This window comes from Ornithorhynchus anatinus, chromosome 17 (assembly GCF_004115215.2).
Source record: "Ornithorhynchus anatinus isolate Pmale09 chromosome 17, mOrnAna1.pri.v4, whole genome shotgun sequence".
Lineage (NCBI taxonomy): Eukaryota > Metazoa > Chordata > Mammalia > Monotremata > Ornithorhynchidae > Ornithorhynchus > Ornithorhynchus anatinus.
Genome location: NC_041744.1, coordinates 15,925,290 through 15,997,378, shown reverse-complemented (window position 1 = coordinate 15,997,378; position 72,089 = coordinate 15,925,290). Strand labels below are relative to the sequence as shown.

At 44.7% G+C, this 72,089-nt stretch overlaps 2 protein-coding genes across 2 annotated transcripts in view; one reads left to right on the top strand and one right to left on the bottom strand.

The window, feature by feature from the left end:
* The window catches only part of LOC103170990 (killer cell lectin-like receptor subfamily F member 1), a 14,347-nt gene extending 6,471 nt beyond the window's left edge, over positions 1-7,876 (bottom strand). The window contains exons 1-2 of the mRNA XM_029081612.2: positions 7,710-7,876; positions 2,655-2,753 (exon numbers count right to left, since the gene is read on the bottom strand). Of these exons, the coding sequence (XP_028937445.1) occupies positions 2,655-2,753; positions 7,710-7,782 (172 nt within the window). The 5' untranslated portion in view covers positions 7,783-7,876. The remainder of the gene's footprint in view (positions 1-2,654; positions 2,754-7,709) is intronic.
* Positions 7,877-43,453: 35,577 nt separating this feature from the next.
* Positions 43,454-57,252, top strand: LOC100091714 (early activation antigen CD69-like). Its single transcript, XM_029081611.2, has 5 exons — positions 43,454-43,811; positions 49,551-49,673; positions 50,730-50,944; positions 52,426-52,529; positions 56,124-57,252. Exons 1-5 carry the CDS (start codon positions 43,763-43,765, stop codon positions 56,212-56,214), a joined length of 582 nt encoding a protein of 193 aa, XP_028937444.1. The 5' UTR covers positions 43,454-43,762; the 3' UTR covers positions 56,215-57,252.
* The last annotated feature ends 14,837 nt before the right edge of the window (positions 57,253-72,089 follow it).

Sequence of the window (72,089 nt, the reverse complement as noted above, 5' to 3'; positions counted from 1 at the left end):
CCAGACTGCTGCTGGTTCATTGATTTGTTTGAATGAAAGATAGCAAAAGAAGAGAGAGATCTGAAATTCTTTCCACCACACGACTGAGAGAACCTTCCAGGGACCGGCCACCTTCCCACTGCAACTCCCAGGGGCCTCCTTCCAGCATGCCCTGGGCGCACTGGGCCATGGGGATTTAAGCTGCGTATAACTCCCTTCTTGTCTCTCTCCTATGGCCTAAGGGTTGCTCTGGTAACTACTACCTTTCCATCACAGCATCCAGGACCCAGATGTCCCCTTCTACTGACCGCCATGCCACCTTTCAAGATCTTGCACCAGTTCTATTTCATGTCACCAAAGAACCTCCATCTTGACCTACCTTCCACCAACTCAGTGGGACAGAGGGGAAGCACTGCCTCCTTAGCTAGGAAATTTAGCGACTGCTGTAATGGTTACTGTGGCTCTGGTTGTGACCGTACCCTCAGAGCCATGAGGAGCCTGAAATTCTTCTCCTGTAGCCAGCGTTCCCTACTGAACTTGCTTTTCATTTTCTCTACCTATCCATGTATTTATGTTGTCCACGCTTAGTTTCCTCTCTCCTCAATGTGTCTGTTACCAGATCCTCCCTTACATTTTTAGACAATGAGCCCTCCGGGGACCATGTCTAATTCAATCAATCGATCAATCAATGTTTTTTTTATTGAATGCAGAGCACCATACTAAGCACTTGGTAGGGTACAATATAACAGAGTTGGTAGACATGTTCCCTGTTCACATCAAACTAAAGTCTAAAAGGGAGACTGTCTAGTACTTTCCAGTGCTTAATGCAGTGCTCTGCACATAGTAAATGCATTATAAATACTGTTACTCCTTGATAATCTCCAAGCCCTAAACCTTATGCTCCAGTGACTCTTTTAATTAAATAAATGATCAGGAAAGAGGTGAAGCATTTTGGTATTTACCCCACAGAATTTATGTACATATTCCTAAGCTTATTTGCTTCCTCTGTTATTTATATTAATGTCCATTTCCCCTGCAATATTGAAAATTCCTCAAAAGCAGGAGTCACATGCCCCTACTACTTGTGGTATTCTCAGTATTGGAGAGTACAGTGTCTGCTTAAAGTAAGCACTCATTAAATATGATAAGAATGATTGACTGATTAAGAGGAGGGATGGAAGTACAATGTCACGATTCCTCACAGCAATGAAAGCTCCAAAGGTCAGGTGGGAAACAGATAGCCCAACTTATGGAGTTTTTCAGGAGACAAAAATTGAAAATAAGTGGAGAATGGGATAAGATTTATTCTCTGAGCACTCTGTGAGAACTTTGTGATTTGAATATTAAAACAGAAAATATTGATTCCTGAACTGTAGAGCTCAGAACTCCGGTCAGATGGTCTTCTCTCGTACATTCAATCGTTCAATCAATCGTATTTATTGAGCACTTGTTGTTTGAAGAGCACGGTACTAAGCACTTGGGAGAGTACAATATAACAATGAGCAGGCACATTCCCTGCCTACCTTGAGCTTACATTCTAGAGGGGGAGACGGACATTAATATAAATAAATAAATTACAGATGTGTAATAAAGTGCTGAGAGGATGGGAAGAAGGATGAATAAAGGGAGCAAGTCAGGGTGCACAGAAGGGAGTGGGAGAAGAGGAAAGGGGGGCTTAGTCAGGGAAGGCCTCTTGGAGGAGATGTGCCTTCAGTAAGGCTTTGCAGGAGGGGGAAAGTAAAATGGTTGATCCTTGGCCCCCTGTTCAGGGCTCAGTGTCAGTGGGTTGGGGTGTTTGAGGGGTTGGGGGGCTGCCATGCCCCTCTAGCAAGGATTCCAAACCCGGACAAGAAGCCGCAGTTGTGGTATCAGACCCGCAGAAGATCAGAAGATACCGCAGTTGTGGTATCAGACCCGCAGAGAGTTGGGCTGCTGGAGCCAGAGGTGTCTCTGGAGGCACTGGTTGTGGGGTTTGCAGCCGGGGCTGTCAATGAAGCCCGGAGGCAGCTGCTGGGCCGATCCAACATCAAGCAAGAACAACCCCGAGCGGCCTGTCTTCCCTTCCTGTGGCCACTGATTCAATTACAACCGTTCGGTGCCGCTCAGGGGAAGGCCGGGACAACCTTCTCTCACCCGACTGTAGACCTCAGGCGGCACTCTGACTGACCCCCTGGTCAACAAACCTACCCTGGGGATATTTCCACTCTGATCAAGCAGCATGGCATAGTGGATAGAGCACAGGCCTGGGAGTCAGAAGGTCATGGGTTCTAATCCTGACTCTGCCACTTGTCCACTCTGTGAACTTCGGAAAAACACTTCATTTCTCTGGCCTTCAGTTGCCTCATCTGTAAAATGGGGATTGAGACTGTGAGCTCCCCGTGGGACGTGGACTGTGTCCAACCCGATTTGCTTGTGTCCACCCCAATGCTTAGTTTTGTACTTGCCAAGCATTTAGTACAGTGCTCTGCACACAGTAAGCACTGAATAAATATGATTGAATGAATGAATGGAGACTGCTCATATTTGGTAAATTATCTTTAATCTGTCTCCCTCAGTAGATTGCAAGCTCCTTGAGGTCACGGGATCAGGTTTTCTACTTCCATTATACTCTCCCAAGCATGTAGTACAGTGGTCTTCCCGCAGTAGGTGGTTGACTAATTGACTGATTTGCTTACCAAAAGCACTCAGCGTCACCAGTGTCACCAGCAGGATAATGTTCATCACACCAGACACTTTCAGAACGGTCCCTTGCCATGGGGGAGGTTGGTGGAAATCTGTAACATGAGACATTTTATTGATAGGCTGGTCCATAAACCTCTCTGTGTTCCCCCCAAACTTCCCTCTTCCCAGAGGGCCGGATTTTCGGGTGCTGTTCCGAAGTCACAGTAACGTTCTTTGAAGTCCAGGAAAGTGTGGAAATGTCTCTGACTCTAAGCCCCAGCAAATGTTTATTGAATTCAGAGCTGTGCTGACTTGTGCTGAACCTGATGCTATACTAACTCAGGAACAGAATGGAATAGATGGTGAGGAGTGCTTGCTGAAATAGGAGCCGTTACTAGGTAAAATAGGGAGAGAGAAGATCAGAACAGAAAGGGAATTGGACAAATGGCCTTCATCGGGAGGGGAAAGATTGTGAGGGAGGGAAATGTCTTTATTCTCACTGTTCCACACACTGGGGAAGAGTAGGGGAGAGACCCAGTGAGACACAGAAGACCATTGTATGGTCAGCAGAGAAACTGTTGAATGCTTTCACTCTATTGTGCTCTCAACCCAAAAGTCATCAGCAGAAAAGTGTAGCAGAGATTGAAGAATTTCATCCTCTCTGCATCTACCCTATTGCTAAATTGAAGCAGCATGGCCTAGAGAAAAGAGCACAAGCCTGGAAGTCAGAGGACCTGGATTCTAATCCTGGTTCTGCTTTCTACCTACTGCATGATTTGGGGCAAGTCACTTAACTTCTCTATGTCTCAGTTCCCTCATCTGTAGAATGGGGATTCAATACCTGTTCTCACTCCAACTTACTCTGTATAATGGGGGACATGTTTATCCTGTATCTACCCCACTGCTTAGTAGAATGCCTGACATATAGTAAGTGCGTAGCAAATAATAATAATGATGATGATGGTATTTGTTAAGCACTTACTATGTGTCAAGCACTGTTCTAAGCACTGGGATAGACATGTGCCATGCACCGTTTTAAGCACCGGCATAGACACAAGGTAATCAAGTTGTCCCACGTGGGGCTCATAGTCTTAATCCCCATTTTACAGATGAGGTAACTGAGGCACAGAGAAGTTAAGTGACTTGCCCAAAGTCACAGTGCTGACAATTGGTGGAGCCGGGGTTAGAACCCACCACCTCTGACTCCCAAGCCCCATGCTCTTTCCACTAAGCCATGCTGCTGCATCACAAACATGATGATGATGATGATTATTAATGATTCACTGCTGCTTCTCAGGACTGATGACGCTTTCAATTCCTTCTGCTTCAGTCATCATCACATTCATAATCTGCCTCTTTGTCTCCATCCAAACTGCCAACCTAAGTCCAGACACTTTTAATACGCTAGCTTGATGAATGCAACACCCTGCTCGCTGACCTCCCTGCTTCCAGGATCCCCCCTCTTCAGTCCATATTTCACTCTGCTGCCCAGATCATTGTGCTAAAATGTCATTCCGCACACACCTCCCTGCTCCTTAAAAACCTCCAGTGGCTGTCCATTCCTCTTCGCATCAAGCAGAAACCCCTGACCCTTTATTTTAAAGCACTGAATCAGCTTTTTCTCCTAGTTATCCACTCTTCTCCAACTACATCCCAGCTCACAATCTTCACTGCTCTCAAGCTCACTCACTGTGCCTCTTTCTCCTCTCTTTCCCAACACCTTCCTCACTTCTTCCCTGCTAACTGAAACTCCCTCCACTTCACGTCTGACAGACAGCGGCTCTCCCCATCTTCAAAATCCTCCTAAAATCACATCTCCAAGAGTTCTTCCCCTTTTAGTTTCTAATCTCTCTCCACTTTATATCCACCCCTTTCACAAATCAGCACTTTTCTATCACTTCAGCACTAAACGACTTACAACTCCCCAAAGCACTTATTTGCTATCTTCTTTACTCTATTACTTCTTCCTACCTCTAATATGCTTTAGAATCTGTTTTTCTCTCTGGATAGTAAGCTCCTTGAGAGCAGGGGTCATTTCTCCTAAGCCTATGCCAAGCACTCTCCCAAGCACCTAACCGATGGCTCTGAATATATAGTGGATATTATTGCATAAGAATGGCATCTCCCATAAACACATTTCTCATTCCAGACCTTCCTCACGCTCTGGTACTAAGCAGATAGACTCCTGTCACCAGAGGAAGCAAAGAAATGAGCAGTCATTTCAAGGAAGCCACAGTTAGGGCGATTCCCAGAAGGCTCCACCCATTCCTCGTAATAATAATGTATGGCATTTCAATCAACTGTGTTTACTGAGCGCTCACTGTGTTCAGAATACTGTACTAAGTGCTTGGGAGAGTACAATATAACAATATAAGCAGACACATTCCCCGTCCACAATGAGTTTATTTGTTAAGCGCTTACTATGTGCCAGGCACTGTGCTAGGAACTGGGGTGGATACAAGCAAATCGGGTTGGACACAGTCCCTGTCCTATATGGAGCTCACAGTCTTAATCCCCATTTCACAGATGAGGTGACCAAGGTGCAGAGAAATGAAGTGATTTGCCCCAAGGCCCACAGCAGACAAGCAGCAGAGCTGGGATTAGAACCCAGGTCCTTCTGATTCTCAGGCTCGTGCTCTATCCATTAGGTAATACTGCTTCTCTTTGGATTCCTCAGGGAATCCACACCCCTCTGCTCACTTAATCTCCCTGCTGTTTGATCACATGCAGTGACCTGCAGCCTCTGGGCTGGTGTTGAGGGTGCGGGAGTCCCCTCTTGGAGTCGCTAAATCAGCCTGGAGAGCAACAAGGAATCAGAAACACTTTCCCCAAACTGGACTCTGAGGGCAGTTTCCCTGTGTGCTTGTGTCCAGTGGGAATGATGATGGGAGCTAAAGTAAGACAAGACATCGGATATAGGCATCAGACGTCAGAGAAGCAGTGTGATCTGGCGGAAAGATCACGGGTCTAGGCGTCAGAAGGACTCCGCGTTCTAATCCGGCCCGCCACTTGTCTGTTGTGTGACCTTGGGCAAATCATTTCACTTCCTTGTGCTTCAGTAACCTCATCTGTAAAATAGAGGTTACGACTGTGGGGACAGGGACTACGTCCAACTTGAAAACCATGCATCTACCCCAGGACTTAGTTCAGTGCCCTGCACAAAGCAAGTACCCCACAAATACCCCAGTTATTATTTAATTATTGAGTGCTTCCCATGTGCAGAGCACTGTATTCAGCACTTGGGAGAGTTCAATACACCAAGCATATTCTGCCTCCAACAGAAACTCCTTACCGTTGGCTTCAAAGCACTCAATCACCTTGCCCCCTCCTATTACACCTTGCTGATTTCCTACAACAGCTCAGCCAGCAAACTTTGCTCCTCTAAGGCCAACCTACTCACTGTACTTCAATCTCACGATTCTCACCACTGATCCCTCGCCAATGTCCTGCCTGTGGCCGGGAACTCCCTCCCCTTTATATCTGACAAACTCCCGCTCTCCCCACCTTATTAAAACCATATCTCCTCCAAGACACCTTTCCTGACTATGCTTTCATTTCCTCATCTCTCTCTCCCTTCTGCATCACCCTTACACCCTTACACTTGGATTTGTATCTTTGTTTCACCTCATCCTCAACCCCACATATCTGTAATTTATTTATATTAATGTCAGTCTCCCCTCTAGACTGTAAGCTCCTTGAGGAAGGCAGTGTGTCCACCAGATCTGTTATATTGTACTCTCCCAAGTGCTGAGTACAGTGCTCTGAACACGGTAAGCTCTCAGTAAATACTATTGATTATTATTGTTACTATTAAGAGTATTGATACTATCGATTGATGAAAAATCTCATGAGCAGGGTTCATCCTCTCACACTGTCTACATTTTCCTTCATTCATTCAGTCGTATTTATTGGGAGCTTACTGTGTGTAAAGCACTGTACTAAGCGCTTGGGAGACTACAATACAACAATAAACAGACACATTGCCTGTGCATGACGAGCTTACAATCTGGGGGGGGTGGGAGACGGCATTAACATAAATAAATGACAGATATAAATAAATTACAGATATATTCAAGTACGCCTTGTAGCAATCAGAATTTTTCCAAAGTTCCCTCACCGACAAACTCTCTTTTTATGCTCCAGCCCTTTCATTTCATGTCCCCATCAGATGGTAGAAGAGCTGAGAGATGAGCGAAGTCACATCTCTCGGAGTTCCCAAGTGAGTTATGAACGCCAGCCATGGTGTCAGCTGGAAGAGTGGTTTCTCTTTTCATTTCTATGGCTCCAGACTATCTAGCCCAGCAGTTCCCCCCCATCAGGAGGTCCACTGACAAACATTTCAGCAGGGATTAGTTTGTTGCAAATGCTACACCACAAACACACACACATACACATTCTGGTTCGGTTCTTTCTACTCTTCTTTCACCTCTGTCTTTCCCCCTCGCCGTCTTCCTCTGTCTTGGAGTATATCTGTCCCTCTCTATTTCCCACTGTCTCCATCTTTCCAGCAGGGTGGAAAGACTTTGCCCCTCTGGGTTCCTGAGAAATAGAAATTACTCAATCACTGGTATCTATTGAGCGCTTATCAGGCAATATATGTTGGGCAATATCGCTCCGGTGCTCAGAGCCCCCCAAAACCTTGGGGGAGCACTGCTGCCTTGGCCGGTGGATGGACATCGGATCCCCCATTCTGGGCACAAGAGGAGAATTGAACTTGTTTTGCCCTGGGCAATGCTTCCTTTTTAAAAGAGAAAACTTTTTTTTTTAAGAACAAATAACACGCTTTAGTTTTTGACCCACACAGAAATGGTCACTGACTCAACGGCTCTCTACCCACAAGTTCACACACATAGACATCCCTTTTGTCCTCCTTTATCAATATTAATTTAGCGTCACCCTACCCTAGCCTACAGAACCCATCTGTGTGATAAGATTATCCAAGACAGACAGAACAGAATGCCCCCTTCTGCTCTCTTTCCGTACTCTCCCAGTAGCCTCTGCAGACTAAGGCTGGAGCATGTCAGCAGGATCTAGGATGTGCTGAACAAAGTGGGAGAAACCCGTGGTACCTGGAAGGGGCTGGGAAGATATCTTCGGTTTGGTGTGGATATTCAGCACCTCGTAGCCTTCTTCATTCTGCATTTCTTGGCCCTTGTCTCAGGGTGGGTTGTCCAGGTGACCCTGAGTTCCAGAAGATAGAGAGGAATGTTCTCCCTTCCAGCTGCTGGAATCAGAGTCTGACCCGGCACTCTGGTTGAAACCAAATTGGAGGTCCCTGCCGGCTGGGCCCACATAAAGGGGAACAGAAAACAGAGATTGTGGTGAGGAGTTTGTGAAATCCAGATATTTCCACCTTCAGCAGGAGTGACAGCTCGGGCTGGTTCCAGAGTCAAGGAAGCTTCAGGGGATTTCTAGGGTAGGTGGGTTCTGACCCAGTTTGGAGTTGGCACTAAGCATGCTTTACTGTCTGTTGTATTGTACTATACCAAGCATTTAGTTCAGTGCTTTGCACACAGTAAGTGCTCAATAAATATGACGGATTGACCGATAGATTGATTCTCCAGGGGGGATTCTTATGACACAAATTTCCTCTCCCACTCCAGAGTCACAGCACTTACATATCTGTAATTTATTTATATTCATGTCTGACTCTCCGTCTAGACTGTAAGCTCGTTGTGGGCAGGGATTGTGTCTGTTCTATTGTTATATTGTACTCTCCCAAGTGCTTAGGACAATGTGCTGCACATAGTAAGTGCTCAGTAAATACGATTGACTGACTTCGCAATAACTTCCTCCCCATCGAGAACTGGCGACAACTCAGAAAGATAAAGAAGCTTTGTAACCCTGCGCTTTCATGACCTCGTCTTGGTGCTTTTGTTAATCCCATGTCCTCTTTTTCTATTCTCTAGAACCTCATCATCCCTGCCAACTGCTAGTAAGCCTCACCTCAGACTTTTCTTGTGCAGGTTGAACCACCCCACCTCCATTAATCTTCTCCAGTAAGGCCATTCCTCTAGTGCCGCTCAATCTTCTCTGGACCTTCTTCCGTTTCTGGCAAAAGTGACAATTAGAGAAAATTAGCTGGGACTCCAGTTTGTGATTCTGCATGTCTACACAGTCCTGTTAGAAACATCAGCAGGGTCCAGAGGGATTTGGCTAGTCTCACAGATAAAAGAATAGTCCACACCGAGTTAACAATCTTGAATTATTCTAATCGATCCATCAGTCAGTTGAATTTATTGAGCATTTACTGTGTTCAGAGTAATAAGGGCTTGGAAGTGTACAATATAAGAGAGTTGGTAGATAGGTTCCCTGCCCACAAGGAACTTACAGCCTAGAGGGAGAGACAGATATTAAAATAAATACTCTGCAAGATATTTCCATGTGCGCCTCCCTCCAACATCCCAGGACTTTGAGCTCCATGTGACTTAGCCAAGTGGAAAGAGCTTGGGAGTCAAAAAGATCTGAGTTCTAATCTCAGCTTTGCCACTTGTCTGCTGTGCGACCTTGGGGAAGTCACTTAACATCTCTGTACCTCAGTTACTTCATCTGTAAAATGGGGATTAAGGATGTGACTAGCATTTAGTAAGTACTTAACAAATACCATGAAAAAAAAGAAAACTGAACTCCTTATCTTCCCTCCCTAACATACAGTCGATAACCCAGTCATCTTGGTCATTGTTTTTAAGGCACTCCATTAGTTTCTCTTCCTCTTCCATATTCTTCCCTATCCACTCTCTTGTCCTATTGTACCCCCACTCACGCTCTATTTCCCCCAAACTTCCCATCACTTTCTCAATGTGCTTTATTCTCCACTCTCCCAACTCTACCTTTGACTCACTCTTTTCCTCCTTCCCGGAATTAACTTCTCCTGCAAATCTCCCAGACCTTAACTCTCCCAATCAATGAAGCTCTTCTGAAATTCCTCCTCCTTCAGGAAGCTCTTCCCCATCCATTTTCCTTCTCCCTCAGCCAAATCTTCCCAGTTACCACCTCAGGACTTTGGCACAGCAACCTAAAGTTGCATGTTATACATAGCTGCTTTACCCACTCTAATATTTAAGCACTTCTTCCTTTTATCTGTAAATCATTGTCCCCCATTAGATTGTAAGCTCGTTGACAGCAGGATTCACATCTTCTAACTGGATTGTACTCTCCCAAAGAATTAGTACACTTCATTCATTCAATAGTATTTATTGAGCGCTATTTGCAGAGTACTGTACTAAGCGATTGGAATGTACAATTCGGCAACAGATAGTTCTTCGTATATAGTAAAGGTCCAGTCAATCTATCAGCGGTATTTATTGAGTGCTTACTTTGTGCAGAGCACTGTACTAAGCACTTGGGAAAGTATAGCAGAGTAAATCAGTCACTCTAAATCAATAAATATTAAAATAATTACAATAATACGTATTATTAATTATGGTACTTGTTAAGTGCTTACTTTGTGTCAAGCACCTCTCTATTTGCTGGGGTAGATACAAGTTCATTAGGTTGGACACAGTCCCTGTCCCACATGGGGCTCCCACTCAATCTCCATTTTACAGATGAGACACAGAGAAGTTCAGTGACTTAGCCAAGGTCACACAGCAGACGTGGCAGAGCTGGGATTAGAACCCAGGTCGATCCACATCCCGAAATGAATAAAATGAGATTGCAACAAATATGTGAGAAGCTGTCTCCTGGGTCAACAAAGTGACTCTGAAAGTTCCGATCCAGAATTCCTAGAGAACGGAGCTGGACGGCCTTTAGTACAATCAGCCCGTACACTGGCCAGACCTCGGGGCTCCCTTGTGGCCCACCTCTTTGACTAATCAGGAAAGAGAATCTAATATGAGAAAGAGAACAATGAGAGGTGGGTGACGATGCTGAATGTTTGCATATTTAATAGATTCCTCCCTCCACACCACATCAGTCAATGAATCAATCAATCATTGCTGGCCCGGTGTTTAGCAAGGAGTGGAGAGAGTCCAGAAGGCTCTTCAAATCCTGGTAGGTGGGGCAGAAATATACACAGCTACCAGCAAGAAATGAGAACAACTGCTCACTTGGGTCAAGGGGAAGTGTTCCATGATTGTGCAATCGTCTTTCCTACACTTGTACCCTGGGTTAATGTGTTCCTAGCGGGACCAGTTTCTTAAAAATAGAAGATCAAGTGTCCAGGGACAGCTATTCCACCAGTCAATCTACCCATCGTATGTATCGACTTCTTACCGAGCACAAAGCACTGTACCTCGCTACTGTGAGAGTACGATAGAGTTTTTGTTTATTTTTTTAATGGTACTTACAAAGTGCTTACTATGTGCCAGACACTATACTAAGTGCTGAGGTAAATACAAGATAATCAGGTTGGATACAGTCCATGTCCCATATGGAACTCACAGTCTTATTCCCCATTTTACAGATGAGGTAACCGAGGCACAGAGAAGTGAAATAACTTGGCTAGGTCACACAGCAGACAAGTTGAGGAGCCTGGATTAGAACCCAGGTCTTCTGACTCCCAGGGCTATGCTCTTTCCACTGGAACGGGCTGCTTCTCAGAGTTAGTGGACATGATCCCCGCCCTCAAGTAGTTTACAGTCTGGTGGGCGGAGACAGATGGGTCTTGGTGAGTGTTTGTCTGTGAGGTATATGTGTCTGTGAGTGTGAATATGTCCTTGAGCGGATATGTCTTCGTGAAGGTGTGTCCTTTCGAGTGTGGGTCTTTGTGAAGGCATCTTTGTGAATCTGGGATATCAATGAGGGAGAATGGTGAGGGTCTGTGGGTTGGCAATCTATTGCCATTGTCCGTGTCTGCTTCAGTATCCTTATTTCCCCATTTCCCTCTCTGCTTCTATTTCTCTTTCCTTCATTTTAATAATAATAATAATGATGATGGTATTTGTTAAGCACTTACTATGCATCAAGCACTGTTCTAAGCACTGGCATAGATACAAGGTAATCAGGTCGTCCCTCGTGGGGCTCCCAGTCCTAATCCCCATTTTACAAATGAGGTTACTGAGGCCCAGAGAAGTTAAGTCGCTTGTGCAAAGTCACACAGCTGACAAGTGGTGGAGCTGGGATTAGAACCCACGACCTCTGACTCCCAAGCCCAGGCTCTTTCCATTAAGCCACGCTGCTTCTCATTTTGTCTCTCCTCCTCCACCTACATTCAATCCATCGGCTCATCTCCTGTCCCATTGTGCGCTCCACGAAATCTGGTCACTTTAACGCTGGATCATCTCCCCCACACATCTTGTCAGGGATATCGTTGAAGGAGATTTTCAAATTTGATTCTAGTTTCCTGAGACTCAAGTACACCCACTGACCACCAGTGGGCATGGCTGCTCCCCAGTTGGAGAAAACTAAGTTGAGCTAGGAAAGGATATGGCATAATGAGGATTGTGGTACTTGTTAAGCCCTTCGCTTGAGCGGAACACTGTACGAAGCACTGGGAGAGATAAAAGATAATCAGGAAGGAGAACAGTTACTGAATCCCCATTTTCTGAGAACTGAAGCACAGAGAAGTTGTGACTTGGCCTGGGATCCAAAACAACAAAATGGCAGAGCTGGAATTAGAACTCAGGTCTTCTGACTCCCCCACTTGTGCGCTTTCCACTAATCCATTCTGCTTCCCCTGCTCAAACTGCGACCCAGGAGAAGCAGTCTCTGGGAGCTTGTGGTCATTAGCCTAGGGAAAGCAGCATGCCCTAGTGGATAAAGCATAGGTCTAGAAGCCAGAGGACCTGGATTTGAATCCTGACTCTGCCACTCGCCTGCTGCGTGACCTTGGGCAAGTCACTTAACTTCTCTGTGCCTCAGTTTCCTCAACTGCAAATTGAGGGTTCAGCACCATTCTCCCTCCTACATAGACTGAGAGCCCCATGTAGGACAGGGACTGTGTCAGGCCTAATTACAAATAACACTTAACAAGCACCATATAAAAAATTAGCAAACCACAGCTACACCCTAAGGGCCTGTGGAGATAGATTATGTTGCAAACACAAAGACTTACTGTGCTGTGGCCTAATGCAAAGAGTAAGAGTACAGAACTGGGAGTCAGGAGTCCTGGGTTCTAATCCCAGCTCCACCACTTTCCTGCTGTGTGACTTTGGTCAAGTCACTTTTTCTTCCTCTGTGGGACTGCAACTGTTTCTGACCTGGTTATATTGCATTTACCTCAGTGTTTGGCACATAGTAATGCTTTAAAAATATCAAAATTATGATTATTAGCACTTTTTTCCCAGGAATTGGGCCAGGAGTTAGGATACAGGGAGAGGGAGAGATGGAGAAGGGGGTTTAATTGTGCCTCACAAAATCCAAGTAAATAAAGAAAGCTAAAAGATGAATTTTTCCCTTCTAAACTGGGAATGCATGTTTCCTGGAGGGACTAGCCATATGTACTTACCATATGTACATATCTCTCAACTTTGCTGTTTCTCCTATTTATACTATAATAATAATAGTATTAATTAAGCACTTATTATGTGCCAGGCACTGTTCTAAGCACTGGGGTGGATACGAGCAAATTGGTTTGGACACAGTCCCTGTCCCATGTGGGGCTCACAGTCTCAATCCCCATTTTACAGATGAGGTAACTGAGGCAGAGGGAAGTGAAATGCCTTGCCCAAGGTCACACAGCAGACAAGTGGCAGAGCTGGGATTAGAACCCATGACCTTCTGACTTCCAGGCCATGGGTTCTAATATTAGTGTCTGTCTCCTCTGCTAAAATGTCAGCTCCTTGAGGCCAATGATTTGGTCCACCAACTCTATTGTACTCTTCCAAATCTTGAGCATAGTAAGTTTTCGATCAATATTATTGATTTATTGAATGAATTGGCCTTAGGAAGCATCATGGAAAGATCCTGTTTCTGAAAATCAAGATAGTAAAACAGTAAAAACAATTGGGGTATTTGTTAAGTGATATACCATAAGTGCTGAATAAATACAACTGATTGATTGATTGATTACTTTGTGATAATCACTGGAGCAGATGCAAGACAATCACATCCAACACAGTGGCTGTCCCACATGGGATGGGCAGTCAAAGTGGGAGGGAGAAAAGGTATTTTTACAGATGAGAAAAATGAGACACAGAGAAGTTAAGTGACTTGCTCAAAGTCACTCAGCAGGCAAGAGGTAGAATTGGGATTAGAACCAGTTGAGAAGAATTGAGAAGTAGCATGGCCTGGTGTAAAGAACACAGACTGGGGGGTCAGAGGACCTGAGTTCTAATCCTGAATCCATCACTTGTCTGCTGTATGGCCCTGGGTAAGTCATTTAAGTTTTTGGAGCCTCAGTTACCATATCTGTAAAATGGATATTAAATCCTCATCTCTCTGATTTAAAATGTGAGTCCCATGTAGAGAAGCAGCGTGGCTCAGTGGAAAGAGCCCGGGCTTTGGAGTCAGAGGTCATGAGTTCAAATCCCGGCTCTGCCACTTGCCAGCTGTGTGACTGTGGGCAAGTCGCTTCACTTCTCTGTGCCTCAGTTACCTCATCTGTAAAATGGGGATGAAGTCTGTGAGCCCCACGTGGGACAACCTGATTCCCCTGTGTCTACCCCAGCGCTTAGAACAGTGCTCGGCACATAGTAAGCGCTTAATAAATACCAACATTATTATTATTATTATTATGTATGGATGGGGCCTGTGTTCAACCTGATTACCTTGTATCTACCTCAGCACTTAGAACAATGCTGGACACATAGTAAGAACTTCACAGATGCCATTTAAAAATAAATTTATATATATCTTTGAACTCCCATGCCTTGGCTCCTCATCCCAACTATCCTACCAACCTTCCATGTGACCTTGGTCTGGTCATTTTAGCCTCCCTAGGACTTAGGTGCTTCGTCTGTAAAGTGGGGATCAAATACCTGTTCTCCCTTCCCTTTAGACTAAGAGTCCTATGTGGAACAGGGACAGAGTCTGATCAGATTGTATCTTCCCCAGCTTTTACCACACAGTACGCGCTTAACAAATACCACAGTTATTATTATGTGGCAAAGTGTTCACCCAGGCCACAAGATGTCAGGAATTCAATACCACAGCAGAGAATGTGGTCCTTGAGCGGCACTTGGGACAGGGATTGCAGCCAAACTGATTGTCTTATGTCTATCCCAGGGCTCAGTAAAGCAATTAGCACACAATAAGTGCCTAACAAGTACCTTAATTAAATTAATTAGTGTTTCTAATGGGGCAATAGGATTGGAGGAGGAAACTGGTAGTGTTGAGCCTGAGGTGCTGGATTGAGGTATCAGTGGAGTTATGCAAGCGAAGGGCATGGGGTCCTATCTCTTCCCTAGGAATCCAAAGTCTCTCTCTCCCCACTCCAGTCTATCCTTCACTCTGCTGCCCGGCTCATCTTCCTGCAGAAATGGTCTGGGCATGTCACTCCCCTTCTTAAAAACCTCCAGTGGTTGCCTATCGACTTCTGCACAAAACAAAAACTTCTCACTCTAGGCTTCAAGGCTCTCCATCACCTTACCCCTTCCTACCTCTCCTCCCTTCTCTCTTTCTACTGCCCACCCTGCACGCTCCACTCCTCTGCTGCCCACCTCCTCACCGTCTCCTGTTCTCGCCTATCCCGCCGTCGACCCCTGGGCCATGTCCTCCCGTGGTCCTGGAACGCCCTCCCTCCTCACCTACACCAAACTAATTCTCTTCCCCCTTCAAAACCCTACTTAAAGCTCACCTCCTCCAAGAGGCCTTCCCAGACTGAGCTCTCCTTTTCCCTCTGCTCCCTCTACGCCCCCCTTCACCTCTCCGCAGCTAAACCCTCTTCTCCCCCCTTTCCCTCTGCTCCTCCCCCTCTCCCTTCCCCTCCCCTCAGCACTGTACTCATTCCTCAACTGTATATATCTTCATTACCCTATTTATTTTGTTAATGAGATGTACATCACCTTGATTCTATTTCTTTGCTATTGTTTTAATGAGATGTTCTTCCCCTTGATTCTATTTATTGCCATTGTTCTTATCTGTCTGTCTCCCCCAATTAGACCGTAAGCCCATCAAACGGCAGGGACTATCTCTATCTGTTGCCGACTTGTTCATTCCAAGCACTTAGTACAGTGCTCTGCCCATAGTAAATGCTCAATAAATACTATTGAATGAATGGATCACAAGGCTGGGGGCAACCCGAGTGGAAATCCTGGAGTCAAAACAATTTTAGTATCTGTTAAGCACAGTCTAAATAGGAGGAAGAACAGGTATCAGATTTCCATTTTACAAATGAGGAAACTGAGACACAAGTAAATTAAGTGACTCTCAAGGACTGGTACACAATTCAACCATCTCCTCAGGGAATCACCCAATGAAGTAGTTATTGCTGTTGATCATCTCACCTACAACACTAAAACTTCACCGAACCCAGCCTGACCCCTCAATCCCTACCCTCCTGTCAACCCATCCCAGTCCTCCCCTCCCACCACGCCTCCCCGTCCTTAACCTGTGTCAGCTCTGTGACTGTGGGCAAGTCACTTAACTTCTCTGTGCCTCTGTTACCTCATCTGTAAAATGGGGATTAACTGTGAGCCTCGCGTTGGACAACCTGATTACACTGTATCTACCCCAGTACTTAGAACAGTGCTCTGCACATAGTAAGTGCTTAACAAATACCAACATTATTAACCCAACCCCTTCTCACCCCTCGCACCAACACCAGGCCTCTCCCCCACACCATCCCTGTTATCCTGTTTCAGCTCCACCCCTCTCCCTCCTCTCCTGAGCCGGCCCCATAAACTCACTCCTATCCAACCCTTCCCCACGCTTTGCACAGTCCATTCCCTCAGAACCTCCCGCAACAGCTTCAACTAAGTGTGGCCTGTGGAACCCCCTGCCCCCACCCCCATCATGGGGAAGTTTATCTTCATCCTTTACCTGTTCCCGACCCAATCACCGCTCTTCCTCGCCGTCACTGAAACCTGTCTCTCCCCCAGATGACACGGTCTCCCCTGCTGCTCTTTCCAGAGGGGGTCTGATAGTAATAATGTTGGTATTTGTTAAGCACTTACTATGTGCAGAGAACTGGTCTAAGCGCTGGGGTAGACACATGGGAATCAGGTTGCCCCACGTGGGGCTCACAGTCTTCATCCCCATTTTACAGATGAGGTAACTGAGGCACAGAGAGGTTAAGTGACTTGCCCACAGTCACACAGCTGACAAGTGGCAGAGCCGGGGTTCAAACCCATGACCTCTGGCTCCCAAGCCCAGGCTCTTTCCACTGAGCTACGTTGCTTCCCTAATCTTCACCCACCCCCGCAGACTCAGAGGGGAAAGGGAAGCTTTGGGCTTCCGTCTCATGCCCCAATGTCGCTTTCACATTATTCCAGCTCCCCCATCCCTTTCCTTAGCTTTGAAGTCCATATCATCTGCCTCGCCAACCCCTCCCGATTCTAGTAAAGGTCATCCACTGCCTCCCAGGTCCCATCTCCAACTTTTTTAAGGATTTAATCCCTTTCTCACATTACTTCTCTCTTTCTCCATCTCTACGTTGATCCTTGGGCCACATAGATGTTTCTGACAAGCCTTCCTCTTCCAGCTTTCTATCACTTCTCAACACCATTGACCTCCTGCTCCACCCTACCTCACCCACTCACCAATTTGAACATATGCTCCATCTCACCTGCACAATCTCACAATCTCATCTATACTGTCTCATCTGCACAATCACAGAGACTGCTCGAACTCTACTCTCACCAGCTGTGAAATCCCTCTATCTGACCACAATCTTCTCAACTGCCTTCTCTCCCACACACCTCCTCCCCACAAATCTGTGCTGTTCCCAAGCAGAGACCTCCATCTTTTGACCTCAACCAATTTTCTCAAGTCATCGTGTTCCATTTAGCCTCTATACCCAAACTACCTTCCTTTGATAAGCAAATTGAGCTCTCAACACCACCCTCTCTATTGAATTCAAATCCCTCACTCCCCTATCCCTTTGCCAATCTCATACCACTCACCCACAGGGCTGGATCACCTCCATTATCCACTTTCTTTGCTGTCGTGCATGAACTGCAGACTGCTGCTGGCAGAGGTTTACAGAGCAGGCCAACTTCATCTGCTTCAAGTTTATTCTTGACCTCTCCTATGTCCAGCAAAATGATTTCTCCATACTTATGGACACCCATGTCCATTGCTCTCACCAGTTGTTCCAGACATTTGGCTTCCTCCTCAAACTCCTTGTCCCTCAGCGTCCCCCAACCCTTACCCTTAATGACCTGCTCACCTACTTTATGAGAAAACTGACAAATCAGGCATTATCTCTTTAAAATCTCCCCTGCCCCTCCCCAATCCCTCCCCCGTTACTGGTCCTTCATCAACTCTTCCAACTTTCTCAGCAGACTATCTAGAGGAAAACTTCTGACTTCTCTCAAATTCCACCCCTTCTACCTGCGCATCTGACCCCATGAGGGAACTGAGGCATAGAAAAGTTAAGTTGACTTGCCCTAAGTCACATAGGTGACAAGTGGCGGAGCCGAACTGAGAACTCATGACCTCTGACTCCCAAGCCCATGCTCTTAACCTCCTCAATGCCTACCTTCTCAGTGTATCTTAGTCTCATCTATCTGGCTGCTAATCTTTTGCCCACAACCTGCTTCTGGCCTATTTCACCCTCCCTCCTCATATCCTACAAATAATTACGCTCCCCTGTCTTTTTTTTTTCACTCCTCTCTGCACCTCCCAGATTTGCACCCTTTATTCGTCCCCCCTCCCAACCCCACAGAACGTATATACATATGTCTTATTTTTATTATTTATTTATATCAATGTCTCTTTCCCCTTCTAGACTTAAGCTTGTTGTGGGCAGGGAATGTGTCTGTTATATTATTATATTGTACTCTCCCAAGCATTTAATACAGTGCCCTGCTCCCTGTAAGTGCTCAGTTAATATGATTGACTAACTGATGGACCAAAGTCACACAGCAGAGACTGGATTCCATCCAGTGTCCTTTTTTCCCAGACTTGTGTTTTTTCCACTGGGCCACATAGGAGAGGCCTCCTATCCTGGGTGGACTCCCCTGATTTCCACTGGAATTACTGGTCGCTGGAACCTTGTCTGGAATGAACAGGCAGTCATTTTTCTGCAATAGTCAAAATTCAGTTGTTTGGTTTGAGTGGCCCCAAAAGCAAGAAGCTGGACTACAGCTCTTCTTAATATCCTTTTGAACCCTGTGAGACTGTGAAAGAAAGGGAAAGAAAGAAGGAAAGGGAGCATCCAGAAAGAACAAGAAAAAACATTTGGAAATAATTAAGAGGGCAGAGCACTTGTGTTTGGCTCTGGGAAGCTCGAACAAGGCAACATGGAGAGAGTGCTGATCATTTCATTATCAAAATATATTTTCTGTTTAAAAATCTAGAATGATCTCCCTGCAAGAGAAACATTTGAGCCTTGGGTCCATGTATCCCCTCCCCCAAGCTTTGGCAGTGCAGAAGAGAAGTCAGAAATTGACAGAGCAGTCGTGACTACGCCCTGTCAACCTGCCCCACAAACTTGCTGCGTTTCATCGAATTTACCAGTGGCGACATTTCTCATGGGAACAGCATCTGTTGTGGGAAACTCATGCACTAAAGGAAACCCAAAAATATTATCTAAAATCATTTGCACCTAAAGTTCCTTTTTACAATGCTATAGTAAAATCTTACCGATTCTGACTGAAACATTGGCCATGTTCAGTGTAAACTGGTGAAAAGCCTGAATTATGGGAAGTTTCTTAGATGTGTGTTGTACTGTCATACTGTGTGACTCTTCGGGAGTGTGTGGGTGTGTGAATATGTACATATCAGTACCTATGACATCTTCCCTATTTTGGGATTCATTCAATCATATTTATTGAGCACAAACTGTATTCAAAGCCCTAAGTGCTTGGGAGAGTACAATACAACAACAAACAGATACATTCTCTGCCTACAACAAGCTCATAGTCTAGAGGGGAATCACAAACTACATGCAGAACACTGGACTAGACAAAACAGAGTTACTAACAAATCATAATAACAGTGCATGTGATGTTTTATTCTTGTTCCCAGCATTAGTAAGAGCAAGAATAGAATTGAGGAGGTTAGTAGCTGTGGGAGTGAAAAGGTAGCTGTGGGTAAGGGGGTCACAGGGCGGTAGTGTTTAAAAATTTGAAAGTGTCCAGCCCTAGCCAGAAGCAATGTCAGTGTTAGCTATGATCTGGGAAGGGAACACAAAGACTCTGGAGCGAAAGGAATGGATCAGTGGCCCCCCCCATCAAAGTAGTGTTCTAGGTTCAGGAATTCCCACGTGTTTCTTCTTGACATTATGATGACACTGTGCGCTCATGTAACAAAATATATTAATGTCATATACGATGCTGCATATATACACAGCAAAATGTGATGTTGTCATATGGGACGGGAGAAGGTGGCAATTTTTTCCTCTCCTCGGCCTGCTAAATGGCTGAAGTTGGCACTGTGTAGATTTGGGAGTCATCATCATAGAGACTGTGTCTGGAACCATGACAGCCAAGGAGATGAGACATTTTTAATGGTAATAAGTCATAGTTACCGCCTGAACCTGGGTGTGTAAAAACATGCAGACACACACACACACACATTCACAAACATTTGCTTGGCCAACTCTTGTTTTGAGAATCCACACTCAAATTTCTGTCAGGCTGGTATCTGAGAAACCACGGTCTTCTGTGCTGTGGCTAACAATCCCTGGATCTCATATACTACCTCCAGTCCGGGATTCAAACCAAGAGTTTATTAGAACTCCCCAGGGATTGCAATTGGAATTAAAGTCAGTGTTCCCATAAGTTTACTTTAACTTTCACCTTTGTGGGGGAAGATAGTCTGGGAGAATTGTCCTGGGGCATTTGGGGAGAGAGATTCACTGCCCGCTCTCTGTTTCTGGGGGATGGGACCCTGGTCACCCAAATCTGTGACAGGATTCATCCTCCTCCAACCCATCCCGATGAGGCCTGGACTCCCTCTTTTGCATGCCCTGGATTAGATACCCCCATCGGGATCCTCCAGCCCAGACTGGATGGACAATAGCCAATGAAGGACTAGATATTCATTCATTCAGTCATAATTATTGAGCACTTACTGTGTGCAAAGCACCGTACTGAGCACTTAGGAGAGGGTAATACAACAAAAAACAGACACATTCCCTGCCCACAACGACCTCATAGATGATGAGAATGGTTATCTTTATGGCTCAGGATAGGGGTTGAGTGAGCTACAATCAGTCATTGGTATTGTGTGTAGAGGATGATGTTAAGTGATTGGAAGAGTGCAGTAATTTTGGTAGACATCGCCCCAACTCCCTCCCTGTGATCTACCCCCTCCCCGCCCCATAGCACTTGTTTATATATGTACATATTTATTATTCTATTTATTTTATTAATGATGTGTATATATCTACAATTCTATTTATATATACTGATGCTATTGATGCCTGTCTACTTGTTTTTTGTTTTGTTGTCTGTATCCCCCCTTCTAGACTGTGAGCCCGTTGTCGTGTGGCTTAGTGGAAAGAGACTGGGCTTGGGAGTAGAGGTCGTGGGTTCTAATCCTGGCTTCTCCACTTGTCATCTGTGTGATTTTGGGCAAGTCACTTCTCTGTGCCTCAGTTACCTCATCTGTAAAATGGGGATGAAACCTTGTATCTACCGCAGTGCTTAGAACAGTGCTTGGTACATAATAAGCGCTTAGCAAATGCCATTATTATTTTCAGAGAAACAGCATGGCTTAATGGAAAGAGCAAGGCTTGAGAGTCAGAGGTTCTAATCCCGGCTCTGCCACTTAGCTGTATGATTTGGGGCGAGTCACTTCAATTCTCTGTGCCTCAGTTACCTCATCTGTAAAATGGGCATGAAGACTGTGAGCCCCATGTGGTACAACCTGATTACCTTGTAATTACCCCAGGGCTTAGAACAGTGCTTGGCACATGGTAAGTGCTTAACCAATACAATCATCATCATCATCATTATTAGTATTATTATTATTGTTATTGTTATTTATTGAGTGTTTACTGTGTGTAGAGCACTGTACTGAGCACCGGGAAAGTACAATACAATGGTGTTGGTAGTTCCCTTCCCACAAGGATCTTACGACTTACGAGAAGGACATTAAAATAAATTGCCCCAGTCACTCTAGGTGAGCAGCGTTATGGGATTTATTCATTCATTCATTCAATCATATGGGATGCAACACTGAAATCAGTGTTACCCGCCTGGACAACAGGGTGTTCAGCAAGATGGACCTTCTCCCTCATCGCCTACTGGACATCGAGTGAAAGATGATGAATTTTTAATAGCGTTTAATGGGATGGTGACGGCCAACACCCCCCATGGGGACCAGACCCAAGGTTTCTGGAAGCCGAGGGTGGGAGTTGGGAAGCGGGAAAGAGGATAAGACCCACAGTCGGATTTGCCTCAAGAGTGGGTGGGCCGGATATTCTTGGAACTAGTCTCTGAAGCCAGAAAGTGAAAGTTGGGTAATCAGCCAGTGTAGGAACAGGAAGGGTTTTCTTTCCTTTTCAGCTCAAGCAATCATTGCTGATGTGTTCCTGGTAACCAAAAACCTGTGGTTACAATCATGTTTCTGCCTAAAGTTAATAAGTTAGAGATAAAGCAATGAAAAACATAATGTGATCCCCCAGCCGGAGGTAAGCAGGGCAAATGCACCTGACTCAGAAGAGACTTAAAATCTTTTTTTCAACCCTTTTCCATATACCTTCTTAGATTTCACCTGTTGGACCGGAAGATGGACCCCCTTTATTCACAAAGCCCTTACCAAATAGTTCCACCCATCCTAGGTGCTTTCTGAAACTTAAGCCCCCCATTCAGGAGGGCAAATCTGCCTAGCTGTAGTAGTAAGAGTAAAATAGGATTTATTAAGCACTTACTGTGTGCTGAATCCTGTACTAAGTATTGGGAGAAAATGCCCAGGTGGGAATTAAACATGATCCCTAGTCTTCATGGGGCTCGCCATCTAAAAGCTGTCCCCCTAGTTGACTGATGGTGCTACTGATATTGAGGTGGTTATCATCGTGCGAATGCAGCGCATACCATTGATGTGTGTTTCATGTGAGAATAAAGATTATATCTTGCTGCTCCGCTGCAGTTGCTAACCACAGTTCTTGATGCTGTTTTTACTCCTTCTTCATTGGTTTTCCCAAATTTGCTGCCCTGACAGTCACCCTAAGTGCTGATTTCCAGCCTGGCCTGTTGCTTGTGGCCGTCTTCAAGGTGGGTGAGCTTATCACTGCAACAGAGCAAGAAAAATGAGGAATCCCCTATACTTGTTTCCATTCAGCTTTCCTCTCCTCCTTTGTTTCACTCTACTTTTCCAAATGCCCGAAGTTCTGCTTGCTCTCTGAGGGACTCTGTTGGACTCTGATTTCTCCCTGGCTTTAAACTATGTGTTTGGCTTTTATCTCCAGCTTTTACCCTGACAAATAGAGAGCGATATTCAATTTGGAGTGACCCAGATCATTCTGAGGATCACTCCGGGGATTATTCTGAGGATGACCATGAAGAGTAAGAAGATTCACAACTGGGATCGCCATCAAGATTGCCATGAAGATCACAAGCATCACCCCAAGGGTCACCACGAGATTCACCACACAGATGACCTAACAGATCATTAGGATCACCACGAAAATCAAGAGGATCACCACAGAGATCATGAGGATCACCACAAGGATTACTGCTAGACTGACCATAAAGATCATGAAGATTACTACATGGATTTCCACTAGAATCTCCATAAAGTTCTTGAGGTTCAGTGCTAGAATCATCGCATAGATCACAAGGATTGCCATTAGAATCACCATAAAGATCATGAGGACCACCACAACGATCACCACGAAGATCACCAAGCAGATCATCCCTAATTTTATAACTAGAATCACCATAAAAGTCATGAAGATCACCATAAGGCATGGAACCCAATTCGCAAAGGGGTTGCAGTCACTGCTGGCCATTTTAGGGTTTTAATCTGGGCAGGAGTTCTCAGAAATTCTCCTCGGAGATCATCATTTCCAAATTACCCAGCAGGCATTTTGGAAGGATTGGAAAATTGGAAATATGGAAGGGAAGTGGTGTTCCCATTGGAAGACGGCAGTCACTTTAATCTGCTGAAACCAAACTCTTCACTGTATTTCCAGATGTATGAAAGAAACTGAACGAGAAATGAATGAGAAACTGAAATGAGAGCTTCCTGTTTCTAAGAAAGGAGACCCAGATGACTTCTGATCAAACCCTGGTGACCGTCTCACAAACCACTGAAAGGAAAGCACACTGCCAGGGAAAAGTCCTTCTGAGAGCTTTTTCTGTCTTTCTTTTTTCAGTGTTCACCAAGCTACCTGTGGTTCCTTCCAAATTATATCTCAGTCCTATGACAACGAAAAGCATGTCATTTCTGGAATCAGTTGTGTGGAAGAAATTATGCAAGAATAATAACTGAAGTACTTTTTAGCACATACTATGTGCCAATCACTATACTAGGCACTGGGGTAGATATAAGTGGAACGGACACAGTCCCTGCCCCATAGAGCTCATGGGCTTAGAGGGAGGCCGAAAAACAGCATGGCCTAGTGGCAAGAGGGCTAGTGGCTAGGGAATCAGATGATGTGGTTTCTAATCCTTGCTTCGCAACTTGTCTGCTGTGTGATCCTGGGCAACTCACTCAACTTCTCTGTGCCTCAAATACCTCATCTGTAAAATGGGAATTAAGACCATGAGTGCCATCTCGGACAGGGACTGAGTTCAACCTGATTACCTTGTGTCTACCCCAGCACTTAGAACAGTTCTTAGCACGTAGTAAGTGATTAACAAATACCATAATTATTAGTACAGTGCCTGGCATATAGCAAGAGCTTAACAAATACCATTTATCATTATTATTAGTAGTAGTATTGTTAATAACAGGTATTTTATCTCCATTTTACAGATGAGGTAACTGAGATACAGACACGTTAAGTGACTACTGAGAGACTTTACCAGGGTCACACAGCAGCCCAGTGGTGGAGTCAAGATTTGAACCCAAATCCTCTGACTCCCAAGTCAGTGTTTTTTCCACTAAACTACAGCCACATTGTTAGGCAGGGAAGAATTTCCTCAAGACCCTGGAAGTAGCTCTAAGTCAGTTACCTATCTGTTCCATATAGATGGAGGGTGGAAAAATAGACATGCTGGGATTGAAAATGAAAAGCAAATGGTTCTGCAGACCATTGTCCTGGTGAAGACCAAGCTTCACTTAATCTTTACAATATTTTACTCTGCCATGGATTTGCTGTTGAACCGTCTGTCCAAGAATAAATGCTGCAACTTGTGTGATGAAATTACCGGACCCAACAAAATAGAAGCTCAAATTCTTCCCTCTTCCCTGCTGTTTGTTTCCTATAGACTGGGGTAGTCTATGGCCCGGTTAATCTGTGACTGCCTGTGACATCCAAAACTCAGATGTGGCAAGTTCTTCATCAGCCCCACTGAAAGTGCCCAAATTCTAAACCAAAATCCGGCATCACAGTCCCATTCCATGGTACCAGACCATCCCACAGCCAAAGTGTTTAGATTTTAAAGTGAAAGAAAAATTCAAATAATAGAAGTATTGAACTACCTTAATAGGATGGAAAATAGCAACTCTGTTATATTGTACTTTCCCAACCATGTAGTCTAGTGCTCTGCACACAGTAAGTGCTCAAGAAATTCCATTGATTGATCGACTGATTGATTGAAAAGCTTACTGTGATGTTGGTGGAATAGGGTGGTGCGCTCATGGACAGTGAAAGCTTTTATATGAAGCAGAAAGCAACTACGCTTCAGTCTTCAGGACGTGCCATTTCCATTCATGAAATTAAACAGCAGGGTATTTCTCATGAGAATTACGCCTGTTTTTAGGTTCTCGTGTGCCCAAAAAGAAAACCCCCAAAGTACGACTTTCTGCTATCATTCCCACCTTTAGTTCATTTTGTTCTCATCCGCAATGAAATCTCACCACATTTGACTGAAGTTCAAAATAAATTTCATTTAAATAGAAGGTTTTTAGAAAGGCCATCCTCTAGAACTCTGTGTGTGTGTGTTTGTGTGCATCTGTGTGTCCAAGTGTGTCCATTTTTTCTATGTCTTTTTAGTTTGTTTTAGGGGAAGAAGAGCGTGAGAAGGACTGACAGGGTAGGACTCAATATACATAAGTGTCAGACTGAGAACCCAGTAGATATCGTCGTCACTTTGTGTGAGAAATCCCCTGCACCTCCAGGTGTCAAGGTCACAGCTGAAAATTGTCAAGAAAGAAAATTTGTTTTCTTTTTCACTTACCCCTCTCTCCTCTCCATCCCGAGCCCCTATTGGCTCTTACACCTCCCATTCCCTTCTTGCCCCACCCCTTCCAGGTTGAGGGGTCCAAGGTGCCACCCGGAATCCAAAGGCCCTCTGGCTCAGCTATTTCTCCATCCACACACACATGCAAACACACACATACACACATAAACCACCCCAGATGTCTAAACCCCAATTAACAACAGGAAGGAAAACCATTTTTAAATTTACCCTTCCCTGCCCCAGCCCCTGTCTTCACTCTACCATCCTACCCCCGTCACTGCTCCTCAATCCCTTCTGACCGCAGCCCGCAGCATGGCCTAGTGGATAGAGCACAGGCCTGGGAGACAGAAGGACCTGGGTTCTAATCCCGGCTCTGCCACTTGTCTCCTGTTGACCCTGGGCAAGTCACTGAACTTCTGTGGGCCTCAGATACTTCATCTGCAAAATGGGGGTTAAGATTGTGAGCCCCAAGCAGGACGAGGACTCTCTGTCCAACTCGATTTGCTTGCGTCCATCCCAGTGCTCAGTAAAGGGTCTGGGACATAGTAAGCACTTAACAAATGCCATGATTATTTTTATTATTATCCTCATTCACCCCTCCCCCCCCAGTCTGCCCCCAGCCCCTTCCATCCTCAGGGTGCAGGGCCATAGCAGCTCCAAGAGCCCCTTCCCGGGTTGCAGGCTTCCAGGGGGCTCCCATCAGCGTCCAAATGGCAGGTGGTTCTGAAGGCATCTGCTGGGGCAGGGTGAAGCAGAGGTGAAGCAGAGGAAGTCTTCAAGAGTTCCTGGTAGGGCTACAGTGTGAGGAAACCGGGCTAAGTAAGGACTATGACACCTGCTTCTGTGGTTAAACAGCTCCCTCCGTTAGGCTGCTGGAGACCTCAGCATCCTGTTCCTAATTCTGGACTGAGTGAGACTGCAAGGGTCAGAAAGGCCAGGCAAGGACCTGGGTCCAGGAGTCCCCTACCCCACCAAGGCTGCCTGGCTGCCTGACTGCCTGCTTGTAAAGTCAAGGGACGGTGCCGGGCTCAGGGAAAGGCTCCCGGACCCTGGGACAGCCGCCGTTTACTTGTTTTGATGCCTCTCTCTCCCCTTCTAGACCGTGAGACAGTTGTGAGCAGGGTTTGTCTGTATTTGTTGCAGAATTGTACTTTCCAAACGCTTAGTACTCTTAGTGGAAAGAACATGGGCTTGGGAGTCAGAGGATGTGGGTTCCAATCCCGGCTCCACCACTTGTCTGCTGTGTGACCTTGGGCAAATCATTTCACTTCTCTGTGCCTTAGTTACCTCATCTGTAAAATGGGGATTAAAAGTGTTAGCCCCACGTGGGACAACCTGATTATCCTGTATCTCCCCCAGTGCTTAGAACAGTGCTTGGCACATGGTAAGGGCTTAACAAGTACCAAAATTATTATTATTGTTATTACTCTGCACCCAGTAAGTGCTCAATAAATATGATTGAATGAATGATAGGTGTAAAACAAACCAAAGATACATATTAGACTGTGATCCCCATGTGGGATAGGGACTGTGTCCCATCCACCTGTACTGTATCTATCCCGGCACTGAGTACAGTGCTTGGCACATAGAAAGCATTTAACAAATACTATTATTATTAAGAAGGAGCATGGCCTAGTGGAAAGAACCTGAACCTGGGAGTCAGAGACCTATGTTTTTATGGTTTTGTTAAGCACTTACTATGTGCCGGGCTAGAGGGAGAGATAGACATTAATATAAATATATAAATCATGGATATGTACCCAAGGACTTTAGGAATGAGAGTAACCTGGATATCGAGTGCTTAAAGGAGTCAGATAAGAGTAGTATTTGTTTAGCACTTCCTCTATGCCAAGCACTGGGGTAGAAACAAAATAATCAGGTTGGACACTGTTCCTGTCCTACAGTAATCAATCAATCAATAAGTGACATTTATGTAAAGCTTACTGTGTGCAGAACACTGTACTAAATGCTTGGAAGAATACAAGGTGATAGAGTTGGTAAAGCCGATCCCTGTCCTCCAGAAGTTTACAATCTACTGGAGCTCACAGTCTAAGGGGAAGGGAGAAGAGATATTTAATCCCCATTTTACAGGTAGGGAAACTGAGGCACAAAGAAGTTAAGTGACTTGCCCAAGATCACACAGTAGGGCAGGGTATGTGTCTATCAACTCTGTTATATTGTACTCTCTCAGCTGCTTACTTAGTACAGTGCTCTGCCCAAAAAGAGCGCTCAATAAATATCATTGATTTGAATTGATTAGTTGGTAGAGTCGAGATTAGAATCCAGGTCTTCTGACTTTCAGGTCCACGTTCTTTCCACTAGGATATGCTACTTCTAAGTGTAAGGAATTAGTCTCTACAGGAAGTTGTAGAGGCAGAAAACACGACTGGTTTAAGAGTTTAGAGGATGATCTATAATGGTGTCCTTGAAGGGGAATTTAAAGAAGGGCAGGGAAAGTGTTTACCAAATCTGTTATAGTATACTGTCCCAAGCACTTAGTACAATCAATCAACCAATCAAGCATATTTATTGAGCGCTTACTGTGTGCAGAGCACTATACTAATCTCTTTGGAGTACAATATAACACTATAACACACACATTCCCTGCCCACAAAGAGTTCACAGTCTAGACAGGGAGACAAAACATTTATATGAATAAATACATTACAGATATGTGCATAAGTGCCATGAAACTGGGGGCAGGAGTGAATTAAGGGAAACAAATCGGGGTGGCATGGATGAGAGCTGAAGAAAAGGAAAAGAGGGCTTTGTCAGGTAAGACCTCTGAGAGGAGATGTGCCTTCAATAAGGTTTCGAAGGTGGGGAGAGTACATATTTGTCAGATATGAAGACGGAGGGCATTCCAGGCCTGAGGCAGGACAGAGATGAGAGGTCAGCAGCAAAATAGATGAGATCAAGGTACAGTATTCTGCACATAGTAAGCTCTCAATAATTATAAATGATTATTATTAGTGAGAAAAGTTAGGGATGGTTCATCTTCCACCATGAGGATGGAAAGGCCCCAAGGTGATTATTTCATAGTTGCTTCAAGCAGTTTAATGCCTATCAAAGACAGAATACTGGTTTTCCTTATGTTCTTCATTTTTTAAGGCAAATCATTCTCACCTTCTTTGCTCACTGAGCCATTTTCATTTGGTCTTCAAAGAGACCATTCCATTTTCTTTCAATTCCTCTCATGGCAGTTAGCTACTGGCTGAATGCAACAGTTCCCCAAGGACCACAGAGTTAAGAGCTTTGAATAAAATCATTCAGCCTAAAATAATTTACCCTTGAAAATGCTAACTTCCTGTTTCTAAGAAAAAAAGATGGGCTGATATCCAATAGCTCCTCAGCTTTGGCGATAGGACCAGATGGTGTGGATGAAAGCAACAGGCATTTTGTGAATAACACCTGAGTTTGTCAGCAATTATAAAATGCTAAAGAAAAATATGTTCCAAATGCAGACCCAGGTCTGAAAAACAAGTTATCACAGACCTGAATCTTAGGATTGTGTGACAATACAACCATTTTGCTTCCCCTAATATGATGTCAACAGATTGCTAAGGAAGGAATTAGCACTGCACTATACTATTTTCACTGCTGGTTTTGGAAAATATTTCAAGATGATTATATCAAGCTGGAAATTCAGAAAGTATCATGGAATGAATAATTCAACTGCTTTTATTGAGCACTTACTGTGTACAAAGCAATGAGTCAACCACCTAAAGATATTCAAAAGAAGTAAAAGAATAGTAGACTTAAAAGACATGTTCCCAAGTCTTTTACAAGCTAATGGAGAGACAGGCTGCTTAAAAATAATGGGAGAAGAATGAACAGATACAACTTGGAATACTAGAACAAGGAAAAAATGAATAAATCAGTGAGTGTAAGGGAAGAAGTGTGGCCTAGTAGAAAGAGCCTTGGCCTGGATATTCATTCAATAGCATTTATTGAGCGCTTACTATGTGCAGAGCACTGTACTAAGCGCTTGGGATGAACAAGTCGGCAACAGATAGAGACAGTCCCTGCCGTTTGACGGGCTTACGGTCTAATCGGGGGAGACGGACAGACGAGAACGATGGCGATAAATAGAGTCGAGGGGAAGAACATACCGTAAAAACAATGGCAACTAAATAGAATCGAGGCGATGTACAATTCATTAACAAAATAAATAGGGTAATGGAAATATATACAGTTGAGCGGACGAGTACAGTGCTGTGGGGATGGGAAGGGAGAGGTGGAGGAGCAGAGGGAAAAGGGGAAAAAGAGGGTTAAGCTGCGGAGAGGTAAAGGGGGGGTGGCAGAGGGAGTAGAGGGAGAAGAGGAGCTCAGTCTGGGAAGGCCTCTTGGAGGAGGTGAGTTTTAAGTAGGGTTTTGAAGAGGGAAAGAGAATCAGTTTGGCGGAGGGGAGGAGGGAGGGCGTTCCGGGACCGCGGGAGGACGTGACCCAGGGGTCGACGGTGGGATAGGCGAGACCGAGGGACGGTGAGGAGGTGGGCGGCAGAGGAGCAGAGCGTGCGGGGTGGGTGGTAGAAAGAGAGAAGGGAGGAGAGGTAGAAAGGGGCAAGGTGATGGAGAGCCTCGAAGCCTAGAGTGAGGAGTTTTTGTTTGGAGCGGAGGTTGATAGGCAACCACTGGAGTTGTTTAAGAAGGGGAGTGACAGGCCCAGATCGTTTCTGCAGGAAGATGAGCCGGGCAGCGGAGTGAAGAATAGACTGGAGCGGGGCGAGAGAGGAGGAAGGGAGGTCAGAGAGAAGGCTGACAGATTGAATACATGGGGTGAATGAGAGAGAGGAGAGAGAGCTCCAGTTGCCTGCTGTAGGAACTTTGTCAAGTCACCTAATTTCTCTGTGTCTCTATTTCCTCATCTGTAAAATGGGGATCCAATACCTGTTCTCCCTCCTGCTTGGGCTGTGACTCTTCTGACGTACAAGGATTGTTTCCAACATGATTAACTTGCATCTATCCCAGTGCTTAGAAGAGTGCTTTATATATAACAAGTGCTTAACAAATATAATAATAGTGATTATAATAATGATGATGATGATGATGATAATTCAATATAAATGTAAGTGCTGTGGGGAAGACATCCCTGGTTTGGAGGAAATTAACTGTGTAGTCAAGATGGGGAAGGCTGCAGTCCTATGGTCTAATGAATTTGAAGGCATGGGTAATTCTAGGTAGGTGAATGCAGAGTTGGAGTTGGGAGAGTTGGGAGAGTTAAGATCAAAAAAGTAAAGTGTTTGTTTGGAAGAAGCTAGGGAAGAGCAAAAGAAGAGAGCAAATATATAAAGAGAGAGCTGGTGAATGGTCTTGAAGCCAAAGTCCAGAAGTTTCTGCTCGGTTAGGAAAGTAGCGGTTGAAAGGTTTTGAGATAACATTGTGGCAAACTGCATTTTAAAAGACAATCTGGGCAATAGGCCATAATGAAGATTGAAGAGGGAAGAGGTTATAGACAGGAAGACCAATGAGGAGGCTGACGTAGACTAGTTAGGAGAAGGCGTGGACTTGAACAAGAATGGTGGTTATATGGTGATGAAGAAGGCTGGAGCTGGGAAATGCTGGGAAGCAAAATCTAAGAGACAAAGACAGACAATTTGAGAGTGAGAATTACAGATGATTCAAGAGTTGTGACTTTCTGGGACAGGGAAGTTGGTGGTGTCATTGACTGTGATAGGAAAGTTAAAGAAGAAGAGTGGGTTTAGGAGGGAGTGAAGGAGTTCAGCTTGAGCCAGGTTAATTTTTAAAGGCTGGCTGGACCTTTATTTGGTGATATCATGGAGATAGGTGGAATTGGGAAATCATAGGGTGAATGAGAGGTTGGGGCTAGGTAGTTAGATTTGGAATATATCATCAGCGTGGTGGTACAAGAGATGTTTAGCAAGAAAAGTAGGAGGTACCCAATTTATCCATCTGGCTAAGGGATGAGATCCAGAAGAAGGGTCAAGGGTGAGTGGGAGTGGTTACAGAATAAGCAGGAGTTCCCTATAGTTTTCACACTGTGTTTTGGATGGAACGCTGAGGCAGAATCAGGAAACATTCCTCTGATCACATAGGTGTCTGGACATAATGTGACATGTTATCAGAAGAAGTGGTTGCCCCCCATGGGTGGTATTGCTCAAGGCCTGTGTATTATCAGAAAAGTTTTCCTTAATGCAACGATATTCATGAGCTTATAGAACGTCCCCGCGTTATCAGAAAACTGACTCTATTGGATTTTTTAACTGCAGTGAATTTTCCGTTCATATGCATTATCCCACTAAGTATAATATTGCAAATTGAACATGTGTGTTTATGCACAATCAATGGTATTTACTACTAATAATAATAATTATGGTATTTGTCAAGAACTTACTTTGTGCTAGGCACTGTGCAAAGCACTGGGGTGGATACAAGCAAATTGGCTTGGACCCAGTCCCTCTCCCAGGTGGGGCTCACAGTCTCAATCCCCATTTTACAGATGAGGGAACTGAGGCCCAGAGAAGTGAAGTGACTTGCCCAAGGTCACAAAGCAGACAAGTGGTGAAGCTGGGATCAGAATCCATGAACTTCTGACACCCAGGTCCATGCTCTATCCACTAAGCCACACTCTTGCAGAACACTGAAATAAGCACTTTTTATGGCATTTGTTAAGTGCGTACACTATGGTAAATGGTGGGGTAGATAGATATTCACACTGGACACAGCCCCTGTCTGCTGGGGCTCACAGTCTTAATTTCCATTTTACAGATAAGGTAACTGAGGCAGAGAGAAGTTAGAATGACTTACCCAATGTCATTCAGCAGACAAGTGGAGGGTATGAGATAGGACCTAGGTCCTTCTGACTCCCAGGCCCGTGCTCTATTCACCCTGCAGTTGGGAAGCCACAATGCAGAAGAGTTGGTAGATATGATTTCTGGGCTCAAAGAGCTTAGAGTCTTGTGAGGATGACAGACTTTGAAATGAAATACAGACAGGAGAATCGGGAGAGTATAAGAAGATGTATATTAATGCCGTGGGGCTGGGGTGGGTTAGGTATCAAAGTGTTTAAGGCTCCTCCACTTGTCTGCTGTGTGACCTTGGCAAAGTCACTTGACTTCTCTGTACCTCAGTTTCCTCACCTGTAAAATGGGGATTGGGACAGGGACTGTGGCCACCCCAATTGGTTTGTACCCACCCCAGTGCTTAGTACAGTGCCTGGCATGTAATAAGCACTTAACAAATACCATAATTATTATTATGTGAGTGTCATGGGCCTGGGGTGGGATGGGGTGGACATCAAAGTGGTGTGGGTGGAGAAAGAATCAAAATACTTAAGAAGTACTTACCCAAATGCATAGGCCACACATAGGAGAGGAAAAATAGGGGAGGAAATGAGGGAACAATCAAGGAAGGCTTTTTGGAAAAGATGTGATTTTAATAAGGTTTTGAGGTTGGCAAAAGTGATCATCCGTCAGATATGAAGAGAGAGGGAGTTTGAGAGCAGAGGGAGGATGTGGGAAAAGGGTCATCAGAGATAGATGAGACCAAGGTACAGGGAATAGGTTGGCATTAGAGGAGCAAAGTGGTAGTCCCTGGGCTGTAATACACTCATAATAATGTTGGTATTTGTTAAGGGCTTACTATGTGCAGAGCACTGTTCTAAGCGCTGGGGTAGATACAGGGTAATCAGGTTGTCCCACGTGAGGCTCACAGTTAATCCCCAGTTTACAGATGAGGTAACTGAGGCACAGAGAAGTTAAGTGACTTGCCCACAGTCACACAGCTGACAAGTGGCAGAGTCGGGATTCGAACTCATGACCTCTGACCCCGAAGCCCAGGCTCTTTTCCACTGAGCCACGCTGCTTCCCCTGCACTAATGAGGTAAAGTAGAAGGGGCAAGCTGATTGAATGCTTTAAAGCTGAATCTAAGAAAATCCTGTTTGATATGGAGGTTGATGGGCAACCACTGGAGGTTCTTGAGGAGTTGGAAGATATGGACTGAACTTTTTTTAAGAAAAATGACCTGAGCTGCAGAGTGAAGAGAAGACTGAAATGGAGAGAGATAGGAGGCAGGGAGATCAGCAAAGAGGCTGGTGCAGTAGTCGAGGTGGGATAGAATAGGAGTTGGATCAGCCCAAGTTCTGGAAGACAAATCAACCTTGGATGGTTTCTATTCTGACAAAACCAACTTTATATATTTTTGCCTAAATGTTCCATACAGATATTTCAACAGTGCAATGATTTAGTCCTTACAAACTGTTTCTGATTAATAATGATGGCATTTGACTAGGCATCAAGCACTGTTCTAAGTACTGGAGTAGATACAAGGTGATCAGGTTGTCCCACATAGGGCTCACAGTCTTCATCCCCATTTTCCAGATGAGGTAACGAGCCACAGAGAAGTGAAGTGACTTGCCCAAAGTCACACAGCTGACAAGTGGCGGAGCCAGGATTAGAATCCAAGAGCCCAGGCTCTTTCCACTGAGCCACACTGCTTCTTCTGATCATAGGATCTGCAAAACAAAAAGTATGTGTTTGTCGATGAACCAATACCAATAAGCGAACTACAATTTTGCTAAGTTTTGTCAATATGAAACTAGAGTCACAACCGCTGATCATTTAGAGAGGAAAGGGAAACTCTGATAGGCAAATCTGTCCTGTTTCCTCACAGACCTCTCCGATCTTGTATCCAAACCAGTTTTCTATAGTTATCATGCCCCATTTCTTCTCCATACCCAACGTATGCGCAAACTGATGTTCTCAACATCACCCTCTCTACCGAATTCAACTCACTCCCCTATCCTTCGCCAATCTCATTTTAACTCCTACTCCATCTCCCTTCTATCTCATTTTTGCACTTCAATTTGTATCCTTTATTCATCTCCCCCTCAGGCCCACAGCTATACAAACCCAAAATTTATTTTAATGTCTGTCTTCCTGTCTACACTGTAAGATCTTTACGGGCGGGGATCGTGTCTACCCACTCTGTTATATTGTACTTTCCTAACTAATACAGTGCTCTGCACACAATAAATACTTTATTGATTGGTAGGCCATTAGTATAAATCAATCAATGATAATTATTACTATGTCCTGCCTTGAATATAGTATGTCCCCAGGAAACAGTCCGGTTTCCCCCGTAGAAAGCTGAAAGGCTGGTGAGAGAGCTGCAATTCATTTTACTTTTTCATTGAAGAGATTCCCAGAGTAGGTTTGAGAATTGTTCCCTTTTTGAATTAAGGATAGCATTTCTGTGACTTTAAGAAAGTAATTTTAGTGGCAGGGTAATTTTAGTGGCAGACTTTTGACACCTGGAAATGAAAACTTACTCTACTCTAGTCAGGAAAGTACACAGATTAGGGAAATTCACCTACAGATTGTCTGTGGAATTTGATTTACCAAGAATACCACTGATTTAACAAGAAAATGTGATATCACCTGCGTGTGTCGATAATCCAACTTTGTTGTTCCAAACAATCTTAATCTCATCTTCACTTCCTCACTCTGCATCTACTTGACTTCATTTCCTCCTCTTCCTTCTCTGATGTTCCCCGACGCACCTTGTTTTCTTCCTTTATGTCACGGAAAAAAAAAATCTACATGGCTTTATGATGCTGTGGCTTTTACCCCTGAGTCACCCATAGTGGTTTGAAAACTTCTAGTGAGAGATCTCAAACAGATGTAAACATGGGCACATAAAATCTCGGACGTTGATTGTGAAGATCACTCCCCCAGTGGGTCAGACTTGGGGATGATGCAAGAAGATGGAGCTACTTTAAGTCATATGGGGTTCTCACCCGTTCCCAGGAATGTCCTGCCATTATTGTTATGGTGACCCTCTTTTAGGGGCATCTATAAAGGTTTACCTATATCAGTTCTATACATACACAGGCACATTCTTCTGAGATAAAGCTATCAAACCCCCTCCCCACCCCACCACTCCCCTCCTCTCCTTTGACATCTGCTCAGCATCCAACTCATCTGAGATGTCTCCTGGACCTCACCCAATTGCTCAATATGTCTAATGGCCTTCTCTACCTTTATTGTTTTCACCTTCCTAAATGTCATTCAAATCAAGTTGGTCAGCGTGTCTTTTTTTTTTTTTACTGGTATTTGTTAAGAGCTTACTATGTGCCAGGCACAGTACTAAGTGTGGAGATAAGGTACAAGATAATCAGGTTGTACACAGTCCCTGTCCCACATAGAGCTCAGAGGTTTAATCCTAATTTTGCAGATGAGGTAACTGAGGCACAGAGAAGTCAGTTAGTCAGTCAATAGTATTTATTGACACCTACTATATGTAGGGCACTGTACTAAAGGTGTGTGAGAATGCAATACAGCAATATAACAGACACAATCCCCATCCATGATGAGCTTACAGTCTAGAGGGGGAGACAGACATTAATGTAAATAAATAAATTACAGATATGTATATAAGTGCTGTGGAGATGGGAAGGGAGTTGAATAAAGGGAGAAAGTCAAGTCAACGTGGAAAGGAGTGGGAGAAGAGCAAAGGAGGCTTAGCCAGGGAAGGCCTCTTGGAGAACTTGTGCCTTCAACAAGACTTTGAAGGTGGGGAGAGTAACTCTCCATTGGATATGAAGAGGGAGCTCATTTTAGGCCAGAGACATGAGGTGGGCAAAAGGTCGGAGGCAAAATAAATGAGATCTAGGTACAGCGAGAAGTTAACATTAGAGGAGCAAAGTGTGCAGGCTGGGTGGTAGTCAGAGAATAGCAAGGTGAGCTAGGAGGGGGCAAGATGCTTTAAAACCAATGGGAAGGAGTTTCTGTTTGATTGTGGGGTGGATGGGCAACCACTGGAAGTTCTCGAGGAGAGGGAAAACATGTCCTGAATGTTTTTGTAGAAAAATGATCCAGGCAGCAGAGTAAAGTATGGATTGGAGTGGAGAGAGGTAAGAGACTGGGAGATCAGCAAGGAGGCCGATACAATAATCAAGACAGGATAGGATAAATGCTTGGATTAGCATGGTAGCAGTTTGGATGGAGAGGAAAGGGCATTTTTTAGCAAAGTTGTGAAGGTTTAACTGACTGGATTTAGTGATGAATTGAATATATGCATTGAATGAGAGAGAAGAGTCAAAGATAATGCCAAGGTTATGAGCTTATGAGAAAGGAAGGATAGTGTAGATGGAAAAGTCATGGGGAGGACAGGGTTCGGGTAGGAAGATAAGAAGTTCTGTTTTAGACATGAGAAGTTTGAGGTTTGGGAAGGATATCTAAATAGAGATATGTTGAAGGCAAAAGGAAATGTGAGACTGTAGAGAAAGAGAGAGATCTGGGCTAGAGACGTAGATTCACCACCTAGAGCCGGTAGCTGAAGCCATGTGAGTGAATGAGTTCTCCAAGAGAGAGGGAGAATAGAAGGGGACCCAGAACTGAACTCTGAGGGACACCTAACAGCGGATGGGAGGCAGAGGAGGAGCCCATGGAAGAGACTGAGAATGAGAAGCCAGAGAGATAAGAAGAGAACCAAGGGAGGACAGTGTCAGTGAAGCTGAGATTGGATAAAGTTTCCAGGAGAAGGGAGTGGTCAACATTATCGAATGCAGCTGGGATGTCAAGTCGAGGAGGATTAGGATGGAGGTGAGGCCATTGGATTTGGCATGAAGGAGATCATTGACGACCTTTGAGAGGGCGGTTTCTGTGGAGTGAAGGGAACAGAAGCCAGATTGGAGGGAGTCAAGGAAAGTATTGGAGGAGAGGACCTTGAGACTGCAGGTGTACACAACTCACTCAAGGAATTTGGAGAGGAAAGCTGAGAGGGGAGATAACTGGAAGGAGCCATGTTGTCAAGGGTGGGTTTTTTTAGGATAGGGGAGACATGGATATGTTTGAAAACATTGTGGAAAAAGCCACTGGAGAAAAATAGTTGTAGATGGCAATTAGGGAGGGAAGAAGGGAGGGGACAAGTGTTTTGATAAGATGCAAAGGAAGGGGGTCAGATGCACAGGTGGAAGGAGGTGTATTTTAAGAGGAGGCAGGAGAGCTTCTGTAGAGATGCTGTTGGGAAAGATGGGAGAGTTGGAGAAGAGGCTAGATGGGGAAAGGACTGGGAAGGAGCAGGGGAAATTTTAGGAAAATCGTGTCTGATAGTGTCAATTTTCTCAAATAGGTGGCTAGGACATTAGGAGGAAGGGATGGGGCGGGGGGCAGTGGACGGGGGTTTGAGGATGGAATTAAAGTCTGAAATAATTGGCGAGGACAATTGAGAAAATGGAGAAAAAATTTTGCTGGGCAGAGGAGAAGTCAGAGTTAAAGTCCACAAGGATAAATTTCAAGTGGATAAAGTTGGCTTGATATCTAGTTTTCACTAGCAGTGCTCTGCAGCTGATGCCTTAGAGGGAAGGAGGCAGTCTGTAGAAGTGATCCAGGGCTGTGGGTTAGCGGTACACGATCGATGAAGGGATGGGGAGCAAGTGAGTTGAGTTCAGTAGAGAGGGTGGTGTTGAAAGCGTCAATTCAAGGGAAGGTAGTTTGGATATGGAGGCTAAAAAGGGCAAGATGATCTAAGAAAATAGGATGGGGGTCAAAAGATCAGAGGTCTCTGTTGGGGAACAACACATATTTGTGGGAAAGAGGTGTGTAGCAGAGAAGGCAGGTTGAAGAGATTGAGAAGGAAATGCTGCACCAGAATTGAACTGTTATCATTTAGGTCTTATTAAGTAACTAATATGAGGAGAGGTTACTCTAATCAGGATTTCCATTTTTGTCATTACCTTGACAGACAAATGTCTATTATTTACTCTGGCTCCCTAAATATTGAATCTGGCTGTATTCTAACTGGAGTGTTTTGGGTTTAGAGCTGGGACAAGGAACCTTTTGATTGTAAACATCTTGAGGGCAGGCAACATGCATCTTATTTCTGTTGTAGCCTCCCCAGTGCTTAGTATAGTGCTTCCCAACAGCAGATGCTCCTTAAACACCATCGGTGGAAGGATTGGATGATGGGCGGATGAAGGTCGCTCACTGAGCCCAGGACTCCATCCCCCTGCTGCGGGACCTGGGCGATGGCACCACCCAATGTCATCAGCCTGATCTCAACCCCATGAGCAATGCTGGCAACCGGGGGCTACTGTTTGAACGGCCCGGAGTGATGAGCTGCTGTTTCCTTTCTGAGCTTTGCTCCGATCCATTTGAGAAATCAGTCACATGCCAAGGTAGTCCAAGGTTACTGACACTGAGGTAGGTATGAGGAGACTGATTTCAACGTGTGTTCACAGGTGGATTGAGTACGTTTCCTCTCACGACAGGAAGAGAACAGCAAGGTGGCACATATTTTCCAAAATAGCTTACCTGTATGAAGGGGACAAGCGAACATGGAACATTTTCCAACTCAGGGGAAACTGTGAAAGTTGAAAGGGGCTGAGCAAAAGAGGAACTAACTCTGGAAATCCCCACTCAAACCACTTTCCAAAGAAGTCCATTCCAACCTCAGACAATGTACCTGTGGCAGACTGTTGGCTTAGAAAGGAAATCAATCAGTCAATCTGTGGTATTTATTGAGCACCTATTCTGTGCAGAGCACTGTACTGAGCGCTCGGGAGAGTACAATAAGGAGTGGAGTACCTAAGTACTTCGGAGGTGAGGACTCTAGGGCATAAGCGATCCTGAAGGGCCGAGATGGCAGGAAAGGGGCAAACACGGTGGGGTCATGCTATTATTTCGGCGCTGAGCAACGTTAAGGTATCTGAATGAGGAGGTGTGACTTAAAATCAATCAACTTCACCAGCCCTGACAAGATGGGCTGTCTTCTACGGAAACTGGTTTTTGTCGGAAGCTGTGCGGTCTCTGAAAGTATGTGTTGCTAACGTTTCCTGCTGTAGCTGCTGCCAAGATAGGTAATTTACGCCTGATCTCTCCATGCTGCTTTTCCTCAGTTTCATATGACTTCATTTCCTCTCTGTCTCCTCCCTCCCCTTCTTGCACCGGACCGGATTCCTCTTATATGGGCATGAAGCATTGCTCACTGATTTCACAAGCAAAGCGGAACCAAGCCTCGAGCAGCACATTTCCCTCGAGGTGCCCCGAAGAACTTGGATAGTTTCTTGCTGTTTCATATGGATTCTGCCCTACTGCAGGGCTAAAACTGACAGATTTAGAAACTAGGAGGGTCAGGATGTGGGCTCCAATATAAAAACCCTGACCCCACCATCAGTGCACTTTGCATTTACAAATCTTGTCCTTTTGAAGCACAAGGAACTGAGAAACCCAGCTTTGAGTCCCAGCTCCTCCTCTGGCCTGCGGGGTCACCTTGGATGATTCATTTAACCTCTCTGGGACTCAGTTTCCTCATCTAAATGGGAATGAGGGAGCTTTTGAGTCCTCTGAGGGACTAGGACTGTGTCCAATCAGATAATCTTTGATGTAGCCCAAGGCTTAACAAGTGCCCTAATTGTTATCAATCCATCAATCTACCAGTGGTATTTATTGAGTGCTTAGCTCCTATAGGACAGGGAACATGTCTGCTAATTCTGTTGTACTCTCCCAAGCACTTAGTACAGTTTTCTGCACATAGTAAGTGCTCAATAAATACCACTGATTGATTGATTGATTTCAGAGCACTGTACAGTCTGGGAGAATACAATACAATGGAAATGGCAGACGCATTCACTGCTCACAAGAGATTTACAAACTAAAGTCTATTATAACTAAAGAGACAGCATGGACTCGTGGAAAAAACATGGCCCTGAGAGTGAGGAGGCTCGGGTTCTAATCCTGACTCCATCATTTGTCTCCTGTGCCTCAGTTTACCCATCTGTGAAATAGGGAGTAAATACCAATTCTCCCTCCCCCTCAGACTGGGAACCCCATGAGGAACAGGGGGTGAATCTGATCTGCTTTATAGGGCAGTGCTTGGCATGTAGTAAGCACTTCGCAGATACTATTATAATCATTGTTATTTTTATCATTATCATTATCATCATCCACAGTTGAAGCTCCACCATGCATTAAGGATCATATCTAAAGATGTGGTTGCTCTTCGGGGAGTCAGACTGACGCAGAATGAAACTCATAAAATAGAAACAGCAATAGATTCTCCCCTCCCATTCTGCTCAAGACCTGAAGCTGCTCATGCTGACTGAAGCCAGTGGATATGACTGGTAATCCCTTAATAATAATAATAAGGCTGTTTGTTAAGCACTTACTATGTGCCAAGCACTGTCCTAAGTTCTGAGGTAGATACAAGTTAATCAGGTTGGACACATAGGGCCGTCCCACATGGGGCTCATGCTTTTATCCCCATTTTACAGAAGAGGTAACTGAGGCACAGAGAAGTTAAATGACTTGCCCAAGGTCACCCAGAAGACATGTGGTGGAGCCAAGATTCAAACCCAGGTCCTTCTGAATTCCAGGCCTGTCCTTTATCCACTACAGTGATGGGTAGCTTCTGTTCATCCATAGAAGCTGTGCCCTCAGGTTGTGGGACCTGGTGACTCTATAATGTTGGTATTTGTTAAGCGCTTACTACATGCAGAGCACTGTTCTAAGTGCTGGGGTAGATACAGGGTAATCAGGTTGTCCCACGTGAGGCTCACAGTCTTCATCCCCATTTTGCAGATGAGGTAACTGAGGCACAGAGAAGTGAAGTGACTAGCCCACAGTCACACAGCTGACAAGTGGCAGAGCTGGGATTCGAACCCATGACCTCTGATTCCCAAGCCCAGGCTCCTTCCACTGAGCCACGCTGACTCTGCCTTCCTTCCAATCACCCCAGTCTCTGAATCACCCCATCAGCCAAAGCAACTATTACTTCCTGGTAATAAGCGTCATTGTTGTATTGCTTCAGGAGAGTAGCTTCTTGACACCAGAGAATTTCTCCATCTTTGACTCATGTCTGCATCCCCCTCTCGGGTTGACATACCGAACTAAATTATGGTATAAACAGGGATCCGACCCATTGAGGAAGCCAACACAGTTTGGAATGAGATATTCACCATGAATGATACATTTTTTTCTCTCTAAGAATTGGCCAATCCGATCCCCTGTTGAAAGGTCCCCTCATATGCTCTTTGGACATACGGTCACCATGCCCCCATCTAAAGATTGGCAGGTTTTAAAGGTTAGCGGTTTCAGAGAATGCATTCTTCCAGACCAGCTCTGGTTTGTATAGGCTGGGACGGTGTGGAACCAGAAGTGCCTTGGTCTAGTAGAAAGAGAATAGGCCTGGCGTCAGGGGACTCGGCTCTGCCGCTCTTCTCCTGTGAGACCCTGGGCAAGTAACCTACCTTCTCTCTGCCTCATTTTCCTCATCTGTAAAATGAGGATTTAATCCTACTCCCTCCTACTAGTCTGTGAGCCCCATGTGGGACAGAGACTATGTCCAACCTGATTATTTTGTCCCTAACCCAGCAGTTTGTACAGTGTTGGACACATGGTAAGTGCTTAACAAATACCATGATAAAAATAAAATTAAAATTAAAAATAGATAGGAGAGACAGGTAGGAAATCTGGTGTCAAGTGTATCTTTATTACAAAATAGAATGGAGAAACTGCATTTTGAGAGACTGCCACCAAACTCCAGTGGGGTGGGCCGGGGGGAAGAGAGACTCCTGGTGAAGGGGGGACGGAAAGGCATCACAACAATGTAGGCAGTCCAGTGGACATTAGGAAAGGAAAAAGAGAAGGAACAAAAAAAGAGGAGTAAAAGCAGCATGGTCTAGAGGATAGAGCAAGGGCCTGGGAGTCAGGAGATCTTGGTTTTAAACCCAGTTCTACCGCATGTCCGCTGTGGGACCTTGAATAAGTCATTTAACTTCTCTATACCCCATTTTCCTCAGCTGTAAAATGGAGAGGAAACACTTGCTCTCCCTCCTACTTAGACTGTGAGCCCCACCAGGGACCGGGGCTGTGTCCAATCTGATTAACTTGTATCTACCCGGAGCTTAGATCAGTGTTTGCCACACAGTAAATGCTAAACAAACACCAAACTTGTTTCCAGTTTTCCCTCACCCTTTTTTAACGTGTATGCTAAAGTGCTGACTATGTGCCAGGCACTGAACTATTCAGTGGAGGAAATACAAGCTAATCAGGTTGGACACGGTCCATGTCCCACATGGGGCTCACAGTATAAATCCCCATTTTACAAATGAAATAACTGAAGCACAGAGAAGAAGAAAAAGAATGGTATATGTGCCAGGCACTGTACTAAGCGCTGGATTTATGGATAGAGCACGGGGCTAGGAATCAGAAGGTCATGAGTTCTAATCCCAGCTCCTCCACTTGTCTGCTATGTGACCTTGGACAAGTCACTTCAGTTCTCTGCGCCTCAGTTACCTCATCTGTAAAGTGGGGATTGAGACTGTGAGCTCCACGAGGGACAGGGACTGTATCCAACCCGATTTTCTTGTATCCACCCCAGAGCTAAGTACAGTGCCTGACACATAGCAAGCACTTAACAAATGCCACAATTATTTAAGTGACTTGCCCAAGGTCACGCAGCAGGCAAGTGGCAGAGCTGAGAATAGAACCCAGGTCTCTCAACTCTGGCTCTTTCCATTAGGCCATACTCTCACTGCTCGTCATCTCGAGCAGGTGGACAGAAGGGTCGATCTGTTTCTGGAACGATCCTGCAGCCCCTTGTACTTCAGTGGCAGCTGTGAGAAAGATTATTTCTATATGTAGGGAAACCCCAAACCCTCACCACAGCTACCCACAAGGTGTCTGGAGCGCTGGGCCATAAAATCGAGATGAATTAGGGCAGATTCTGAGAGAGGAAGAGAGAGGAAGCGAGAGGAGGAGAGAGGAAGGGGGCGGAGATACTGCCTATAAGTTACTGGCGTCACCATGAGAGACATCGCAGAGACTGGGCACCCTACGCCAGACCGTCTGAGCGTGGACCCGTGGAGCGGAGAGACCGTGGAATGGCGGAACAGATAGGTTCCTCCGGAGTAGGTGACATCAGTGAGCAAGGTAAGCCTCACATTTTGTCTTAGAAATGATCAACCAATCAATTAGTGGTATTGATCGAGCACTTACTATATGAACAGCACTGTATGAAGCACTTGGGTCAGTACAACACAATTAGCGGAAATGTTCTCTGCTCATAATGACCTTGAGTGATGATAATAATAGCATTAATAATGAGGAAAAAAGAGAAAGGGAGAGAGAGAGGCTTGTGCATCTTGTCTCTCAGGTCAGCATTGTTCTATATCCCAAACCCAGGTTCAGTGCTGTTTGAGAGTCTGCTTCAGATTGTAACCTCTCTAACACCTACCGGGAATCAATCAGTGGTATTTACTGAGCATATACTGTGTGTAGAGCACTGTACTAAGTGCTTGGGAGAGTGTAATACGGCAGAGTTGGTAGACACGTTCCCTGCCCATAACAAGGTTGTATTCTAGGAGGGAGACAGGCATGAATATAAATAAATGTTAGGGCCCTGCCTCCTAAATTCACTTTTAGCAGATGGACTAGAACAACTCATCCCTTTATTTCTTTCCTTCCTTCCTTTTCTTTCTTTCCTCCATCCTGCCTCCTGGTTCTTCCTCCCAAACCTTATCTCCTGGTTTTTCATTTTCTTCATTTTCTCTCTCCTTTATTTTCTCATCATCCAGGTTGGTGCATTCATCCCTAATGCCTATCCTATCCACCCTCTAACGTTCCCTCCCGGTACCTCTCTCCCTCCTTAAAATGTTTTTTTTTCCCAAGTTACTGCTGCTTTCTTTCTCCTTCACTTCTTTGGCTCCCTCTCTCCTTAGGACAGGTCTGTGGAGGCTCCCCAAACTTCTCCTCTTTCTAAGTAAACCCTAAGCTCCATGGAGAGCAAATAGCAAAAAATGATCTTGTATCTACCATGGCACTAAGTTCAGTGCTTGGCACAGAGTAAGTGCTTGACAGTTAATCAATTGTATTTACTGACTGCTGACTGCGTGCAGGACACTAGACTAAGCCGCTTTGGAGAGTATAACACAATAATATAACAGAAACATTCCCTGCCCACAACGAGTTTATAGTCAGGAAGGGGAGACAGACATTAATATAAATACATAAATTATGGATATGTGCATAAATGCTGTAGGGCTGAGGGAAATGGGTGGTGAATAAAGGGAGGAAGTTAGGGTGGCACAGAAGGGTGTGGGAAAGAGGAAATGAGGGCTTAGTTAGGGAAGGCCTCTTGGAGGAGATGTGACTTCAATAAGGCTTTGAAGGTGGGGAGAGCAATTGCCTGTGGGATATGAAAAGGGAGGGCGTTCCAGGACAGAGGCAGGATGTGGGCGAGAGGTCGGCGACAAGCTAGATGAAACTGTGGTACAGTGAGTAGTTTGGCATTAGAGGAGCAAAGTGTGCTGGCTGGGTTGTAGGAGAATAGTAGTTAGGTGAGGTAGGAGGGAGCAAGTTGACGGAGTGCCTTAAAGCCAACGGTGAGGAGTTTCTGTCTGATGGGGAGTTGGACGGCCCCAGGAGAAACTTGGACTGACAAACACAAACACAGCAATAGTATATATTATATTGAGTTTGAGAATATTCCTGTTCCCAGAAGGACCATAGGAGCTTCTGACAGAGGAGACCAGATAGAAGAGACTCGTGCTGAATCTTTAAATACCCAACATTCATGCTGCCAGGGCACTTCACTAATCACTGACAAAAGCAGGCCTTTGTGGAGGATTTCACCTCAAAGATTCATGAGGTGACAAAACCATCTAGTTGAACTGAATGAGATTAGGAATCAGGAAGCCACTGAACTGTTGTGCTTGAGCAAATCATTTAATTCATCTGAGCCTCAATTTCCTCACCTGGAGGACACATCTCCTCCAAGAGACTGCCCCAAATCCTTTTTTCCCAGGCTCGGCCTTTCTTCTGTGTCATCTGTGCATTTTGATCTGTGACCTTTGAACATTTGATATTCGCCTCACCCCCAACACCACAGCACTTATGTACATATCTTCATATCTTATATATTATAAATTATTTATTTCCATTAATGTCTGTTTTCCCCTTCTAGACCATAAACTTCTTATGGGCAGGAAATGTAGCTGCTAATTGTAACTGCTAATTTTGCTGTACTGTACTCTCCAAAGTGCTTATTACAGTGCTTTGTACTTAGTAAGTGCGCAATAGATACCCTTGATTGATTGACTGATGATGATGAATTGTCTGTCTGTCTCCCCCAATTAGACTGTAAGCCCATCAAAGGGCAGGCACTGTCTCTGTTACCGATTTGTACATTCCAAATGCTTAGTACAATGCTCTGCACATAGTAAGCTCTCAATAAATACTATTGAATGAATGAATGAAAGAAGAGGCTACCAGGACCAGCTCATTCATCTAACTCTCAGTCAGTCAATCCCCATAGCGAGTTTACAGTCTAGAAGGGGAAACAGACATTAATATAAATAGATAAAATTACAGTTGCGACTGTATGTGCTGTGGGGCTGGGTTGGGGGAAAAATAACGGGAGCAAGTCAAGGTGATGCAGAGGGAGTAGAAGAGGAGGAAAGGAGGGCTTAGTCAGGGAAGGCCTCTTGGAAGAGATGTGCCTTCAATAAGGCTTTGAAGGTGGGGAGAGTAATTGTCAGATTTGAGGAGGGAGGGCTTTCCAGGCCAGTGGCAGGACACGGGTGAGGGGTTGGCGGCGGGTTGGACAAGATCGAGGCACAGTGAGAAAGTTAACATTAGAGGAGCGAAGTGTGCTGGAGTGGGCAGGATGATTGAATGCTTTAAAGCTGCTGTAAGGCATTTCTGTTTGATGTAGAGGTGGATGGGCAACCACTGGAGAATCTAAAAGAGTGGAGAAACATGGCCTCAATAGCTAAGCCTTTAGTGTCTCCCTTCTAATGCCCCCCTAGATTATTAAAGACTCCTCATGCAGCCATTCCAAATTGCTCAGAGTTTCTTTGACATAGGCAGAGGGCAAAAGCCTTGGGACATTCGACAGGAAGTGTGTGACTGAGGGGAAATTCTTTCTTCCCTCTTCATTCTGACAGAGACTTTCCTGTAAAGGGGTAGGTAGAACAGGTGAGGGGAATTACCCATTTTACTGTGATGCCCCATGGGAAGCGGTAGCCCCCCAAGAGACCTGTGAGTCAAGGGACATAGGGGAGGGAAGAATTCCTGCCCTTGTATCTTACGGATATTTCTCCCAGCCCCATACACCCCTCACTCTGTGACCTGGGAGGACTGCTGGGCAGGGTGCAGGTGTGCAGAGGAAGCTGGACGTGAGCTCCGGTGAGGTCAGGGACTGCCACATGGTAAGAAGTGAAAGCAGACAGAGCCCCGAATGTGTTACTTGGCCTCCGGAGAGCTACATCCGGTGTCAGTCTTGTGGGGTTGGGGCAGAGCCCCGGAGAGTGGCCGACAGGAGATCAGAGACCGGACCACTGCAGAGGAGGGAAGTGAGAACATGTTACCAAACCTGCCCTGCTGTCTAGACAGAAAATGTGGGTAATGTCTTGCATCATGACCTGGATTTCTAGAGCTCTCATTCTTGTAAAGACCTGCTGAGGTTGAGGGAGGGGATCCTCTATGTTAGACTGCCCCCCTCCTCAGCCGGTTTCTACACTTCACCATTGTACAAAAGAGAAAAATGAGTATGGCGTATCATGACCTGGATTTCTGGTGGTGTCTTTCTCAGATTTTTCAATACAAAGGAATGCTTCCACTACCAAATGGCAGCTCCGTGTCTTTCTATGCTTCTTTCGATATTTCTCCTCTGTTTTGCGGAGACTCAAGCTGTTTTTTATGGTATTTGTTAAAAGCTCACTATGTGTCCAACACTGTCCTAAGAGTTGGGGTAGATGCAAGTTAAACAGGCCTAATACAGTCCCTGTCTCACATGGAGCTCACAGCCTAAATAGGAAGGAGAACACCTATCAAATCCCCATTTTGCAGCTGAGGAAACTGAGGCACAGAGCAGTTACGTGACCTGCCCAAGGTCAATCCAGCAGACAAGTGGCAGAGCCAGGAGTAGAACCCATAACCTCTGGCTCCTAGGCCTGTGTTTTCTCTGCTTGACTTACAATGCTACCTCCAATGCTGGTTCTTCATCTTCACCCTTCATTTTACTGGGGTGAAAAGCCCCCAAATGCACCCGGTGCCACTAATAACCAAGTTCACCAAAGGCTGCGATTGTGTCTACTAACTCTATCATAGTCTCCCAATCACCGAGTTCTGTGTTCTACACACAGTCAATGTTCAATAAACACCACTGATGATTTTGCTAAAATCTCAGGCAAAATTACAATCTCTTTAGCGTCTCCCTCACCACTCAACTGCACCCTCTACCAGTATCAATCAATCAGTTAAGCAAAGCAAACCAGTGTGCCTAGTGGATAGAGCACGGGCCTGGCAGTCAGAAGGGCCTGGATTCTCATCCCAGATCCACCATTTGGATGCTTTGTGACCTTAGGCAAGTCACTTAACTTCTCTGTGCCTCACTTCCCTCATCTGTAAAATGGAGATTAAGGCTGTGAGTTCCAAGTGGGACGAGAACTGCATCTGACCTGATTAGCTTGTATCTACACCATCGCTTAGTACAGTATCTGGCACATAGTAAGCCCTTAAAAAAAATCATAAAAATATTATTTATCCAGACCAGAAAAGAGTGTTCTTCCTTTGCACTCAGTTCCCTAAATGGTAGTGTTATCTTATTCCCTTCCTCTTGGAGCTCAGAGTTTGGAGAAGTTTGCCCTTCACTCTCCCAGTTCCCTCCACTTGGTTTCCTCACAGTGAACTTGGAAAACTTCACTGAAAGAGAATCTGAGCCCCTGTTTTCCAGCTCTGCCTCTTCTTTCTGCTAATTTAGCCTCCCATCTCTCACCGCCACCAGTCCCGGCCTCCAGCCAAATCAATAATATTTACTGAATGCTTAATCTATGCAGCACACTACACTAAGAATACCATAGAGCTAGGAGAAATGACCCCCGACTTTAAGTAACTTAAAGTTCAATGTTCATTTGCCCAGATTGTCACCTTCCCTTTTGCCCCAGTTGCTAGTCTGCAATCCCAGCATGCCACTTGCTGACAGTGCCAGAAACGGAGGCCTCTGACCAGCTTGACCTCTTTTTTATACAGAGGGCAGTGATCAGGAGACATCCGGGAGTTTGGATTGTTGAGAAAATCAGGTCAGCGAGGCAAAAGAGATGGAGAATAACAGGTGCCTGAAAATTTATAGTGGGCGGGGAACATATCTACCCACTCTGTTGTATTGAACTCTCCCAAATGCTTATAAGAGTCCTCTGTACCCAGTAAGCGCTCAATAAATTCATTCATTCAATCGTATTTATTGAGCTCTTACTGGGTGCAGAGCACTGTACTAAGCGCTTGGAAAGGACAATTGGGCAACAGGTAGAGACAAGCCCTACCCAACAACGGGCTCACAGTGTCATTCAGTGTTTGAATGAATAATAATAAATATGGTATTTGTAAAGCGTTTACTATGTGCCAAGCACTGTGCTAAACTCTGGGGTTGATACAAGGTGATCAGATTGTCCCACGTGGGGCTCACAGTCTTAATCCCCATTTTACAGATGAGGTAACTGAGGCACAGAGAAGCTAAGTAACTTGCCCACGGTCACACCGCAGACAAGTGGCAGAACTGGGATTAGAACCCACGGCCTCTGACTCCCAAGCCTGTGCTCTTTCCACTAGGCCACACTGCCCTTTCCGGACAGGCCTGGAGCCTAATCAGTGGTGTTTGCTTCTCTCCTCCAGGCACACACAGGGGAAGACATTTCTCGGACAACCTCGATGGTCCCCTGCTGGTTCCAGTTCCATGCGCTGTCCTTGTCGTGGTCATTATCACCACTTTGACCCTTTCCATCATCACCTTGTCAGGTAACAATAATAATAACAACAATGATAATAATGATAAATAATAATTACAATCATTGTAGCATTGATTAAACACTTACTATGTCCCAGACACAGAGCTGGATACAACACAGTCAGATCAGACACAGTCAGTGGGGGAGGGAAAGAAGGTATTTCATCTCCTTTTTTCAGATGAAGAAACTGCAGCGTGGTTCAATGGAAAGAGCACGGGCTTTGGAGTCAGGGCTCATGAGTTCGAATCCCAGCTCTGCCACTTGTCGGCTGTGTGACTGTGGGCAAGTCGCTTAACTTCTCTGTGCCTCAGTTCCCTCATCTGTAAAATGGGGATTAAGACTGTGAGCCCCACGTGGGACAACCTGATTCCCCTATGTCTACCCCAGCGCTTAGAACAGTGCTCGGCACATAGTAAGCGCTTAACAAATACCAACATTATTAAACTGAGGCACAGAGAAGCTAAGGGACTTGCCTAAAGTCACTCAGTGGGAAAAAGGCAGAATAGGAATTAGAACTCAGGTCTGCAGATTCCCAGTCCCATGCTCTTTCCCCTAGGTCATGCCGTTTTCCACTGACTTTAGGCAGGAGTCCCAGAGTTGGACTCTGACCCCAGATTCAGAGTTCTGGAGCCCCTCAGGCCCCGTCTGGTCATAAAGAAGGTCTTTCCTTTCAATCAATCAATGCCATTTATAAATCAATCAATCTATCTGTGGTGTTTATTGAGAGAATACCGTGTGCAAGGCACTGTATTAGATGCTTGGGAGGGTACATTAGAGTTGGTAAACACAATCCCTGCCCTCAAGGGGCTGACAATCTACAAGGAGTTTACACTGCCCCTCATCTTTTTCTCTTCTCCTAGCACATTTGCAGAGCATTTTGACTTTACTCCTGGTATTTTCCCAGTCCCCTTTATTCTCCAGCACCTTCTGCCCCAGGGACCCATATAGGACATTGTGCTCACATCTGTGTCCAAGTTGGGAGAAAATGACACTCTCCTGTTGGTCAAGGGTGGTGGGGAAGCAATTCATTCTCTCACCTCTTTTCACCCACCCCTTCTCATTGCAGTGGGAAAGTACAACTGCCCCGGCATCTGGGAGAACCAGGAGCCTGGCAAGAATGTCAAGTGCCCAGCTTCCCCCATATCATGCCCGGATGACTGGATTGGATTCCGAGGAAAATGTTACCTGCTCTCCAATATCCCAGACACTTGGAACGCCAGCAAAAGATTCTGTTCTAACCTCAATGCGACTCTCACTAAGGTTGAGTCAGAAAAGGATCTGGTAAGATGTTGTTTGTCTGCAGAAGAGTTGGAACGTGAGAAAGAGTTGAGGGGCCCCTCTATCTGTGAAGGAGGGTATTGTTATGACCATTTTGCAGATGGGGAAACAGAAATAGAAAGTTATCCGGTCGGTTAATACATCCAGTTAGCACACAGGGCCAGATTGACTCTGTTGGTGGGAAAGGGAAAACAGGTATCTCATCTCCATTTAACAGATGAGGACTTGTTCAAGGTCACCCAGCAGGCAAATGGTAGAGTAGGAATTAGAACTCAGGTATGAATATTTTAGAGTGGGAAGAAGGGGTTAGGAGGGGCAGACTGAGGAGGGGAAATTTCTCTTCTTCCATCCTCTGGCCTCCTTGCTGTCTGGGAGAGGCCCAGAGTGGTCCATACCAGCACCAGAATCTTCTCTTTTGCCCTCCTCCTGGATTTCTCCCAAAGCCCCAGTGAGCCAGTCCAGATCAGGTAACAGCTTTGCTCTCTCAGTCTCAAATTTTCGTCGGTTCCGAAGGACTGCGTTTCCTAGGTGACAAAGCCAGAGTCCTGGAGGGCAGAAGGTAGATGGAGGCTCTCAGGAAAACTCGATTTTCAGTCTTATTCCTTCCAGCAGAAATAGTTAACGGTCTTAAGCATAATGCGGATAGAGAATACACAAGTCCCTAAAGCACATCTCCCCTCAGGGTCATTCTTAGAATGATGAGGGTGGCATTTGTTGAGCACTTAGTATTTATTCATTCAATCATATTTACTGACAGATTTTTGAGTGCACAGCACTCTACTAAGTGCTGGGTTAAAAACAAAACCATCCAATAAGATGCAGTTCCTGTCCCACATGGGGCTCATAATTTAAAGGGAAGAGAGAACAGGTTTTGAATCCCCATTTTACAGATGAGGAAGCTGAGGCACAGAGAAGCTAAGTAACTTGCCCAAGGTCACACAACAGGCAAGTGGTAGGGCCAGGATTAATAATTATAATAATAATAATAGTGGTATTTTTAAGTGCTTATTCTTTGCCACGCACTGTTCTAAGTGCTGGGAAAGATACAAGGTAATCAGGTTGTCCCACGTGGGGTTTACAGTCATAATCCCCATTTTACAGATGAGGTCACTGAGGCACAGAGAAGTGAAGTGAGTTGCCCAAAGTCACACAGCTGATAAGTGGCGGAGTTGGAATTATAACCCATGACCTCTGACTCCCAAACCCGGCCTCTTTCCACTAAGCCACACTGCTTCTCTTCAGGATTAGAACCCAGGCCCATGCTCTGTCCACTAGGCCAAGCTGCTTCTCTGCATTCTTAGGGGAGTTCTGTTCCAGGGGTGTATGTGTGTATTGGGTTTGGGTTTGGTTTCCTTCTCCATCACTGTGACCTTACAGCCACTCGGGGTCTTAGGGATCATGGGGACAAAATTAGCCAAGGCCCAGGTGCTGCTGGGAGCCCAGGGGTTATGATATGAACTCACCTCCCTTCTGCTTTCTTTAAGGACTTTCTGAAACGGCTAACGGGTACCAGTGAGCACTGGATCGGATCCATCAGCGGAACCATTCAGGGCTTGAGTTGGACAACCAGTAACCTACTCAGCAACAGGTGAGTTCTAGAAAATCCCCACCCTTTTCCTCATTACCCACAGTGATTTAAATTTCTCAAATGGCCTCTTCCAGTTACTCTGGCCAAAGCAGTGAGTGCACAAGCAGGTACTCTGCTTATAGACGGTCCCAGGGTTTAAGAAGAGATGGAAGTTTTCCCCAGGCACCCTGAACTGCCTTCATTTGTATACTGAGGGCATAGGTATCTCCAAATTCCACTTGCTGCTTCCAGTGCTGCAAATCCCATTTCTGAGCTCAAGGATTTCTGTTTCATCTGGGGAATTAGCTCTGCTGCCGCTATCAGATAATCAATCAGTCGGTTCTATTTATTGAGGCTCTATGGCGAAGCAGCATGACTTAGTGGATGGGCTTGGGACTCAGAGCTCATGGGTTCTAATCCTGGCTCTGCCACCTATCAGCTGTGTGACTTTGTGCAAGTCCCTTAATGTCTCTGTGCCTCAGTGACTTCATCTGTAAAATAGAGATTTAGACTGTGAGCCCCACGTGGGGCAACCTGATTACCTGTATCTACCCCAGTGCTTAGAACAGCGCTTGGCACATAGTAAGTGCTTAACAAATGCCATCATTATTATTATTATCACTGTATAGACTGTAAGCTCCTTGAGGGCAGGGATCATGTCTGCTCAGTCTAGGGACTCTTCCAAGCGCTTTACATAAAGTAGGTGCTCAATAAATACCAGTGATTGACTGATTTTAGAGCACCGTACTAAATGCTTGGGGGATTTCAATCAATCAGTGGTATTTTCTGAATGCTTACTGTGTGCAGAGCACTGTACTAAGGACTTGGGTGAGTACAGTACGTCAGATTCAATGGATTCGTTCCATGCTCACCAGGAGCTTACAGTCTAGTAGGCTAGAAGGTGTCGATGGGTTTGGTAATGACAAGTTTACCAGCCAGTTTTGCCAAGACGACTCAGTGGAAACCCGGCCCTCGAGAAATTCACAGTCTAACACAGAGGAGGCAGGAAGACAGAGAAAAAGCAAAATACAACTAGCAACAAGAAGGTGGAAGGAATGATAGATGAGAGAATAAATCTGTACTGAATTTACAGGGACATTAAATTGATCTGTATCTAAATTCTTCAGCTGGCAGTTAATCCAAGAGGGCAAACTCCTTCCTCCACAGTCAGATAAATATGATCCTTTGGCTGGACATGTTGGAAGTTTTAGGCCACCCCCAACACGATTCCCCTTTCAATCAGACCCAAGACTAGCAAACATCTCACTTCCAGACCTGGCCACCAAAATATTTACATTGTCGTTATCGCTGCTGTAACTAGGGAGTAGAATCTTGTGGTTTGATCAGGAAGGACAGCTGTCCCTACTAACTGCTATTACCTATAGACATCTCTCCTACAACAAAGAAGTCGTAGTTTCACAAACCCTACATTCTCCAAAAATCGTGTTCTGTACATAATTCTTTCAAATAGCAGTTGTGGTTCTAGTGTTTGTTGAGCACTCGCTAGTTGTAATGTGCTGTACTGAGCGCTTAAGAAGGATGAAACAAAGCAGTGATACATCCTCTGCCCACAGTGAGTTTGCGGGGGAGATAGTCATAGTAAATATGTACAAGTAGAGCATTTTTGGGAATGTAAAACTGCATAAACATAGATTAGCTTACGTAGTTCCTAGTGCTAAGAACAATGCTTGACTCACAGTAGGTGCTTAACAAATGCCAGCATTATTATAGAAAAGTGTTAAGGATGAGTATAAATAGTTCATAAGTGCTAGAGAACACCGATAGGATCATATGACCCAGGAAACCAATAAAGGAAGTCTTGTTGGAGGTGAGATTTTAGGAGGGTTTCACAGATCACTGGACTCCATGTTCTCCCCTCTCCAGTTTGTACTTCACTACTGCCCCTATCATTTCTCTAAAACTTAGTTCTGCATATATCTCTTCACTCTTCAGAAACCACCAACGGTTACCCCTTCATCTTTACATCCAACAGAATCTACAGACCAGTGGTTTAAGATCTTGCAATAGCTCGCTTCCTTCCACCCATCCACTCTCTACTCCTATTACACCCAAGCTTGCACTCTCATTCCTCCTAGGATCATGGTGCCTCAGTTTCCACTCTGCTGCCTCCGTCCCCTGGCTCACACTCTCCTCCTGCCTGGAATTCTCTACTCCTTGGAATCTGCCAGACCACAGCAGTCTTCCCCATCTTCAAAACCTTTCAGAAATCCTATCTCCTCCAGGAGGCTTTCCCTGACTAATTGTTCTTCTCCCAAAACACATTTACCCCACTATTGTCTCAGCGCTTTTGTTATGTGTTGTTTTCCACACTCTACTATTTAAGTACTTCTGCCTCCTATTTGAATGTTTTCTGCAAAGATCATGTCTTCTTCTGTGATACTCTCTCAGGCCCTTAATATAGTGCTCTGCACACCTAAGGTGCTCTAAAAATATTTTAGGAAGCAGCGCTGCTTCGTGGAAAGAGCACAGGCCTAAGAGTTAGAAGACTTAGGATCTAATCCCCGCTCAGCCATTTGCCTGCTGTGTGACCTTGGGCAAGTCACTTAACTTCTTTGTGCCTCAGTTTCCTCATCTGTAAAATGGGGATTAAATACTTGGGACAGGGACTGTGTCTCAATTATTTCATGTTTACACAATGCTTAGTACAGTGCTTGTCACATATTTAGAGCTTAACGACCACAATTATTATATTATTATTTGATTGATTGGTAGCAAGGAAGCCAATAGATTCACTTTAGACTTCCTATCTTGTGATTTTTGCCCCCCATCTGCTTGCTGTCCACTGGTGGACCTTTGTCTAGGAGTAGTGGAATTTATTCACTGTCCCTCAAGTGTAGAGCACTGTACTAAGCATTGTGGAACGTTCAAGAGAAGTAGAAGACAGGTTCCCTGCCCGCAAGAAGCATATATTCTAATGGGGAGACGGACATAAAAACGTTTAAAAATAGTGATCAAACTGAGAAGCGGCATGAAGTAGTGGATAGAGCACAGGCCGGGAATTCAGGCTGTCATGGGTTCTAATCCCTGCTCCTCCACTTGTCTCTTGTGTGACCTTGGGCAAGTCACTTAGTTTCTCTCCGCCTCAGTTACCTTATGTGTAAAGTGGGGATCTAGACTGTGAGCCCCACGTGGGACAGGGACTGTGTCCAACCCAATTTGCTTGTATTCACCCCGAAGACTAGCATACAGTGCCGTGCACATAGTAAGCATTTATCAAATACCATAATAATTATTACTACATATACTTGGACTCTACTGTTGATTATATGTATTTGCTCACTAGCTGAGGAAGAGTATAAATAAGTAAATACTTAAGTGATCTTCTTTACCTCCCTGGAACACCTTCATTGAGGAAGAAGACAGAGTGACTCTTTCTAAACTGTAAACTCATTGCAGTCAGGGAACATGTCTACCAACTCTTGTGTAGTGTACTCTTCCAAGCTCTTAGTACAGTGCTCTGCTCAGAGTATGCACCTGGTAAATACCAACTGATCAACTGATTGATTGAGTGATGCCCCCAGTTGGCTGAGTAAGGCCAAGGAGATATGGTGGAGAAACCAACTCTGATTCCAAGTTTCTTTTTCCATGTTGCAGCTCCTGTCACTACCTAAAAGGCACGACCAGTGGACGAAAAGACTGCCAAGAAAGTTTATTAGGGATATGCAGCACATCCTCCACACGTTGAACAGGAGAAGCAGCGAAGGCAATCTCTTGGGGCCACAGCAAACCACGTCAGTCGGTGCTAGTCTGACTTTGGACATTCTGTTTCAAGACCTTGTAGGTCTAGGAACCCAGTCAGGGCTTCAAGAGAAAAAGAAAGGGAAGAGGTTTGCCTTCCCAACAAAACTAAGTCTACCGGACAGTGGTCTCTCTGCGGGGATGTAGGCCACACCAAACCCCAAATTCGTGGAGACCGATGGTACGCAATGTTTGGCAAGGGATCTTTATATTGGACTTGCACTTTATATTGGCTCAGTTCCCAGTGATCTGTCATATCACAAAGGGCATAGGAAAGTGACAAGTTATTTTATTATTTATTATTTGCTGACCTCCGGTAGTGGAATGTTGTTGAACAAGCCACGGGCCTGGGCTACGCGGGTCAAAAGTGTGTTGTTGTCAAGTGTGTCACAAACCCACTTACCTTCATTTCTGTGGCAGCAAAGACCAGTATGCCAGTATGAAAGACCCCAAAATTCCATTTATTGAAAAATGGAAAACCTTTTTTTTCCATATTTTTCTGGAGAGTTGATTGACTTTGCAATGTTGTTCCAGGAAGATGGAAGGAGTGACCCGTAAAATCAGTGACGTCTCTGATTCCTGTATTTCTGTTAGGCTTCTGTTTATGGATGTATTTATTTTCTCTTCATTTTAAAATTCTGATTTATAGAATGCGTAGGTAACTTTGTTCATCCCCCTGTTGCTGAAAATCGGCTTGGAAGGGTTTGCACAATGTGGGATCTTATCGTCAAAGGAGTTTAGGAAACAAATTGTACCAAATGTGTTTTTTCCAAATAGAGGGGAAATAGAAATAGGATTGATCAAAACATTCTGGATGATTAGCAGAAATCGATGTTTCCATGTGCAATACTGTTGGGTCTGGAATCTTCTGTGTGCAATAAACTGATGGTCTGATATTAAGCTGAAGTTGTTAGGAAAGCAACTCAATGTGCAATAGGGGCTTTGGTACATAACTAATAAATGAAATCTGATGACAATGAAAGAATTTCTGGCTTTGCTTATTTCCTTTGATTTTTTTTTTTCTGACATCTGAAACCTGAAGCCCTGAGGGAAAGCCTTGGCTCAAGGAAAGCAATTCTTTATTAAAAATAAATATGTGTTAAGCACTTACTATTTGTCGGGCACTGTTCTAAGTGCTGGGGTAGATACAAGATAATCGGATTGGACACAGTACTTGCCCTGCGGAGGGCTCACAGTCTAAATCCCCATTTTACCTTGAGGGAACTGAGGCACAGAGAAGTGAAGTGACTTGCCCAAGCTCACACAGCAGGCAAGTGGCAGAGCTGGGATCTGATCGAATCTGATTGTAATTACCCTAGGTTTGGCACGTAATAATTGCTTAAAAAATGCCACAATTACTATTATTATGTACATCCTTATGAAAGATTGGATGTTACTGAAGCTTTTTAATCCAATAAGCCTCTGTGGAACCATGAATATGTATGAACCTTCTACCACTCTTAACTTTAAAAAGAGCCAACACCCATGAATTTATCTGAATTCTTCCTCACCATATTTATATTTTCAGCTGTGCAACTTCCTGCAGGAATGAATTCTGAAAGTTTACCCCCGGTGTCTCAGCTGCCCCCCACCCTTCCCTCTAGGTCCCTTTGCACCAAAGTCACGATGCCACTTTGACTCCAAGACACTGAAAGTGTCCCTTTAGCTACTCCTTTCTTATGGTATATAAGTGCTTACTACATGCCAGGCACTGTACTAAGCATTAGGGTAGATACAAGCTAATTAGGTTGGACACAGTCCCTGTCCCACATGGGACTCAAAGCCTTAATTCCAATTTTACAGATGAGGCAACGAAGACACAGAGAAGTTACATGACTTGCCTAAATTCACACAAGCTGAAAGGAGGCTGAGCTGGGATCAGAACCCAGGTCCTTCTGACACCCAGGCCTGTGCTCTCCCCACTAGCCCACACCTTTTGCTATTTCTACTGTGTACTATGGTCCCCAAAGCACTCATTTCTATTCCTCTGTTTCATTTTCTCTCTTGGCTTCTGCATTCTGAGTGTCCTCCGTTGCCTTGAGATGGGCATATGTTAATTTGGAAACATACACTCCCTTCAGTGGTGTAGTGGAAAAGTTCTGGTCTGGAAGCTCGGAGGACTCAGGTTAGAGCCTGAACTCCACCATTCAGTTGCTGGGAGGGCATGATTGAGAGTACTTTGAGGGTAAATCGAAAAAAAACGATGGCATTCCATGATCTACTCTGGGATTCTTAAGAAGTAAGAAAATTGGTGATCAAACTATACAGTGCAGATTTCCAATCCGGCTGGTAAAAGAAGAATGTCAGGGTAGAGATGATTGAGAGTCAAATCCAATATTGTATGGAATATTTTACAGAAACAGCCTGGCCTAGTGGAAAGAGCATGAGCGAAGGAGTCAGAGATCATCGGTTCTAATCCGAGCTTCGCCACTTACCTGCTGTGTGACCTTGGGCAAGTCATTTAACTTGTCGAGAAGCAGCGTGGCTCAGTGGAAAGAGCCCGGGCTTGGGAGTCAGAGGTCATGGGTTCGTATCCCAGCTCTGCCATTTGTCAACTGTGTGACTGTGGGCAGGTCACCTAACTTCTCTGTGCCTCAGTTACCTCATCTGTAAAATGGGGATTAAGACCGTGAGCCTCACGTGGGACAACCTGATTACCCTGTAAGTACCCCAGCGCTTAGAACAGTGCTGTGCACATAATAAGCACTTAACAAATACCAACATTATTATTTAACTTCTCTTCCCTCTAGACAGTACACTCGTTGTAGAGAGGGAATGTGTCTTTTTACTCCTATATGTACTCTCCCAGTGCTTAGTACAGTGCTCTGCAAATAGTAAGCGCACAATAAGTACGATTGAATTAATTAATTAATTAATTATCTCTCTGTGCTTCAGTTCCTTCATCTGAAAAATGGGGACTCAATACCTGTTCTCTCTCCTGCTTAGACTGTGAGCCTCATTTGGGACCTGTTTATCTTGTATCTACCCCAGTGCTTACTGCAGGGTTTGGCATGTAGTAAGTGCTTAACAAATATCATGATTATCATTTGTATTAATATTAGCTCTTTTTGGTCTGGAACTGCATTAGGAAACTTGCTCTCTTGCAAATCTGCACTGAATGATCTGCCCTCCAAAAATCTAGATTGATTTAATTTCCTTTGATGCGCTCTTAGAGAATTTCTTCTGATATGCTGATGAATGCCTCACTAATACCAATCAGTTACTAATTTTGACCCTGTAAATGGTACAACACACCAGAACTTTTATTAATCCAAGGGCACACGTCCATACTTTTGTCAATCAATCCTGAGCACTTACTGAGTGCAGAGCACAAGGACTTGGAAGAGTACCCTCTAACACTGACACTAGAAATTGTAACATTTTTTCACACAGATGCACTAAATCAGCTTACTTTGGCTGCAGACACATTATGATGGACTCATTAACTGACAAAGTCATTATGACAGTGAAAGCTTTAAGAAAACTGCAGTAGCTGAAAAAAATTCAGGTTTGTCCTATGTAAACCTAATTTGAAAAAAGAAAATGCTTCTGTGGTAGGAACTGGATTAAGCTGGGTAAAACGTGAAAAAAAATCCATGTCCTCTGTGGTTGATCACCCATCAATAAAGGCCCACATGGAGAGAGGAAGTACAGGTGATGCAAGCAGGCTTGCGGGTGACTAATTCATTGCAGTCAAGAACGAGTGGGAGTAATCAGCATTTGATCTGGTGCCATTTTTTTTTCCAGGCTGGAAGGAAATGGTTTCAGTTTGGAAACGTTAACTAGAGATAAGGTAAGCGTTCCTATAAACGGGGTTTTGCAATTTCCTAAGATCTTCAGATCGGAAACACAGTCCTAGTTATCTGATCCAGCTCTGAGCCTCAGGACAGGGCAATGTTGGTGTCTGCTGTTTTCTTCCTCCCTCAGATGGCTAGTCTGGTTGGAGTCGTACTTTTAGGAGTTCAGAAAACTGGTATCATTTGGGGAAGACAAAAGGAAAACAGTTGTGATGTGAAAAATTAGGAGTAGTGTGGCCTTATGGGAAGAGCCCAGAACTAGCTTCACCACCTGCTTGTTGTGTGACCTTGGGTGAGTCACTTAATTCCTCTGTATCTCACTTTACTCATCCATAAAATGGAGATAAAAATTCCTGTTCTCCTTCTGCCTTAGAGTTGAGCCTGTGTGGGAGAAGAACTGTGTCCGAACTGATCTTGTATTTTCCCTAGTGGTTAGGACATAGTAGGTGCTTAATAAATACCACAGTTATTATTTTATTATAAAGGAAAGTAGAAAAATGTCAGCTCCAGAAACACACACCAACTCTATTGGACTCTTCCAAGAGCTTAGTGTGGTTCTCTGCAAAAAGTAGGTTGTCAATAAATGTCACTGATTACTTAGTGATTAATAGCAGTAAGCTTTGTCCTGGATGGTCCAGTTTTCAGCTGGCCTGTATTTTGTTTGGTATGGGCAGAGTTCATGTCTACCAACTATTTTGTTTTGAACTTACCCAAGTGTCCCCAAGAAGAAGTGATGCCTACTGGAAAGAGCACAGCAGTCAGAGGATCTGGGTTCTAATCTTGGCTCTGACACTTATCTGGTCTATGATCTTGGACAACTCACTTAGCTTCTCTGTGCCCCAGTTTCCTCATCTATAAAATGAGGATAAAGACTGTGCCTTAAAGGAAAGGAAAGCCTTCCTTTCCTCTTTTCCCACTCCCTTCTGCACTGTACTAAGTCCTGGGGTAGATATAATAAAAATATGTAAAATGTTTCCTGTTTCCTCATCTATAAAATGAGGATTAAGACTGTGAGCCCCCTGTGGGAGGGAAATGGACTGTGTCCAACCTGATTATCTCGTATCTACCCCAGTGCTTAGAAAAGCACCTGACACACAGTGAATGCTTAGCAAATGTCATTAAAAATGTACTTAGTGCAGTGGTTTCCACACAGTTAGGACTCATTATATAGCATTGATTGACTATGGCACCGAACGTCTTTAGGTCTGGTGTTTTTATTTCAGTGCTTCCACTTCAGCTTCTGCTAGGACTCTTTACCACGGACCTGGATGAGAAGCGGTGTGGCCTAGTTTATAGAATATGGGCCTGGAAGTCAGAAGGACCTGGGTTCCAATCCCAGTTCCTCCACTTGTCTGTTGGGTGACCTTGGGCAAATCCCTTTACTTCTCTGTGTTTCAATTCCCTCGTCCGTAAAATGGAGATTAATACTGTGAGCCCCACATGGGGCGTAATACTGTGTCCACTGGACTGTGTCCAATCTGATTATCTTGTATCTATCCCAGTGCTTAGTACAGTGCTTGGCATATAGTAACTGCTTAATAAGTACTATTATTATTATTATCATTATTATTAAGCCAGGTCTCTGCAGAGATACACACTAGGCTTGGATAAACTCGAGGGTCTTCGGCAAAATGGGGCTTTATGAGCTTACTCTCTTTCTCAGAGTGCCTAGTGTAACACCTGTTCAACTATTTTGAGTGTTTTCAGTGGCCAATCTACAGAATAAGCCATGTATGTATGAGTGTGTGTATTAATTAGTCCTTCACGTTGAAAGAAGTGACCACTAAAGTTGAAATTCATCTAGGAGTGTCTGTGTGGCTGAAAAGGTCAATACAGCCAGCCACTCTGAGCACACAAAAAGCTTTCCCTCATTGCATTCTCATGCAGAAGGTTTGCAGCACCTGCTGTTATTTTCTCTTCTTCCTTTTGCTTCTCTTTCTTACCAAGCTTTCGCTCAGAGAGCTACTCCTTTCTTGATGGCAGAGCACTGTGCAGGTCTGTCTTCAGTAAGGGACTCCCAGTTTTCAGCTGGACTGCAGCATTGTCTGGGGGTTTGTTTTACCATGTCCTTCTCTGAGCTTCAGTTACCTCATCTGTAAAATGGGGATTAAGACTGTAAGCCCCATGTTTGACAATGGACTGTGTCCAACCTGATTCACTTGTATCTACTCCAGCGTTTAGTACGGTGCCTGGCACAGAGTAAGAACATAACAAATGCCATAAAATGAAATAAAATTTATCGAGCGCTGACTGTGTTCAGAGTAGCGTACTAATCGCTTGGGAGAGTACAGTATAAACAATAAACAATTTCCCTGTGTCCAACGAGTTTACAGTCTAGTCTTGAATAGTCTCATAGATTCCCAAGCACTCAGTACAGTGCTCTGCACAAGTACTTAGAAAATACCACTGATTGATTGAGAGTCCCAGTGAAAGACAACGGCTCTTGAGTTGCTCAGGGAAGCCCTGGGTTTTGGTAATAATAATGATAATGGTATTTGTAAAGTGCTTAGTATGGCACCAAACTAATCACTGGAGAGGTTTTAGTGTTCTAATCTGAGCAAATTCCAGAGAGCCTGCAGCAGCTCCAGAGGAGGGCAACAAAAGATGAATTACTGGAAAATCTGGTCCACGAGGAAATTCCTGAAAAACGCCCCAGAAACCAGGATTTTCCTAATCTTGGGCCTTCATCATTAGAAGTGATTGAACATTTACAGTGTACAGAGCCTTGTGCTAGCTTCAGGAGGAGTATACAAAAAATAGATGAATTCATCTCTTCAAAGACTTTCAAATGAATGAGCCCCAAGTCCCAGCTACTGTTTCTCCTAGTATGTTAATAGTCCAAGATTTAATATTAATAGTGGTGGGGCTAGTATTATTAGTAATAATGGTAAAAAGGTGAATATAATAATAATTGGGTATTTAAGTGCTTACTATGTGACAAGCACTGTACTGAGTCCTGGGGTAGATATAATAAAAGTAATAATGGTATTTAAGCACTTTCTATGTGCCAAGCACTGTTCTAAGCACTAGAGTAGATGCAAGGTAATCAGGTTGTCCCACGTGGGCCTCAGAGTCTTAATCCCCATTTTACAGATGAGGTAACTGAGGCACAGAGAAGTGAAGTGACTTGCCCAAAGTCACAGAGCTGACAGGTGGTGGAGCTGGGATTAGAACCCATGACCTCTCTTGACCTCTGATACAAAATCATCAGATCCTGGGGACTCTCAGTCTGTATAGGAAGGAGAACACAGATTGAATATCCATTTTCGAGAGGAGAGAATTGAGTCACAGTGAAGGTATTTTTTTGTTTTTGTTTTTTTTTTATATATATAAGGTATTTCTTAAGTGCTTACTACGTGCCAGGCACGTACTAAGCATTGGGATGGATACAAGGAAATTGGGTTGGACAGAGTCCCTGCCCCATATGGAGCTCGTGGTTTCAATCCCCATTTTACAGATGAGGTTACTGAGACCCAGAGAAGTTAAGTGACTGGGCCAAGTTCACACCAAAGAGTGGCAGAGGCCGGATTAAAACCCAGATCCTTTGACTCCCAAGCCTGCCCGCTTTCCAGTAGGACATGCTTGCATATACATATTCAAAGTCCTCAGAATAGGTTAAAAATGCATAAATGCTAAAAAAATGCCGGTGGCTTTGTTTATTTTGGAGAGTCAGAATACCTAAGTTCTTAGCCCAGCTCCACCATTCCCCTGCTGTGTGACCTTGGGCAAGTCTCTTAACTTCTCAGTGCTTGAGTTTCCTCATCTGTAAAATGCAAATTAAATATCTGTTCTCTCTCTCCTTTAGACTGTGAATCCCATGTGAGACAGAGATTATGTCCAATCTGATTGTTTTGTATCTACCCCAGAGTTTACCCTAGAGCAAGCACTGAACAAATATTACAATTATTATTGAAGATTAAATAATGAGAAGTTCATCCCCTTGATTCTATTTATTGCTATTGTTTTTGTCTGTCTCCCCCAACTAGACTGTAAGCCTGTCATTGGGCAGGGACTGTCTCTATCTGTTGCCGATTTGTACATTCCAAGCGCTTAATACAGTGCTCTGCACATAGTAAGCACTCAATAAATACTATTGAATGAATGAATGAAGTTTTGTTGGAGGGGGAGGGATTTTAGGAGATCGTTGATTATGGGAAGAGCTATGGTCGGATGGGTTTGAGGATTGAGATGCAGTGTGGCCGGGGAGTCAGAAGGACCTGGGTTCTAAATCTGGCTCTGCCACTTGTTGGCTGTATTACTTTGGGCAGGTCACTTCACTTTTCTATGCCTCAGTCCCCTCATCTGTAAAATGGGGATTAAGACAGTGAGCTCTGTGTGGGACAGGGGCTATGTCTAACCCCAATTATCTTGTGTCTACCCCATTGCCTAGTGCGGAGCCTGGCGCAGAGTAAGCGCTTCACAAATAACGTCATTATTACTATTATGGAGGGGGCACTGGGGTGGGGAGTGAGGGGACGGAGACAGGGGAACGAGAGCGAGATGCGGTTAGAAGGTTCGCTTGGGTCACTAGCCTGAACGCTGCAGTTAAATGACTCATCTACCAGCTGCATAGATACTATTTCTCTGAAACTCCTTTCTTCTCTTTCCGCTACTTCCTCCTATGACTTGGGGTCTCTTTCTGGCCTTTGTGGCTCTCTCATCTCCGGGCCCCTTGCTGAGGGGAGGGAGCTAGGGTTTCTCTTCCAGTTTTTTGTGGCAGCTGAAGAGACCGGCACACCCAGAGTCTTCACTGGTCCATGCAAAACATGGGCTGAAAGGAAGATTCTTCTGATAGCACTTTTTTCCTCCGTTCCTGCTCCTAGATTTGTGCCCGCTCACATTGCTTTTTGGGCCTTCCAAACAATCTCTGCCCTGTCCTGTGGAAGAGGCCACATGTTAGGCTATAAAAACCCACAGTTTGGAAACCTAGGAAGAAAACGATGGGACACAGCAGCAGGACCAGTGGAAAGAGTCGCCTGGGAGTCAGGAGAGCTGGATTCTAATCTCTGGTTCTCCTCTGATCTCTCTGATTAATCCTTCTCAGCCTCTTTTGTTGGCTCCTCCTCTAACTCCCAGCCTTTAACTGTGGAAATCCTTCAAGGTTCAGTTCTGGTTCCCCTTCTATTCTCTATCTACACTCACTCCCTCGGAGAACTTATTCACTCCCTTACCTTCTACTAGGAAACTTCTGCTACCCTGTCCTTCCCCAGACTTTCCCATCACTGTAGATGGCACCACCATCCTTCCTGTCTTCACTTGCCTGCAGTGTGACCATGGGCAAGTCACTTAAACTTCTCTATACCTCAGTTTCCTCATCTGTAAAATGGGGATTAAGTACCTATTCTCTCTCCCCGTTAGACTGCGAGCTCCATGTGGGGCAGGGACTTTATCCTAGCTGATTAACTTGCATTTACCATGGCGGGCAATGTTGTGTTAGGCACATAATATGCACCTAACGAATATCACAATAATTGATTATTCTTATTATTGGGTGCTAGAGAAAGTGAGCACAGGTGTGAGCAGGAGGAGCTAGGAAGAATCAAGTTGGCATGAGAAGCAGCATGGCTTAGTGGAAAGAGCATGGGCTTGGGAGTCAGAGGATCTGGGTTCTAATCCCGGATCCACCACTTGGCTGCAGTGTGACCTTGGGCAAGCCACTTAACTTCTCTATGACTCAATTATCTCATCTGGAAAATGGGGATTAAGACTGGGAGCCCCACGTGGGACAACCTAATTACCTTGTAACTACCCTAGCACTTAGATCTGTGCTTGGCACATAGTAAGCACTGAACAAATACCATAATTAGGTTTAGTTATTATTATTAAGTGGCAGTGGGAGGGACCCTGCAGAGTAAGCTTGCCCGGTCCAGAGATATTTCCCAGGCTCCTCAACCAGGAATACAAAGTGGGATAGATAGGAGCCAATGTGCCTGAACACGTTAATGTAACATTAACATTGTAACATTGAAGACCAGGGGAAGCAAGTGAGGCTCAGGAGCTTTTTTGTCCTCACTGACTTCTCATTTACATCCTGCCTCTGGCCTGAAAAGTTCTCACATCCGACAGACAGTTACTCTTCCCACCTTCAAAGCCCTATTGAAGGTACAACTCCTCCATTAGGTCTTGCCTGACTAAGCCTTCCTTTCCTCTTTTCCCACTCCCTTCTGCCTCACACTGACTTACTCCCTCTATTCATGGCTCCCACAGGACTTATGTCTTATGTACATATCTGTAATTTATTTATCTATATTAATGCCTGTCTGCCCCTTTAGACTGTAAGCTCATGTGGACAGGGAATATGTCTTATATTGTTTTATTTTACTCTCCCAAGCTCTTAGTATAAGCTCATGTGGACATGGAATATGTCTGTTATATTGTTATATTTTACTCTCCCAAGCTCTTAGTATACTGTTCTGCACACAATAAGAGCTCAATAAATATGATTGATTGATCGACTATCTTCAGGGCTCCAGGAGATTGTTGTAACTCCCCTTCCCTACAGCAATTATACACATATCTTTATACTCAAATGCTTTCCTTACAGGTAATGTATTTTAAAATCTGTCACCCACAGCCCCACACCCAGATTGTAAGCTCTTCAAGGGCAGGAATCATGTCTACTAATTCCATAGTACTCATCCAAGCGCTTAGTGGCCAGTCTATTATATTTGAGTTCTTAATGTGTGCTAAATGTTTGGGTGATTACCATATAAAAATAAACAGACACATTCCCTGCCCACAAGGAGCTTTACTCCAGGAATGTTCAATAAATGCCACTGGTTAACTGATTTAGCAGCGGCTACTTATTCTTTGCAGACACTCTTGATCACCCACTCCACCATTTAACAGCCAACCCGGCGTTCGGGCAAAGAAGTCACACAAAGTCACTCTGCGAGGCCTTCCTCAACCCACTTTTGATGGCTAAACTGTTGCCAAACTACATAGTATGAATTTGTCTTAGACTTTCTCTCCCCGCCTGCCCTCTACTGGAGGTCTTGCTGAAACCCTATCTTCGGGTAACTCCCTTCTTGTGTCGCGGCTAAGGAGGTGACACGCTAAATGTCTTTCTCCATGTGTTGCCTGGCCCGGATTCCCCTCTCCTCGGTCTCAGCGTCCCAATCAATCCATCAGTAGTATTTATTGAGTGCTTGCTCTGGGGTGAGCACTGGACTAGATGCTTGGGTGCTCCCTTGGTTCTCCTATCTCTCTGACTGATCCTTCTCAGCCTTTTTTAATAATATTGGTATTTGTTAAGCGCTTACTATGTGCAGAACACTGTTTTAAGCGCTGGGGTAGATACAGGGTAATCAGGTTGTCCTACGTGAGGATCACAGTTAATCCCCATTTTACAGATGAGGTAACTGAGACACAGAGAAGTTAAGTGACTTGCTTACAGTCATACAGCTAAGTGGCAGAGCTGGGACTCGAACCCATGACCTCTGATTCCCAAGTCTGGGCTCTTTCCACTGAGCCATGCTGCTCTTTTGTTGACTTCTACTTTGTCTCCCCACCCTTGATTGGAGGTGTCCCTCAAGACTCCGTACTGGGCCCCCTTCTCTTCTCCATCTACACTCACTCCCGGGAAAACTCATTCACTCCCATGGCTTCTAGTAGGATGTGAGTTCTAATCCCTGCTCTGCTACTTGTCTGTTGCGTGACCTTGGGCAGGTCATTTAACTTTTCTGTGCCTCAGTTACTTCATCTGTAAAATGCAGATGAAGACTGTGAGCCCCCTGTGGGGACAGGGACTGTGTCCAACCTGATCTTGTATTTACCTCAGCTGTTAGAACAGCGTTTGGCACAGTTGTGGTTTAACAAATACCGTTATTATTATTATTATTAATAATAATCTCTAAACTGTAAACTCACTGTGAGCAGGTAATGTGTCTGCTAATTCTGTTGTATTTTTACTCTCCCAAGAGCTTAGAACAGTGCTCTGCACATAGTAAGCGCTAATTCATGGGCAAGGAACATGTCTGCTAATTCTGTTGTACTCTCCCAAGCATTTAGAACAGTGCTCTGCACATGGTAAGCACTCAGTACATGGGAATGAATGAATGAATACCACTGATTGATTAATCGTACTCTCCCAAGTGCTCAATATAGTGCTCTGCACACAGTAAGAACTGAGTAAATATGATCGATTGACTTATCACTATCATTGGTATTTATTGTTTACTGTGTACAGAGCACTGTGCTAAGCACTTGTGAGGGTGTTGCCTAGTGGAAGGAGCACAGGTCTGGGAGTCAGAGGACCTGGGTTTTAATCCCGGTTCCACCACCTGACTGCTGTGTGACCTTGGACAAGTCACTTAACTTCTCTGTGCTTCGCTTGCCTCATCTGTAAAAGGGGGATTAACACTGTGAACCCCATGTGGGAAAGGGACTGTATGCACTCCGATTGGCTTCTATCCGCCCCAGTGCTTAGTACAGTGCCTGCCACATAGTAAGCACTTACCGAATATCACAATTATCATTATTATGCCTCATTTCAGTCTCTTCCACCACTGATCTCTTGTTCACACCACCGGCTCCTGCCTAGAACTTCCTTCCCCTTTAACATCAGACAAACTGCTGCCCTCTCCTTCTTCAAAGTCATTCTGAAATCACACCTCCTCCAGGAAGTCTTCCCTGATTAATATCACATCTACCTCTGCCATATTCCCACTCTTGCACCTCCCAAACGTCCCTATCACCTAAATCCTTGGGTGCTTAAAACCTCCCTGAACCCACCTGCCTTATCTTTAAACACTTTTTAACTCCTCCTAACTGCAGTTCATCTTAGTGTCCATCTCCCTCACTAGGTTGTAAATTCTCTGAAGGCAGGAATTATCCAGTAAACTTGTCTTCTGGACTGTAAACTCACTGTGGGCAGGGAATGTGCCTGGTATATCATTGTGCTGTACTCTCCAAGCACTTAATAGAGTGCTCTGCACATTGTAGGTGCTCAATAAATATGATTGACAATTCTACTGTGCTATCCTAAGCACTTTTTACAATATTCTGCATACAGTAGGTGTTAAATTTGATGGTTTGATTAAATGAAGGAGTAGATAGAAAGGTGAGAACTGTTTCTGTAAAATCCAGATCAGATAATATTTCTAGGACACAGAAATGGTCCACTGTGTTACAGCAGACCTATTAGAGTGTAATCCTTATGTGAACAGGGAGTATATCTCCTTTCTAATGTACCATCTCAGGTGCTTAATAGAGCACATTGCACTCAGTGGGAGCTCAGTAAATACCATAAATAGGACTATCTACTTGAATCTTTCATCTTATGCCACCATATTTAAATACCATAAATTGGACTACTTATCATAACCTTTCATCTATGTCTCCAAATATGTTGTACCCATTAATAGGAAATGGGCACTTATTTAAAATTTCTCCCTGAGCATGGCAGAAGAGGACTCTAACCCTAACCCTAATCCCCCCCATCCTGGCTTGGCATCTACAAATCAAAGAGCAAAGGGAATGATCCTGCATTTCCAGCCGTACTTTGGATAGCTCTGCCTGAAAGGTAAGGAGACTAAAAACAGCCACTTAAACCATAATGCCCTAAGGTCCTATTATGATCATTATGGCATTTGTTCAGCACTTACTAAGCTTTAACAATAATAATAATGTTGGTATTTGTTAAGTGCTTCCTATGTGCAGAGCACTAAGTGCTGAGGTAGATATAGGGTAATCAGGTTGTCCCACATGAGGCTCACAGTCTTCATCCTCATTTTACAGATGAGATAACTGAGGCACAGAGAAGTTAAGTGACTTGCCCACAGTCACCCAGCTGACAAGTGGCAGAGCCAGGATTTGAACCCATGACTTCTGACTCCCAAGCCCGGGCTCTTTCCACTGCTGCTTCTCTTTAAGTGATGGGATAGGTACTCTATCCCACATGGGGTTCACAGTCTCAGTGGGAGGGAGAACAGCCATTGAATCCTCATTGAACGGTTAAGGAAACTGAGGCACAGAGAAGTCAAGTGACTCATCCAAGATCACACAGCAAATAATTGGCAGAGCTGGGATTAGAACTCAGGTTTTCTGATTACAAAGCCTGTGCCTTTTCCACTGGGTCATACGTTCACTGTCCAGCACTAACCTGGCAGGGATTCCCTGCTAGAATATGAGCCCCTGAGGGCCAGGAATCAGATCTTATCTATTTGCTATTATAGTCTTCCCCAGCATTGAGTACCATGCTCTGTACATATTAGGCAGTGAATAAAAAGTAGAGAGGGAAGGAGGGGGAGAGGGAGGAAAAGGAAAGCAGGAATGGGCCATTTTTCACACCTGTTAGTGAGATATACGCGGTCAACCAGCTGTATACCGCACCATGTAATGAGAGGGCAGCAGAGAGACATGAATTTTCCGGCAAGGTTCCTCCTACACTTTAGAGTTGCTGCTCATTTCCATTTTTATCTGATCTATGCCTCTGAAAATGAGAGTTTTTACATCATCACCGGCATGGGCGTGACATCCTATCTGGGTGTATATATTGAATTTAGAATGTTGGTTTGTTATCTATGCTCACTCACATTCAGTTTGGAAACCCTGATGACCACACGACCACCATTTCCCTTGCAAAGCAGCAAGGTGTGCAGAATCAGCATAGTGTAGTGGATAGAGCACGGATCTGGGAGTCAGAAGGTCATGGGTTCTAATGCTGACTTTTCCACTTGTCTGCTGTGAGACCTTGGGTAAGTCATTTCATTTCCTCGGTGCCTTAGTTACCTCATCTGTAAAATGGGGATTTAGACTGTGAGCCCCACGTGGGGCAGGGTCTTTGTCCAACCTGATTTTCTTGTATCCTCCTCAGGGTTTAGTAGAGTGCCTCAGAGCACTGTACTTAGATCTTAGGAGAGTAAAATACAAGAATAAACAGACACATTCCCTCCCCGCAGTGAGTGTCCAGTGTGGGGATGCAGAGGGGAGAAACAGACATTAATATAAATCAATAAATTACAGCTATGTACATGTATGCTGTGGGGCTGGGAAGGGGTATGAACAAAGGGAGCAAGCCAGGGTGACACAGAAGGGAGTGGGAGAAGAGGAAAGGGGGGGCTTAGGGAAGGCCCACTAGGAGATGCGCCTTCAGTAAGGCTTTGAAGCTGGGGGAGAGTAATTGTCGGATTTGAGGAGGGGAGGACATTCCAGGCCAGAGGCAGGATGCGAGCGAGGGCTTGGCAGTGAAATAGATGAGATGGAAGCACAATGAGAAGGTTAACATTAGAGGAGTGAAGTGTGAGGGCTGGGTTTTAGTAGGAGAATAGCGAGGACAGATAGGAGGGAACAAGGAAGAGGCACTGAGAACATCTCAGCTAGGGAATTGGCAGATGACTCTGTCAAACACTTCCTGGCATTCCCACAGTGGCTGATGAACACCTAGTTTCCTTGACAGCTTCTTATCTCTGGAAAGATGTATACCAGCTGGGACTCATAACCCACAGGAGATCTTGTTCAATTGTATATATTAAGTGCTTACTGTTGTGCAGAGCACTGTACTAACCACTTGGGAGAATATAGTATAACCATAACAGACACATGCCCAGTCTAGAGGAAGGGACTGATGACGGAATTCAAGAAATAGAAATTTCTGGCAGAAAGAAGCCTAACAGTGTTCTATACAAAACACTCTGAAAGCATGTGTCAAAAAGGTTAGCATAATTAGCCTTGAAAATAGCAGAGACTCCAGCCGGTTTTGATGCCAAAGTGAGTTTCTGCCCTTCTCAGCGGTGTTAACCCAAGTAGTTGAAGCTGAAACAGTGTTTGTTGAAAAGGCACACACAATCATTCAATTCTACAAGAAACTGTGTTTTTTCATTAAGGGTTTTAGCTGGAACTTAGGAATGAAGAAACATTCCATCCTATGATATGAACTGGTATGAATACAGCAAGTTACAGCATAGGAACAAATAGTCCATGTGCTTAGCATTTGAACACCTGAGTCCTACAGAACAGTATTTTCTTGTCACAGGGTTTTCCAAGAACAACCCCTGCATTATAACCAATCAATGACATTGATTCA

What these genes read in the sequence shown, in the direction of transcription:
- LOC100091714 (XM_029081611.2), top strand. Translation starts at nt 43,763, where the DNA reads ATGGCGGAACAGATAGGTTCCTCCGGAGTAGGTGACATCAGTGAGCAA. An exon ending in AGGTGACATCAGTGAGCAAG is followed by an intron (nt 43,812 to 49,550) that starts GTAAGCCTCACA and finishes TCTCTCCTCCAG; the next exon opens with GCACACACAGGGGAAGACAT. An exon ending in TTGAGTCAGAAAAGGATCTG is followed by an intron (nt 50,945 to 52,425) that starts GTAAGATGTTGT and finishes GCTTTCTTTAAG; the next exon opens with GACTTTCTGAAACGGCTAAC.